General features: G+C 31.8%; 1 protein-coding gene, 1 long non-coding RNA gene and 1 pseudogene across 3 annotated transcripts; 2 read left to right on the top strand and 1 right to left on the bottom strand.

Moving 5' to 3' along the window:
- Window positions 1-4,789: 4,789 nt before the first annotated feature.
- Window positions 4,790-8,628, bottom strand: LOC150028686 (uncharacterized). Of its 2 annotated transcripts, XR_016519184.1 has the most exons (5): window positions 7,968-8,628; window positions 7,281-7,529; window positions 5,899-5,978; window positions 5,558-5,635; window positions 4,790-5,469 (listed from the first exon to the last, which is right to left on the bottom strand). It is a non-coding gene; the product is annotated as an uncharacterized LOC150028686 (long non-coding RNA). The 2 variants fall into 2 exon arrangements; XR_016519183.1 differs by having other exon boundaries at window positions 5,558-5,978.
- Window positions 8,629-29,864: 21,236 nt separating this feature from the next.
- LOC137839089 (F-box/FBD/LRR-repeat protein At1g13570) lies at window positions 29,865-32,454 on the top strand. The gene is made up of 3 exons (XM_090300505.1): window positions 29,865-30,917; window positions 31,284-31,433; window positions 31,582-32,454. The coding sequence occupies exons 1-3, from the start codon at window positions 29,898-29,900 to the stop codon at window positions 31,900-31,902; spliced, it is 1,491 nt and encodes a 496-aa protein (XP_090156631.1). The 5' UTR covers window positions 29,865-29,897; the 3' UTR covers window positions 31,903-32,454.
- Window positions 32,455-42,059: 9,605 nt separating this feature from the next.
- LOC137808865 (small nucleolar RNA R71) lies at window positions 42,060-42,165 on the top strand (annotated as a pseudogene).
- Window positions 42,166-58,779: the final 16,614 nt, after the last annotated feature.

Below are 58,779 nucleotides of genomic sequence, written 5' to 3'. Positions count from 1 at the left end.
AAGGTTAATATTAGATATTTCTAAAATAAATATTATTTATTTAACTTAAAAAACACTGAAATTAAAAGCAGTTGTTTAAGATTTTTGAAGGGATTAAAATCAAAGAAAAGTTTTGTTTTATATTAAATACAAATCATAATGTCTCATTTATTAATTATTTCTTACAATATATCATTAACCATGAGTCATTTTTCTATGTTCAGTGAATATTAAAATGGAATACATCATAATGTCTTGTATTTTGAATATGCATAGTCAATAAAAATTAAAACAAATGATAATATTTTCTCTATCTCTAAATTATAATTAATTCATTATCATTAAGAACATTGCTTAATTTAGTTAATAATATTTTTTTTATTGTCTATTTTACTTGTTGAATTATTCTGTTTTACATGACAAATTAATTCAATTTCTTTAAGAAACCTTATTTGCTTTGAAAATTTTGCAAGAACAAAAGGTGGAACTTGGGGCATAAAATGAAAGAGTGAAAATTCGCTCAACAAATTCTATTGAAGGAGCAAAAATGGAAAATGGAGTAAAGAGTGATAATTGTACAATGAATAATTTAGTTTAAGGAATTATAATATGATATGCAAGTAATGCTTAAAAAGAAACAAAGAACAAATATTTATCTTGAACTTTTTTGAGAAAGAGCGAGAGGAAAAGAAGATAAGGGAGAACTCCATGAAGCTACATAGGGAGATCGTGAATGAAAGATTTTACCATATTCTTATATAATTTGTTTAGGGTTTATATTAATCATCCAATTTAATATGTAATAGCTTTTGTTCATCTAAAATATATTCAGTTCTCTACCCTTCTTAGTGATTCTCTCCTATTCAATGTTTATGTGCTTCAAGAATGATAGTTTTGAATATTAATCTAGAACAATAAAGTAATAGAGGTAATAGTTAAAGTTATTATATTTAACTTTATTCTTCACTCATTTCCTACTTATCGTAGTATATAATAATTGTTCATTGAAATATTTTAAAATTATCTTTCAATATTTAATGTATTAAGAGATAATAATACTAATAAGTTTTAATTTTTAAAATAAAGCTCTTCAATTTTCAAATATTCATAGAAGAGACAAAAAATATTATTTGACTTAAATAATCAAAGATGTTTTAATAAAACAAAAGTAATTAAGACAAGAGACAACTAAAAAAAATAGTTTAATTGCAACAAGGAATAATAAGAAAATTTGAACATTTGATCTTATTTAGATAGACGATTTTCAAACCAAAATTGAACTAGGAAGAACATAAAAACAAGATACATGAGTTTAAATATAAAAAAAAATTAAATTCTTACTTTATATGTGAATTTAAAATTTCTTATTTAAGTAATTCAATTACTCTCCTAACATAATTTTAAAATTCCGTACCCAAACAACATAATTTAATTGTTGTAAAGTGTTTTAAATTCTCCGTATATAAATGAATTACACCCTTACAAATTTTCATCCAAACACACTTTTAAAAAAATATTTGAAAAAAATAACAAGTATGTTCCCAATATTTTTGTAACATATATAATTTAAGAAAATTATTTTCTTAATCCTTCTATTGAAGGGTTTCATTAATTAAATTTTGTTATCAATGAAAAAACAATAATTACTTTTGTAATTTGTGTTCTATAAATTACCTTAATCTTAAAAAGAATTTCATCGAAAAAATATTAGAACAAGTATAGTCTTTTAGTGTTTTTGTGTGATAATGAGGCTATTTTAGTAAAATTGAATACTATTAAACATAAGATTTATAATTAAACACGAGTGTTTAACCTCTAAACTCAAGTTGAATTATTTTCTTTTCACATTGAAAGTGAAAGACATGCTAAAGTATTAAGGTAAGAGTTAAATAGAGAAACACTAGGGTCCATCCATCTATGCACAAAAGATGATTCCGAAGCATGAGAGGATGGGAAGCTAGCTCCACGCAAAGATACGGTAACTTTAACGCTGGCCAAAAATCTAAGGTTGACTACACAACCTTCTTCTTTTCCAATTTTCCTCATGGGTTTGGGGAGCTGGACATGCACAAGGTTTTCCAAAAATGGGGAAGAGTGAAAGAGGTCTTTATTGCTCGCAGACTGAATAAATGGGGAAGGCGTTTTGGGTTTGTACGCTTCTTTGATGTGGGAAATGTGGTAAGGTTGGAGAAGGAGTTAGACAAAATTTATATAGGGAATTGGAAGCTCTACGTAAACATTCCGAAGTACCGGAGGTACGTGTCCAATGTTAATGGGGAGCCCTTTAGGGCACACAAGAATTCTGATTCAGAGTCGATGGCAGGGGCAAGGAAGTGGGGTTCAGAAGGGCAAGGGGGAAAAGGGAGGGAGAGGAGGAAGGAGGTATGGGTGAAAAAAAGGGAATCAATCCTTTGCTGATATAGTTAAAGGAGGTCCTCAAAAGGAGGTGAAGGGGTCGTTCATCTCAAACCAAAAGTTGGTTCTACCATGGATGAAGTTCAGTGCTATTGGCCACTTCAAAGAAGAGTTGGACTTCGAACAGTTAGAAGAAGAGTTTCTGAAAGGTGGTATGAGTATGATCAAAGTGCGTTAACTGGGTGACAACCTAGCCTTGCTCACACCAAAGGAAGGGGAGAGATTGGAGGTCCTGATAAAACTCAATAAGGCATGGTTCGATAGTGTTTTTGGCAGGATCGATCCATGGACGGAGAATTTTGTTGTAGACAATAAGCTCGTATGGGTAAGGTGCTATGGCATACCCATCACCCTCTGGAATAAAGACTGCTTCTCCAAAGTGGTGGGTGAAAGGGCATCATTAGTTTCCATTGATAACTCTACTATGCTATGGGAAAATCTTGAGTATGATAGACTTCAAGTTAGGGTGCAGAAAAATCATTATGTAAGACTAGCGAAATGTATGAGTATCAATGGTAGCCGAACGCCTACCAATGTGAATGATGTCCGAAGTTTCCATGGTCTTGCTTCTTTTTATAGAAGATTTGTACCCAACTTCGGTACCATAGCTGCACCTCTCAATGATATAGTGAAAAAGGATGTGGTTTTTAAATGGGGAGAAGCACAACAACATGCTTTTGATGTTTTAATAGAAAAATTGACTAATGCTCCCATTTTAGCCCTTCCTAATTTTGCTAAAACATTTGAGATTGAATGTGATGCTTCAAGTATAGGCATTGGGGCTGTTCTCCTTCAAGAGGGTCACCCCATAGCTTATTTTAGTGAGAAATTGAAAGGAAGTCATCTCAACTATTCCACTTATGATAAGGAATTATATGCACTTGTTAGAGCTTTGTTTACTTGGCAACATTATCTTTTTCCTAAAGAGTTTGTGATTCATAGTGATCATGAATCTCTTAAATATTTGAAAAGCCAAAACAAACTTAACAAGAGGCATGCTAAGTGGGTGGAATTCCTTGAGCAATTTCCTTATGTGATCAAGCATAAGCAAGGCAAAAATAATGTTGTGGTCGATGCACTTTCTAGACACTATGCCTTGCTCAATCTTTTGGGTTCTCAATTTCTTGGCTTTGATCACATTAAGGATCTTTATCATGATGACTTTGATTATTCTCTTATCTATCAAGAGTGTATCAAAGGTGGACACAAAGATTTTTTTATACAAGATGACTTTCTTTTTAAAGCAAAACGTCTTTGTGTTCCCCAAAGCTCCATTAGATTATCTCTTGTTAGAGAAGCACATGAGGGAGGATTAATGGGTCATTTTGGGGTTGCAAAAACTTTGGATGTGTTACATGAACATTTCTTTTGGCCTCATATGCATAAACATGTTCATAGTTTGTGTGAAAAATGCATAGCTTGCCGTAAAGCTAAATCTAGATTGCATCCCCATGATTTATATACTCCTCTTCCTATCCCTTCAATGCCTTGGGTTGACATTTCTATGGATTTCATCTTAGGATTACCCAAGACATCTAAGGGAAAGGATTCCATTTTTGTGGTAGTGGATCGTTTTTCAAAGATGGCTCACTTTATTCCTTGCCACAAAGTGGATGATGCATGTCATATTGCAAATCTCTTCTTTCAAGAAGTGGTTCGTTTACATGGTATTCCTAGAACTATTGTGTCCGATAGAGATTCCAAGTTCTTGAGTCACTTTTGGAAGACCTTGTGAGATAAGCTTGGTACTAAACTTTTATTTTCTACCACTTGTCACCCACAAACCGATGGTCAAACCGAAGTGGTAAATAGAACTTTGGGACAAATGTTGAGATGCTTTTTATTTCCGAGAATCCTAGAGTTTGGGAGAATTTACTACCACATGTTGAATTTGCTTATAATCGTGTAGTAAATTCTACCACTCACTACAAAAAAAAATGTATATTGTGGCGGTTATTTTCGTATAAACTGACGTTTATAACCGCCACAATATACGCTTGTGGCGGTTTCCCAAACTGCCATAGAACTGGCCGCCACAAAGTTTAATGTGGCGGTTTTACGCTACCCGCCGCAACACCCGCCACTTTAAACATAGTGTAAGTAGTGACGGTTTTTATATGTAAATAGTGTCAGTTATAACTATCGCAATTTACATTCATTGACGAAGATTCTGCCGCCATAATATACGTAAATAGTGGTGTTTTTAACCGACGTAATTTTAATTCTGAATAAATAAAATTTAACCACCACTTTTTTATAATTTTGTTTATAATCTTTTTTATAATTTGTTTTATACAATTATAAAATTTAACAACCATTTTTTCATAATAAAATAAAATAATGTATAAAGTTATAATCATCCATTCATTTCATTGAAAATTAAAGCACACAATAATGTTCAAAAGTTTATATGTAATTGAAAATTAAAACACATAAAAAGTTCATACATCCCTAATCAAGTTTAAAATTACAACACATAATTGTTCAAAAGTTCATACATCCCTAATAAGTTTAAAATTAAAACACACATCCCTAATCAGTTTGCTTCCGCTTCCGACACTTGATCCTATTACTTGATTAGGTGATGTGTGACCATCTGCATTGATGAGAAGCTTTTCATTGTGTAGATTCGGTGAAACAGCAATCTCGCACTTGGAACCATTGGAAAAATCCTCTTCCTCCTTAATCAGAGTCTCCCCAGGTTCAATTGGTTGAGGAGAACTTTCAGCATTCAAATTTTCACATGAAGCTTCGACTGATTTCCACTCCCCATCATGTTCCTCACTTTCTTTTTCTGTTGAGAAATTAGTGTGCTCATGGCAATCTCCATCATCCAATAAACATGTCCCATGTTTCAATTGTGGGGTTGAAGGAGCCGGATATTTATCACATGCAGATTGCTCTTTGTCATCATCACCAAACCTGGACACATTTTCTAAATCAATTGACATCGTCCTTTTATGAGTTTTATCTTGTTCATTGCTGTTTGGAGCTGCAGCCCGATTCTAAAGATTCTACAGATTCTTTGACAGGTTTTAGTGATTCAGACAGACCATTTGCCCCAGCATTAAAAGCCTGCATGAAATTTAACCACATTAAAAACTACTTTATTCATTGTATTCTAACAATAAATGTCATCATAATGTTGTCAATGCCGACAAACCTTGTGAACAACATGCTGCCAAATATTTTGGAGCTTGTCCTCAGATAGTGGTTTACTGAGGAACTCAACGGCCCCAAGCTTAAAAACAAGAATTGTAAGTAATTAAGAAGTATCATTGGTTAGAAAATTTAAAGCAAGCACAACACAGCCTTAAAGAAAACTTTTTTCTCATATTCCCATTGTCATGCTTCCTCGTAGATCATTCATCCATTTCAATTGTTTAAAGCTTAAAAGGAAGAAAAGAAGTCGTTATATCATACAAAACCAAAGCAAGCAACAATCACAACACAAGCAAAAGAGATAATGATTCATCGTTTATACTGAAAATAAAAGTTCATTACCTCCACTATGGCAACATGGAAGCCGTCAAGACTACTCCATATTGTTGACAAAGCTTCATTCTCGTCAAAGAAGATAGAAACTGTGCAGAAATTTTCAGGTTTACTTAAGAAACTAAAGGAATAATAAGAATGTACAAGGAAGGGTGTATTGAATGCTTTGAATTTAATGATAAGTAAATGATAGACTTGAAACAATGATAAGTAAAGCTCCTTGCCAAGTACTGCGTAGAAAATGAGCTTGGAGCAGATTATCAAGGCAGATTTAAACTAGTTGAATACTAATCCATCTAGCACATTTTAATAGGACACTGGGGCTTTGGTCCATGTTGATACCCTGTACTTCAGAGTATAACCTTTTATCCTTTTCAAGTTAGAAATTTGAATTGCTACGAAGGTTCGCAAAATAGATACATGTCACATGTGCTATATGAAGTTGAAATAAATTTCAAGTATACCTTCAGAGTGCAACACAATATTGCATCTGTGTCATTACGCTACTATTGTTTTCATGTACAGCATTTAATCTAGGAAATATTTCACAAGTAGATTATTGTCAAACCAAACTTGAACTTGACTAACAAAAGGCCCAAATACAAATCATTGAAACAGAGAGTACCTAAAAATTCACTTAAAAGATAAAAGAAATTATCATCATGTGTATGGCAAGAAGAAAAAAAATAGGAACCTAAAAGTATAATTTATAAGTTGCATAACCTCAATTAAATAAGGTACAAAGAAAATATTTCCTACACTCAGTTGCATAAATTATAAAGAAAATATGCCACAATATCGAAATATTATTTAATAAGCAAACTAAAGTAAGAAAGTGAAGACATTGCTCAACACTTGATTATATATTATACTAAGCATCCTAAACTATATAATAGTAGGAAAAAAAAAGTATCTCCTACATTACAAATATTTAGTAGCTTTCTTAAACATAACAAAATAATAGTGAAGACATAAAATTGTCTTCACGTGTAATTTTAGTCATTTTTAGTGTCAACCATATCCTAAGCACATAATAATAATATAATAATAATAATTTGAAGGATACCTCATGTATATATATCTAGTCATCCCATAAATGTATTGGTATAGGATGAAATGATACTTTGCCATTTTCTATAACGTTTCCAGTTTAATTTACCTGCCCTTTTGATGACCTTCTAAATTTATTTATAGATTAAGAATCAAATTACAGGTATGAACAAATTTTATTAATGATATACTAAAGTACGTTTTCCATGATCAAACTAAGTGTTCCTTACGAAGCAGTTTATTCAATATTCTTACTTCAGAAACTCTGAATAATAGAAGGTCAAAATATACATCCTACAATCATTTAAGAAAATCTCCATAATAATGGATAAAAATACTACCTCATCCGCAATCCTCTTTACTTTTGGAATGTTGGTGCTGAAAGTTTTTTGCATTGCAACCCCAACATCAAACCTTAAAGTATAGTTTGATGGTGCTAAATGGATGGGTCTCAATAGACTTGTTTTATCCAGTGGATAGACTTGTTTTATCCAGTCTTGCCACTGTTCAGCCTCATAATGGGTACGAGCTAAATATAAAAGTATTTGAGAGTCTCTGTTATGATAAAACTTCTGCAAGCAGTTTTAGTACTGCATATAATAAAAAAAATTCATCAGCATTTGATTATTGTCATAAAGACAAGGAACTCTTAAACAATAAAGAGATGGAATCTAAAGAAACGATAAGTTCACCATTTTCACAGCCAAAGCAAAATTCCCCTAAGAAAATGAAAATACAATTCAAATCACATTTGTATTGAACCTAACACAGTGAATTCATAAAGAAAAATTAAACTCATGATGCACTTAAATTGCAGCCGCTATCCCCATGGCACATCATGTGCAACATTGCTAATTTGGTAGAGCCTCAATTTCATTTCAATCAGGTAGTTACAAAAACTTAAAAATCTTATAATATATGAATAAAAAATGAAAAATATTAACAAGAAGCAAATAATCGAATTGAATATACAACAAAAAAACGAGACAATTACTGAACATAACGATTACAAAGAATACAAGGCATACTTGATCTTGGAAATGGAATGTGTGGAATGGATTAAGCGCGAAAGCAATGTCTTCATTTTACGATAATTAAAAATTGAGTTGACGCCTCAGCTCCTGGTACCAGTACATGTCCCTCATCACCTTCCTCATCTACGAAGGCTTCTCTCCTCCCACCATTGAGAAATCAGAAGCATCTTTAGCGTGGAACATAATCGTCTTATCGCTGTCATGCAGGTCCACAACTTCCTCATCATACTCGAATGATACCGTGCAAGCCGACGGCTGTTGCGACAATGACGATTGAAATCGTTGCGAGGAAACGTCCTTTAAGCCGGTAGCGATGGCGGACAAAACAAATGGCGATGTGTGAAGGGAAGGTTTCGCGGAGTGTTAGGTTTTGCGGAGAGTGAGGGTGAAGTGAGAGAGCGCGAGGGTGAAGATTTCGCGGGAGTGAACATTTCGCGAGAGTGAAGGTTTCATGACGGTGAAGGTTTCGCAGGGGTGAGGGTTATGTGTTTGTGGTAAGAGTGAGGGTTTTGAGCAGAGTGAAGAGTGAAGGGAAGAGTTTGAGGGTTTAAGCAGAGAAGAGTGGTGAGTGAAGGATTACATGAGAGTGAAGGGTTTCTGAAGAGTCAAGAGGGTATGAGGAGAGTGAGAGATTCTATTAGTGAAGAGGTTCCGAGACAAATTAATGAGGTTTTTGAAAAAAGAAATTAGAAAAGAGAAATTATATGGAGGAAAAGAAAAGGCGGGAAAGTGTGTATTTCAAAGAAAAATTGTGACGGTTCAAAATGACACTTTTTTAGGATAATTGTGGCGGTCATTAAAATGTCGTATTATACGGATATTTATGGCGGTTATTAATAACCGCCATATTAAAACTGCCATTATATACACAATTTTTTGTAGTGCACTTCACATTCTCCTTTTGAGGTTGTCTATGGGTTTAATCCCTTAACACCTCTTGATCTTCTTCCTATTCTTCCTATTCCCATACTTGATGATGTCTTGTGCAAAGATGGTAATGACAAAGCTTCTTTTATTAAAAAATTTCATAAAGACATCAAGTTGAGAATTGAGAAGAAGGTTGGCAAGTATGCTGAACTTGCCAACAAAAGGAGAAAAGCATTATTATTTGATGAAGGTGATTGGGTTTTGGCTTCATTTGAGGAAAGATCGTTTTCCTACTCAAAGGAAGTCCAAACTAATGCCTCGTGGTGATGGACCTTTCCAAGTCCTAAAGAGGATTAATGATAATGCTTATGAGTTAGATATGCCTGATACATACCTTGGTAGTCATACATTTAATATCAATGGTCTAACTCCTTTTTTTGTAGGTCTCCAGAATTCGTGGTCGAATTCTCTCCAACTCGGGGAGTATGATGGAGATCAAGATCAAGAAGAGGTAGAGGCCAAAGTTGAAGAGGCTCAAGAAGACATTAGCTTACCTCAAAGGCTTACAAGGAGCAAGTTTAAAGAATTAGGAAGTAGTGATAGAATGTTTTCTCTTTTTATAGTATCTTTTGTATAAAAAGTAGAATGTTTAAATATATAGTTTTTAGGAAGGTGCTTAGAGGGAAACATTAGATACCTCTTTTGTAAAGCATCTTTAGGCATTAGTTTAGAATTTTCTAGAAGGTGACTCTTCATGTCTCACTATAGGCGTTAGAAGTGAGTAGCATGAAAGGGACTTTTTGGTTAGCTTGTGGTGCAAGCTTTGTAAGCTTCATGACCGATCCTTGCTCCTATAAAAGGAGGGCTTAGGTCTTTCAAATAATAGAATTGATTTTTGAAGTAATGAAACTCTCCCAAATTGGTGATTGAGTGAGTGAGAATTTGCCTTCTCCTCTTCCTAGTCTCATCTTGAGTGCCTTGGTTCCTCAAGTGGCGGCAATTCACACTTCAAGTGGTGTGTTCATCAACCAAGTTCTTCAACCACATAAGTCTTCTCTATTTTCCATCTTTTTCTTTCATCTCCATGTCCATATGAACTCTTAAAACATGTCTTAGGTTCTTCCTTGCAATTATATTCGGTGCTTTAGCTTTATTTCATGTTTTGTTCGGTTCATCTTCTTCTTTGCTAAATATAATCGGTTCATCTTCCTTCTTTCTTGCTTTTGTTCGGTGCATTTTAATTGTTAGGCACTTTAATCGGTTCAATTGAATTCTTATGCATTTTAATCAGTTCAATTGACAAGAAATGGACTTCCATATGAGTTTTGGTGTGGTGGCTCAAGTTTTGGTGAGTTCTTGAATCAAGAACATTGATCCAATTCTAGAAAAGTGCCTATTCCCTTTCCAACTCAAGTTGATTCCATAAAATGTCAAAGAATCATCTACATCTTGCTATTGAAATCATATCATGCAGGCACGGGAATCCGAGCGAAATCGCTGGTGATGCGACAGTCGGAGCAAGGTCATGGCCCGAGCATCTTGCCGGAAAATGTTGTGAATGTGGGTGCAAGATGAGGAAGCGAACAGGGATCACCATCACGTAGATGCAAAATGAAAGGGTTGTGGGAAGTGGGAGAACCAAGCACCCATCCGCGGAGGTCTGTCAGAATAAGAGCAAGGTCCTCCCAAGCAAGGAACTCTTTATCCTTCAAATCTGGACCCCCTGCAACATCTATCACTGATGGGGATATAAACAAATTCAATGCTCATTTTCGGGATCCAGGTATTATGGAGGAACCAAATTTTTTATGGGAGCTGGGCAAAAATATGGGTGTAGCGTGCCGAGGAGTCGAAGAAGAGGTGGTGCAGGAATACCTAAGTATGGAAGCGAGAGATGATGAGTTTGTGAAGAAACTAGAGGAGGGTGTTAGAAATGGTTATCTATGTTGATTGTCAGCTTGAATATTAGAGGTTTGGGGGGAGGGACTAAATCCAGATACATGAGGCATTTAATTGCAAGGGAGGGAGCATAATTTGTATGTTTGCAAGAAACGAAAACAACGGTTTTCACCGATGCTAGATGCTATTCCTTGTGGGGGGATAATAAAATAGGTTGGATTCATAATGAAGGTGATAATGGAGGAGGTAGCATGCTGTCCATGTGGCATAAAGAAGCCTTCTGTTATGAGAGTCATGTCATGGGCAAGGGTTTCATTGTTGTGGCTGGCCAGCACCTTAAAACTACTCATAGGTGTGTTATTGTGAATGTCTACTCTGCTTGTGCCTTAAGGGATAAGAAGCAACTCTGGGAGGAGATCACCAACATTAAAGCGGTATCTCAGGTTTCGATTTGGAGTATTTGTGGGGACTTTAATGCCATTAGAAGTAGAAGGGAAAGAAAAGGTGCAAGTAGCAGGAGTGATACGTCAAGTGGCTACTCATCTGAGATCGACGGTTTCAATAGGTTCATAGAATCAAATCTGCTACTGGATCTGCCCATAGTAGGTAAGAAATATACGTGGTTCAAGGCAAATGGGTCGGCCAAGAGTAGGCTTGATAGAAGTCTTGTCTCTGAAGAGTGGTTGAACATTTGGCCAATGTGCAAACAGTATGTCCAGTGGAGAGAAGTATTTGATCATTGTGCTTTAGTGGTGAAGACTCTGGATAAAGACTGGGGTCCCAAACTGTTCCGTACCATTGATGCCTGGCATATGGAAAGGGGGTTTTCTGAGATGGTGAAGGAAAAGTGGAAATCCTTTTCAGTACAAGGGGATGGTATCACGAACCTCAAGGATAAGTTGAAAATGTTAAAAGGAGAATTAAAGATCTGGAATAAAGAAGTGTATGGTAACTTGTACACCACTAAGGAGTGTATCTTGCGTGATATTGAGTCTTTTGATAGACAAGACTTGAATGGAGGGCAGGATGACAGAGGAAGGATGGAAAGAATGGAGTTATTGAATTGTTTAAAGGAGGTTGACAGGAAAATAGACTCCTTTATCTGCCAGAAAGCAAGAGTAAGTTGGTTCAAGTATGGGGACTCGAGCACCAAGTTCTACCATTCGTCTCTTAGATGGAGAAGAAGGAGGAACGAAGTGAAGGGTGTAGTGGTTGGGGATCAGTGGTGCGAGGAACCGTGCACGGTTCGAGCTGAAGCAAAAAAGGTGTTTGAGAATAGGTTCAAAGCAACTAGAGATTTTGGGGTAAGGCTTGACGAAGTAGAGTTTAGAACTCTATCTCCAGAAGACAATGAGTGCCTCATTGCTTCTTTCAGAGTGGAGGAAGTCAAGGAAGTGGTGTGGCAGTGTGAAGGAGCAAAGAGCCCAGGACCTGATGGGTTCAACTTTAATTTTATCAGGAAAAGATGGGAGTTCATAAAAGAGGACATCGTCAATGTTATGGCCTTGTTTCATGATATAGGTGTTGTCCCTAAGGGATGCAATGCATCTTTCGTAGCATTGATCCCAAAGGTTAAAGACCCATCTAAGTTGGAGCAGTATCGGCCTATCTCATTAGTAGGAGTTATCTACAAAGTAATTGCAAAAGTGCTAGCTGGAAGAATAAAAAAAGTGATCAACTCTGTAGTTGAAGAAAGCCAATCTGCATTCCTAAAAGGAAGTGGAATACTAGATAGTGTGCTTATGGCGAATGAAGCTTTAGAGGATCTCAAAAGGGGTGGGAAGAGTGGCTTATGCTTGAAGGTGGACTTTGAAAAAGCCTATGATTCGGTCAGGTGGGATTTTCTTTATGATATGCTTTACAAGTTGGGGTTTCATAATAAGTGGATAATGTGGATGCGAGGATGTATGGAATCGTCTACAGTCTCTGTGCTAGTGAATGGGAGCCCAACAGAGGAGTTCAAGCCAACAAAAGGATTAAGGCAAGGTGACCCATTGGCACCTTTCCTCTTTATTGTGGTTGCAGAAGGGCTAGCTGGGCTAGTAAGGCAAGCAACTAAGGCCAGTATGTTGTCAGGGGTTAAGATTGGTAGAGGGGAGGTAGAACTGTGTATCCTGCAATTTGCAGATGATACCCTTTTTCTATGTGAGGAGTCACATAGTAATGTGGTAACCTTGAAGGCGATTCTAAGGGGGTTCGAGATAGCTTCAGGCCTTAAGGTAAACTTTCACAAGTCTAAGATTTCTGGAGTAAACGTTGGTGGAAATGCTGTGGCAAGTTATGCAAAGATGATGAATTGTGCTCAGATGAAAGTCCCCTTCAAGTATCTAGGCTTAGAAGTGGGAGGAAATCCAAGGACGGTTAAGTTCTGGGTGCTTGTTCTAACCAAACTGAAAGCTAGACTCAATGGTTGGAGAGGAAGATTCTTATCTCTGGCAGGGAGAATATCTCTTGTCAAAACAGTTATCTCCTCGGTCCCGCTATACTACCTATCCATTTTTAAAGCACCAGAGTCAATATATAAGAACATAATCAGTATCCAACGGAGGTTCCTATGGGGGTGGGGTAAGGAGAAGAGACCGATACAATGGGTTAGCTGGGAAGATGTATGTAAGTCGAAAGAGGATGGTGGCTTGGGGATCAGAGATATTCGCAAATTCAACCTTGCCCTCTTGGCCAAATGGAGATGGAGGTTAGTGTCAAATGAGGAAGGAAGGTGGAAGGACTTGCTGGCTTCAAAATATGGAATGGTCACAGAAGGATTGCGTATCCCAGTGAAAACACGGTCTTGGTGGTGGAGAGACCTCCAAAAAGTATGTAAAGAGGGAGGAGGTGAAGGATGGTTCCAGCAACATATTGCTTGGAAACTTGGAGGCGACGATAAAGTGAAATTTTGGGAGGATGTGTGGATAGGAAACAACAATCTTCAGTCCCTCTACCCTAGGCTGTTCACTCTGTCCTTGAACCCGGGTCTAAAGGTGAATGAGGTAAGAGAATGGGTATATGCAGAATGGCAGTGGAACTTGAGATGAAGGAGGGATAGATTTGAATGGGAATCCTTGTTGGAAACTAATCTCTTACACTACAAATCCCAGGTAAGGCTGTCAAAAGAACAGAGAGATGTACTGACGTGGGGGGGGGGGGGCGAAGAAGCAGGGTCCTATACTGTTAGTTTAGCATATGAATTTCTAGCGAAGAGGGCCAACAACCCCCATCAGGATGTGTTCAAGCCCCTTTGGAAATTAAAAGTGTTTCCTAATATTATTATCACAGCTTGGAGGGTTCTCCTTGGTAGAGTGCCAACTAGAACGTGTCTGAGAAGGAGAGGGGTAATGCTAAACACAGTTTTGTGTGCTTTCTGCCAAACGAAGGAGGAATCTTGCCAACATATCTTCATTGAATGCCCTTTCGCCCAAAGGGTGTGGACGCTATGCTTTAAGTGGATAGGAATTACGTTTGTACAACACAATGAGCTATCAAAACACTTTGAAAGCTTCTTTTTGCCACACCTGAATAGCAAGCAAAATCTTTTGTGGAAAGGAGTATGGGCTACCATAGTGAGGTGTATTTGGGACCATAGGAACTTGATAGTTTTCAAACAAGGTGTTGTAGATGGGGAAGAGATTTTCATGATGGTCCAGCTCAAGTCTTGGCAATGGTTGAAGCACAAAAGTCACTCTTTTAATTACACTCTTGCTGACTGGATTCTCAATCCAATTATCTGTATTAGAAGTTCAAAGTGAGTGGTTGCTGGTAAGCGGTTTTAGAGGTTCAGTTATCAGAATCAGCTAGCTGGAGTGCTGGACGATAGTTGAGCTCTTGAAGGCGAGCTCTCTGTCTGATATATTGGAATTCCTCCAGTTAAAAGGGGTGATGTGGTGAGGATGTAAAGGTTTTTTTCAACTTTTTTCTCTTGTGAGAAGGTTGTGATGAAGCTGGAGTAGTTGGGCACGAACAGAACATGCCCCTGAGGCTTTTGAGGGATTGACTCTAGTTGTACAGTGGAGGGCCACTTTCAAATTTTCAACCCTGTTATTGTGCAGGTAGCTGGTGCTGTTGATTCACAGGTCAAGAGGTGCAGATCACTTTTCTAAGCACTTATCTTTTTTGGTGCCACGGAGGAGTACCTTTTGCAGGGTTGTTGTGTGCCTTGCCAAAGGCTACTGAGGGGAAGGTGTTTGCTCTGAGCCGTGGCTGCTGGAGGTCAAATACACTCATACCAGTTTCACTGGTCTCTAAGGACTGGATTCTAAATCCACTAATTTGCTGTAGAAGCTTCAAGTAATAGGATGTTGGCGGGTGATTAAATGTGAATTCAGAACTGGAAGGATACATTACCAATATTAGGGGGAGCTTAATGCTGATGTACTTTTAAGGGGTGAAAGGCGTGGCTAGGTGTTGCCACGCAGACCAACTAAAAGGATTTGAAGGTAATGGAAAAGGTGGGGTGCAGGTGGTTTTTCAATTGGGAATGTATTGTTCTAGCTGGAGTATGGACATATTTTATTTTGAAGCAGGAGAGTTTTTTGGTAATGACTATTTGGAATCTGTAGTGGATTGCTTAGGATTTGAGCTCTACTATGTAGAGGCTGGAAGGTTTTGTTTATGACTGTAATAAAGGAAGGTGAAGTGGTAGTGCGGAAGATTATCAGATACTGCCTTGTATTTCTAAATGAAAAAGGGATTCTCTCTGAGGGATTCGCTTATGTATCTATCCTAAATTCTGTCACTGGCAAAGGACTGGCACGTTTGACTTGAAGTCATTCTGGAATTGAGAAAACTTAAGGTGTTGGCAACGTTGGAGTGAGCTTCTGTTTATGCTAAGGTGTCTGATTTAAAGTTGGCTAGGGGCTTATATATGCTATGGTAAGGTCTGATTGGTGCTACCAATGATTGTGCTAATTGACAAGTTTTCTGCATAACTTGGAATGCTATATATCTTTAATATGGTTGCTGCTACAGTCATTTTAATTTGTTAGGGGATGCTGGTGTGCCCTTCGGTGCAGTCCTTAGTGGCTGCAGCTACATGATGTACTCCTCCTTTTTCCAAGGCTACATTGTAGGAAGGGGTGCAGTTTTTTTGTGATTTTTTGTAAGTGCTGGTGTAGAATCTGTAACCAGATTGTTGTTATGGTGCAGATTATACCACATAATGGTTGTTTCTTGTTCTAGACCACAAGGGGGAGTATCTTGTGGGTTTGTATATGGATTAGGATACCCTTAAGTATATCTGTTATTTAATTTATTCATTGCTGATAAAAAAAAAGGTAAGAGTTAAATGGATAAAAAAAATACAGGTGTTTGAGTTGGATAAATTTAGGTTAACTCATTACCCACTAACAAAATATCGGGTTGGGTTATGTTATGCTTTTATAATTTTATATATTAAACCTAATCCAACTCAATTTACTCTTGAACAGATTAGATTAGGTTGAGTCAATTGAGTTAAAATTTTGGAAACTTTTTTTTCTTTTGTTAAAAGTTATAATTTATAAGTTTAACCTAATTAAAAAATAGTATAATTTTTATAAAAGTTAATTCAAGATGTCAAAAAATGCCAAGAAAGCTAATAAGCCAAGTCATATAATTTATTCTATGCATAACACAATTAATTGATAACACAAATTAAGAATGGTTATCGAGTTGGATTTAAAGTTACATATTAAACTCATCATCAAACTTATATAACAGTAAGTCAGTTTGAGTTTAGTTCAAGACTGATCCAATCATAAATGAAACACCATTCAATCTAATTGAATTGGATTAAGTAAATCATCGTTTAATCCGACCAAGTAATCTTCTATATAAGATGAAAGAAAAAATGTTAGAAGAAGAAAGAAAAAATATTGGCACACCAATCTAGTCCATTTTCTGGTCTAGGTACAGGATTCACAATTGTGCTAATTAAAAAATTTCGATTAATAGCTGGAACTGGTCAATGACAAAAATTACGAACACTTGGTATATATTCAATGAAAACACGTGACGTAGGTTTCCTCAGCATTGAGCAAAAGGGCCAAAATAAGCAACTGGTGTTCCCCAGAGTTCCCCTGACCACTTCAATATGATGGATTTCATCACTTTTTTTAGTCAGAATCTCTATTAATTCCTCCCCATTGAAGTGTTTGGAGGAACTCCCGGAATCACTGGTGAACACTCAAAAAGCTAAGTTTATGATTATTTTCTTTCCCAAGTTATTTATAATAGCTATCTTCATTAATTATGTTGAGAGGCTCAGAGTTATTATGGCTAGTTCTAGAGCGTGTTGAACTATAGCAGTACTTGCTTTCGCTGTGTTTTGACAAATAGTCATAGCTTATTTTTCTTCCCCTCTTGTTTGTGATGAAAAAGAAGCTTAGCACAAGTTAAATGTGTTTTAAATTAGGGCTTCCTTAGCCATGTGATTTTCTCAGTGGTTCTTTTGATGAAAATTGGGATGAATTTGGAGATGGAAGTATAGACTTTAATTTCCTCGAACCTATTATCACAATGATATTAGAAGGATTTATGAGAAATTTCAGATTTTTTATATCACTTACAAGTTTTCTTCATTATTAAAAGTTTTTCATTTGCATAAAGTATGTTATTTTTCATGTCTTGTTTCTTTTCACTCTCCATCCACTTGTTGAGCTCTTTTTGTCCTAATAGTGGATGACTGCAGAAGATATTTGAACACTCAAAATTATTAATTACAGGTAGTTGATGAGGATATTAAATCTGTATTAATTAAACTCACTTGTTTATTTATTACCTATTTATACTATCACTACAATAAAACTATTAGATAGAAACCAATTTTATAAACCAAAATAATTAATTACTATAATGACTAAATTAAAAATAATTTTAGAGATTATAATTTCTTTTTTTTTTCTAAATTAGTTTCTATTATTGTTAAATGATTTCTAATTAGCTACCAAGTCAAATTTAGAATCTAAATAATTGGTAGTAAAAATCTTGGTGGCTAATTAGATACTAATTTAAAAACTATTTAACCATAATAAAAACTAATTTAAAAATCAAAATTTTTTTAGTCTCTAAAATGGTTTCTAATTTAATCATTATATATAATAACTAATTATTAATTTTTTTCTAAATTTAGTTTCTATTTCATTATTTTCTTGTAGTGTATTAAATGATGGATTTGGATAGTGATGAAGAATACTCTATGAGCTCATGTTTAGAGGAGATAATATTTGATTATGTTATAATTTTTATACTTAATTTACTTAAGTATTCTTTGTACTGTAACTTTGTTGATATGCTGGATCAATATTTAATTACCATTTTGTTGTCTAAAGTATGACTAAAAGATCCAGCAATGTTTCTGGCTTTCAAGGGCAAGATGGAAGTCGATATAGTAAAAAGGGGTTTTAACTATTTGGTAGCGTCATGAGGAAGCATTGGAAGATGCATTTAATGTTGGATTAGAACATTAATGTCAAATGTACGTCTTGGTTAGGTGGATTAGTAAATTAAAAAAATTCAAAACTTTGCTGCAAGGTTTAAAGGACTTTACAACCTGTGATAATTTAAAAGAAATTGCTATAATTAATATAATTTTTTCTTAAAGTGCAAAATTGTTCAATGCAATAAAACAATGATAATCAATATTTTATTTTAAATTCACCATATTTAATATTTATGTTACCAATGATTTTTTATTCTTATGCATGGAGAAAGATGATATGAAAACCTTAGGATAACATTTTATGGATCACGGACCATAGCATCACGGATGATGGTGATGGTGATGGTATGAAAACCTTAGGATAACATTTTATGGATCACGGATGATAGCATCACGGATGATGGTGATGGTGATGGTGAAGTAACTTCTAGATTTTAATAAGATATATACTGGACAATCTTTAAAAAATAGGTGAAACTCAAATATAAAAATAAAATTTTACTATGTTTTAATGTTTTGTCAAAGATATTTAACCATTTTAAAGATGTTTTGTTGTTGCAAAAATAATAGACTATGTTAGGTTTAGACCTCAATTTGGACTGTGTACTTTAAAAAACTTATGAGAGTCTAAGGTAGAATGATAACAAGTTGAGTTTGAATGTCTTAAAAATCCAAAAATAAGAAAATAAAGGAGGAAAAGTGGAAGAATTCAAAAATATTCATTAGACAATAGGATGGACAAAGAGTCTCAGTGTTATAATTGCTACAAGAGTGGTTGCCAAAAAAAATATTGCTCGAAAAAGAATAGAAATGAGAAGGGGAAAAGTTCTCATTTTCAAAGAGAATTTATGAACGTTGTTGTTGTGTCTTATGGTTATGAGTCCACTTGAGAGTTGGTGGCATTTCTCTATGTCATGGACACAATTTGCACTTATCACACACTATAAGAAAATCATTAAATGTCAATTAAATTAGAGATAAAAATAATTAATCATTATATTAACTAAGTTAGATACTATTTTATAAATTACAAAACTATTGATATCTAAAATAGTTTTTATTATTAATAAAAATTATAAAGTAGTTTCCAAATTGGTATCTAACATTAACTACTAACTACTTTAGATTATACTACTTTAAACTGGTCACTATCTTGTGTCAACTAGAGATTCATTTTACTCCTTTTGTGTTTGGACAATCATTATCCATTTAATAGAGTTCATATAGTAAGGGGAATTAGAATATGCGACCATGTGTTTTTACAGTGGCTAGTTGAGCAATAAATGAAGATATTGAATCGGTATGTAAAGAATCCATATGATGTAGAAGTATCTAATATTGAGAGGTACATTTGAGGAAGAAATTGAGTTTTCTACAAAGTATATGTCAGAGGTAGAAGTTGTAGGGGTTCCAAAGTCTCGACATAAAGGAAGGAAGGCAAAGGCACACAAGGTATAAAGGTGGTTAAAAAATATCAACATGAAGTTCTCCAAGGACATTTGTATATATTAAACAATACTAATGACATTCTTACTTACATAGATGCACACAAAGTGTTCTTCAAGTCAATAAACCCTCGTGCAAATGAAAAGTGGTTGTTAATTGAGCATAACAAAACCTTTTTAAAATGGTTTAAAGACAAAATTGATTAAGAAGATTGTGATGAGGAATTAAAATGGTTAACATGAGGACATAACTTTGATGGCATGTCATGGATATTAAAATGTTGTCTTTTTATACAAAGATAGAAGATAAAAAAAGTACTATGTAGAATAACAGTGTCACCCTTGAGGTAGAGTCTATGCAGTTTGCTAGTTCAAAGAAATCTAGGAGTCATTGAAGAAATCTAGGAGGTTGACTACGTCAAATTTAGAATGCCTGTATTTAAATGTAAATAAGTTGATAGTAACACAAGAGTGCATGTTGATGACTTACCAAGTAAAATAGGTATTTTATGTGAAATATCATTCTAATGAAAGAAGGTTAGATGTCCTCCAAGAAAGGATTGAACATGATGCTCATGACCATGATGACTCAAGACTCCAAGCTATAAAAAAATTTTCATTCATAAGATGAATACCTCCTTTGAATGAAGAAGATGATGATGAAGTACATGCTACACGTAATGATCATAATGAGGGAATACGGGAGAACATTATGAAACTTCCACAATAGAAATAAGTTATGTTCATTTTTTAGTTTTTCATTTTAATATTAACAATGATTTTGTTTAATTTTAATATCACGCTTGAAGATATTTTTCTATTTTACAGTTCAAATGGCTTAGACATTGAAGACGATTACAGAAGCAACACGATTGTGACATCTAGCTATTAGGCGCCTGGATAATGCTAGAGTTCCAATTAACATAAACCCTCAATCTAGCAGATCTCCATGCCCTAATCATGTTCAATTTGTTAGTTATTTAGGTGTCTTAGCTCGACCTAAAGGTGTCTATTTTGGTACCTAACTGGGATCATATGATGAAATATTTGTGTAAGTTATTTATTCAAAGGTTATGCAATTTTAGTATTGAAAATGTGTAATGTTTAATGATTTATAATGAACTAAATTTATTTTATTTTGTAGACAAACTTTGAGTTTAAGAGTTTTAATTTCATTCGGAACAAGATGTTGTCATCAATAGCTAAAAAATGAAAGCAATTCAAGATGAATTTGACAAGTTTTAATATTTATGACGAATACAAAAACATGTTCCCTTGTGAGAAATATGGTATACACGATGAAACATGACAAGTATTTATTTAGATTCGATACGATCTCCCATGGTAGGTTTGTTTATGTTTCATATTACACTTTATTGAATCATATAATGAAATTTATCATTTATTTGTATTATTTATGTACCATAAAAGTGGAAGAAAGCTCAAGACATTCAACAGAAGAATACTACCCACATCGTTTGTCTCGGGGATCATATGATTTGTTGGGAAAAAATAATGGAAGATAAGATAAAGAGCCTGAAAGAGACATATTCTTTTGAAGGAGTTCTTTCTCCTTCATCCCTTCCTAGTCGACATGAAAAATCGCAGTTGGCTTAAACTAAAGCAATAGGACAAATGACATCTAAGAAATCACTAGAGAGTGCTTAACAAATTGTAAGTTGATAAGATTTTGATAATTATATCTTATATTTTTTGCATTACATATTTAATGAAAATAACATATTGTGTTATTATTTTGAGGATGCCCTAATTGAGGAAAGCTAACAAAAACTTCTTGTTTCTTAGGGTCATCTTGACATATTGACCACTACTATTGGTACTAAAAAGCAGTTTGATCGAGTGCGTATTGCTAGTTTTAGTGTGGGTGTGCATCAATATCTTTACAATGCTTTTGTAGGATCTAAGTCGAGAGATGATGGATAAACTAGCTGCACAATTGACACAAAGATTAATACAACAATTAACTAAGTAAAGAAAACCATAAGTAACTAATGAGTTGAGACATGAGTTCAACCAATGCTTGGATTCCATGGGCATCTCCTAACAACATAATATGATCCAACTAGATGTACTTTCAATTCATGTTCGTGTTAGAAAAAAAAATTACTTATGTTGTTAAAGACTTAAAAGAGGAGGAAACACACATTAATATCTCATATCGACGTAGGTTGTTTGTTGGAGAAGATCCTCATCGTCTGGTAGCCACTGGGAGATTGTATCCAAGAGGGTTAACCATACATATTGTGCTTATGCATGATGATTCCAATAGAGTGGTGGTTGAAGAAGTTAGATATGCGAGTGTTTTAGTTCTAGTGCCCATAATAGAGGTTCATTTAGTGGGAAAGGCACTTGGAACCTTCCTTGCATGACCTACACATATAATTAAGGTCATTTCAAAAAATAATCAGGTATATTTCATAAATTTCTTTTCATGTTATTTAAATTGATGCATAATGTTTTTTATTATGTTTTACAAGACCTTAGAAGGAGACAAAAGACCCCAGTTGCATATGATTTTAGCCTTTATCCTCAACCAAAAGTCCACCAAAATATAATCCAATTGAGGATTTAGTCAAGGTTTCACATGATTTGTTTCAGACATCTTGTGTCATTCCTTGGGATGTAACAATATTTGATGTACATCATTGTACATAAACATGCAAGATGTCTTTGAAATCATTCAGGGTAATTAAATGGTGAATATTACAGTCATTCAACTATGGATGATGTGCGTACAATTTAAATATATATATATATATATATATATTACTTATTTAACTTATGTTTCATGAGATCAACCATTGCCATTGTTATTTGTATTAACAATGTAGGTATATAAATCAATTAATTTTCAACACTAAGAATGCTGAAATCTCTTATTTTCTTTAGCCTCAATCTATACAAATGTTTGGGAATACAAAAAAAGAATATCAGACTTACATTCAACGGTGGTTTAATGAATCCGGAATGAAGATTTACACAACCCATTTTATTAATGTGTAAGTAAAACTCACTACATGTGGATGTTACATAATTAATATAACATCTCTAATCAATTATTTTTGTTTAGGTCTCATTGACAATTGATGCTTATTTGTCATGCTAACAATACCGCCATGTGGTTTTGCTCATTACATAGAAAGCCAAGTGCAAATATGAAAGTTATAGTATATGGGTATGTTTTAACACTACTATAGATAAGGCTTTTAACAATGGTTAAAAAGGTTTTAAAAAACGATTCTAGAACCATCATTTTCAACATATCGTTGTAAGTTGTGCAGTTCAACAACGACTTGGGCCGTCGTCATTTGAAAGAATTTTAACGATGATTTTAATACAAATTATCTTCGTATGTGGATGATTTAATGAACAAAAGTTGTAAGGGTGGTAGGATCGATAAGGGGTGGGAGGCAACAAATGGACTGGTGAAGGGGCACGAGAATGCGATGGTAGTAAGACTCAACAAACACAAAACCATGAATTTGGGTGGCTTGAGAGCATTGGTGCAAGATGAACAAACCTAAATAATTACAATTTGGTCGACGATAGTGACAGAGGTGTGCATTGGGGAAGAACTGGAGAAAAAAGTGAAGGCGGTGAAGAAAATGGTCACATTTGGGTTTATAGGTGCACAAACGACAACAACTATGTATGTAACTGTCATTAATTCCTCCTTTCGCAACTTTTAATGACGATTCCTGAAACTAATCGTTGTTGTTTTCCAAATTTTGATTTTTCTATGATGGTTCTAGCCTAACCATTGTTAAAAAGTTCAATTTATTTACAAAAATTAAAACCATTTTTTTACGACAATGACTACTTAACAATTGTTAATTGCAGTCGTTAAAATCAAATTTTGTAATAGTGTAATTACGAAATAACAAGTTGTAGTTCATATAATGCATTGTAAATAATAACTTTTATTTTAGTGTTATTAATGTATATAATGTCTTAGGTGGTAAATCTAGTTCATCGTCACATAATCTACGTTGAATTATCCTAAGGTATTTATTTCTTCATTGAAACTATTAAAGTCATTATTTTTACTTTATAAACAAACTTAGTTTAATTTCATATACTATTACAAAAGATAAGGAAATTAATTTTGAACGTGGTTATTATGTCATGCATTAGATATGGACCATAACTCATGACAATATTATTGATTCTTAGAAACAGTTATTAAAACACCTTAAATACTCTGAAAAAGTCTATTAAGGGTTTCTTATATGTTATTTTGAGAAGAAACTAATTCTTTTAAATAATTGCAACATATTACATTCGTTCGATGTAAGAGCGAACATATTACATTAATTATTTAACAAGTATCTACAAAACTAGCCTTTTGAATGTGGATCTATTTAGTAAAATAATCACATATCCCATTCAATGCACTTTTAAAAACAACTCATTATTTACGAGATGATTTTTCTTTATTTTCAAAAACTTGCTTAAGTGTGCAAGAGAAACCTAGGATTACAAAATAAATTGCCATTTTTTCATATAACTTTCTACCATTTGATTGCCAGTGTATGTTTGCTCAATTTATTTTTGTATGATAAAAAGTTTCAAAAGCATATTATTAAAATTAATATATTGGTATATATCTCAAAAAATTGGTGAAATGTGTTGATGTGTGTTGATTTTCAATTACACATGTTTTTATAGTTTGCAATTGGATTAAAAAATTTAATTAGCAAGATAAGGTAATAACTCAGTCAAGATTGTCACTGGACATGAACTTCACCAAGTGGTTAAGTAAGTGTGAAGGTTCCCTTCAAAGGACAAAGAGAAAAAGACACACTCAATGAATTAGTGAACACGAAATTAAACATGAGAGTTGATAGAGAATTTGCGGAAAATGGAAGATAATTGAAAGAGATAAAAGAGAAGGAATCTTAGGCGGATGAAGCATTCATGGAGGTGGAAAGGTGGGAGGAATCATGCCACTTGAGGGAGGAGAGCTGCAAGATGAGTGAGGAAGGGAGTCGTCATTTGCAACATTCTCTGTCTAGATATGACTCAGAGGAAATTTACAACACTCGGAAATTCACTTAAACAGAGTTTCTTTACTTCCAATTCAATGTGATTTACAAGAGAGCAAGACACTCTATTTATAGTCTAAGGTGTCTTGGGGATTAAGAGAAGCACATGGGAAGGGGGCATGAATGTGTTGCACATGGAGAGCTTCTTCTAGACGGTTTTTTGACCATGATGGGGTTATTTTTTTTATTTTTTTTTACCAAAATGGAGTCCGTTTAAAAAAATTACAAATTTAGGCAAGTCGTGCCTAATTGGGACAACTTCATATGCAGAAGTCGTCCCAATTAGGCACGACTTCTACCATGTCATACTAAAGTCGTGCCAACTTGGTACGACTTCTGCCCTGTCATACTGAAGTTGTGCCAACTTGGCACGACTTATGCCCTGTCATACTGAAGTCGTGCCAACTTGGCACGACTTCTGCCACGTCATAATTTTTTAATTTTATTGTTTATATATTGGGTAGTAAGTTATGTAATGTTAAAAATTAATTTCTTCTCATCATTACGTGTTCTGTAAAATCATTACTTCTTAAGTTATTTATTTTGCAAATTCACAACAATAATTCTCTAATTATTTTCCAAATATAATAATTTTTCATTTATCTATTTATTTTCAAATTCAATAACAATTTTCTTCATTTTTTAATTAATCAAATAATCAAGTTATTGTATTACATTACCGTCAAACATGATTCATACACGATTATCCAATTTTTTGTTCCTTAAAACTACCACTCTTAGAAAATTATGTATCAAATTAATTTTTAACATTACATAACTTACTATCCAATATATAAACAATAAAATTTTAAAAAAAATGACGTGGCCGAAGTCGTGCCAACTTGGCACAACTTCTGTATGACAAGGCAGAAGTCGTGCCAAGTTGGCACGACTTCAGTATGACAGGCAGAAGTCGTGCCAAGTTGGCACGACTTCAGTATGACATGACAAAAGTCGTGCCTAATTGGAACGATTTCTGCATATGAAGTCGTGCCGAATTGGCACGACTTGCCTAAATTTGTAATTTTTTTAAACGGATCCCATTTTGGTAAAAACCAAAAAAATAACCCCATCATGGTCAAAAAAACTCTTCTAGACACTAGGTTAAAATATGGGCTTGGCACAAGCCCAATTTGTGCTATTTAAAACCTATTATACCAAAATATAAAACAGAAAAATAATTGGTCCTTAGATCCAATAATTTGTGTTATGCTCTTTGTAATCCTCCAAGACATAATGGATTCTGAATCACACTGACTATGGGTTGAGTCTGACCTAGTCCTAAATCCTATGTCATGCTCTTGGTCACCTTTCCAAAAAATTGGACTAACTCAATAAATAATCTATCAGTTAGGATTAGGATTTCATCAAATGTACACACTCATAATATGCAAATAACTCACATCTTGAAAATGTTGTAGAGAAAGTTGTAAGAATTCTTAACTGAAATTCTGGGTACGCATTCTAAATTAGATAGGTCTTACTATAACTAGAAATTTTGGGAGAAATCCTCAACTTAGAGAAAAATAATTCTCTTGATCTTTCCTTTCTAATTTCTTAACATATATTATTCAACATAGATCCGTATAGATCGATAAATCCAATGAAATTGATCCTAACTTAAAATCGGAATTAAATTACTTAAACCAAATAGAAATGAATTTAGCTTGTCCAGTGTGTTTCAATTTTATTTTTTGATTCTGAAAATCTGTTTTTATTTTAAAATAAATTATTTTCAAAAAGAAAATATTGAGTAGTAAAATTTCTCAAAATTAACCTAACTTAACTTCATTTGATTGGTTTGGACAATAATTTTTCCTTCACTCTCTCCCCGGCCGTGGCCTGCCCCTATACATATTTGATTATTAGATTATTCTAGTTTTGTAAAATCTTTTTCATTTTTTCGTCAACTAGAAAAAGTAATACAAAATAAATTTGTTATTTTATAACTAAAAGTTGTAATATTATAATTTTAATTAATTAAAATTTTATTTCTTAATGTTACATCATTATAAATTAAAAGAAAATGTATTTGATGAAGTTGAACTTATCATAATAGAGAAGGCCAGTAATTAATTATCGACTATGACCAGTGAAAAGAAAGTTCAGAAAAGAATAGGCCCGCCGAAACATACTTATTACTGTAACAAAATATTCTAAACTCTTCTTCTATAATATCATTTCATTGAATATACATTAATTATTTTCTGTTTAAAACGTTGAGATATGAAAAAAAGTATTAGCATAGGTTATTTCTATTTACTGTTAGTATAAATAATTTCATATTATCAATCAATAAAAAATATAATTAATATGATTTTTTAAATAATTATTAGTAAAAGGAATTATATATATATATATATAAATAAATAAATAACGAAACACTTGGTTGCTAAGCACCGAAGTTCGGACACTCCTCTTAAATGGCGTGTCGGTCGTATGACACTTGTAGAACACGTATATGTGAAATGTCCAATTCAAAAAGTATTTGTTAGATTTATGACAATTCTAATACAGTTCTAACACAATTTTAAAAAGAAAAAATTATTAATTTTTTAAAAATTTAAACTTTATATTATGATTATAAAAATAAGAAACAAATCCTTGTGAACCTTTCATGAAAAACATCTTTTTGCTCTAAAAAATTATCTGAAACATATTTGTGCACATAAATCTTTATTGTCAATTTATATAATTCATAATTATATATAATATATATATAGATCCGTGTTCTTGTGTCCTACATTTTAGAGATTTTAAGTATTTTTGTATCCGTGTCGTATTAGTATCCGTGCTACATAGTTGCCAAGTTAATTTACAAATTTAGGAAGACAAGAAATTTTTAAAAATAGTGAAGGATATTCTTATCTCACCTATAATAAAAAAAGGTGTATTCTGAACCAGAATTAACAAAGACAATTCTAATTAGTTCCACAACTTCAATGGTCTTTGTCTAAATTCTATTGTATATTGACAAATTTATAAATTGAAAATTCATAAGGATGAAGAATGAATCTCCAGCGTCTTTAACAGAGAATCTTTGTATTAACTTTGTATAAAAAAAAGTAATATTTAATTTTTTAAATCGTGTATGTACATATTTGTCCTGTTTATATCTCAATATTTCTTCTGGTTCTTGTACGTGTTTCCGTTCTAACACATTTAATTTTAAAAAATTATACTAATTTGATTTTTTTTTTCACAATTAGTTGACTTATTCAATTATTATTTGATATTCTTATTTTATATTTATATAGTTATAATTTATTTTTAAATATTTTAGTATTATTTTTAGATATTTGATATCAAAGAAAAAAATTATATTATTTTGACATTAAATATTTGATAATTTTTTTAATTTTAATTTTTTATTAAAAATTAAGTGTTTTTTTTTATCAATAAATAATAAATAATAAATGAATTAAAAGGTATCCTGAAAAGTATTGGGAATAGAGATGATGATTTTGAAGATATGTATGAGATAACCAAAGTCATACACACCGGTGATCCCATTAATAAGGTAATAAAAGAAAAAATTGTTTATACCCTCAATACATACACTATTTCCTCATATTAAACTTATCAGTCACTTCTCATCAACTTTATTACTCCTCACATAAACACGGAAACACATGTGTAACGTGAATGTGTATAATTTTTTTATTTAATTTTTATGATGATAGAAATTTAATATACATATAAAATAATTTTGAATGAATCAAATTAAAAAGAAAAAATAGAGTGTAAAGAGTGATTGAAAATATAGGTTATTTTATTTTATAGGTGAGATTTTGAGTGAAAATGTGTGAGTGTATGCTCTTTCTTTCTTTATGTTGTTGTCTTAAAATAAAAAATTAAGAGAAGATTGTGAAGTCATATAAAAACTGTACATTAATATTAATTTAAAAAATTAAAAAATAATTTATTTTTTAAATAATTTATATGAAATGACAAAATATTCAATTATATTAATAAAATGAGATATATTAAATAAAATTAGAATCAGAAAAGAATTATACACAAAAATCTATTATAATAGAAAATTCCCGTTATATATAAAAAGTTGAGATATCGATTATGTTTGATGGCAAAATACATGGGGTAACAAGATGAAAAGTAATTTAAAAAAAACAATGATATATGGACAACCCTAATTTTTTATACAACCACCTTACAACTCTCAATACTATTATTTTAATATTTTTTTATATCAATTAATTATAAATTTACCCTTTACTATATATATTTATTTCTAAACCTATCCCATCAAATGTTGTATACAACTACAAGAGTTGTCAACCTATCATTTTCCTTTAAAAAATATGTATTTTCATATTTTCTTTATCAAGCGTAACAAAGTCTTTATATTTTCATTCTAATAAAATCGATACTTAAACTTAAATAAAATGTAAATTTTATCTCAAAATTTTGAAAAACATAATAAATTACAAAAAAACTAAATTTACATTTTAAAATTAAGGCCGAAATCCATCGTCACCAAGATCTTCACCATGTTTACCAATATAAAAACTAAAAACAATAAATATATATATATATATATATATATATATATATATATATATATATAATTCGTGTTTCATCCTTATCGGGTTGGTTTGACTGCTAAATTGGAAAGTGGTCATGGTCCTTTCACCATCATGTTTCGATTAGTTCGAGTCTGAAAGAAACAGAAGAAGGAACAAAGAACATTCACTTATTTATGATTTGAATACTCTTTATGTCAGGGAAAAAAGAAGATGAAAATTAAGGTGACAAATAATGCAGAGCGAAGTTAATGACTTGGTCACTTTTGTTTTGTTTTGTTTTCTCCAATAATTGTAAACTCTACACAAATATTAGCAAGTCCGTCTATAAGCTAGTTTTTGGTTATTGCACTATGCATTTCAAAAATATTTTAGAAGCATCTAAAAAAATCTTATTTTTATGATTGAGGATAGAATCTCCTGTACATAGATAATGCCAATGATGATTCATATCTTAATTTACAGAAAGTATATAGATGCCGGCAATAAGGGGGATAATACCTATTAAACTGTTTTGATTTGAATCATGTAGCAAGATAAGTATGTATTCATTAGGTTGATTGGAATTTGAATGAAGACAAAGATGCACTTGGTTTTCACCGTACTCCTACTATTAATACGGCTTTGTCGTAGTTATTCTCTCCTTTTGCCAAGCTCACTACTTTCTCTAGTCTAGAGAAAGAGCACAAAATATGAAGAATCAAAAACGGAAGAAACGAAGGGTAGTTATTTGGTGTAAGAAAGATGATTATATCAGCAAGCTTCCCGATAGCATTTTGTGCAACATTTTGACATCCCTTAAAGTCAGCGAGGGTGTCAGGACCAGTACTCTCTCATCCAAATGGAAGCACATTTATGCCAATCCAACAAACCTTATTTTGGATGGAGCAAACATGTTAAAGAGAGATCACTTAGCTAGCAATGCTTGGCAGTACCAAAGCGAGGAGCTAAGGTTCGAATTCCAAAGGAACAGAACTTTAGCCTTCGTTAGTAATGTCAAAGAGTACTTGTCAAATGTTGAACAGGTCCAAAAGATTTACAAGTTAAGTGTTTACTTCACATTTGGCAACAACACCTATGGCTCAACTGATCTTGATGAGTGGATTCGTTTTGCCATCAAGAAAAATGTGGAAGAGATTGATCTTTGCTTGTTGGAAGAAGAGAATCAACCCACCAATGATGCCTCCCTCCATGTCTTTCCTTGTGATATTGTTGGCAACGAGGGTGCCAGTGGCAAAAAGTCATTTCTCAAGTGTCTGCGCTTGGCACATTGTGTTCTTGCCCCCCACATGTCATATAACCATGGTTTTAGCACACTCACAACAATGGAACTCTTCCAAGTGGATCTGAAATCTGAGGTGCACCTCCAGATTTTGTTGTCTAGCTGCAGCAATCTTCAATGGCTGGGGTTCTCTGAATGTTACAACATGGAAAACCTTAGAATAGAGAACCCGTTTTGCCAGAAATTAAAGTACCTGAACGTGAGTCTTTGCCAACAATTAAAGAAACTTGTGCTCCACACCACCAGTTTGGAGACCTTGGAATACAAGGGAAGGGAAGTTGAATTTGTGTTTGATGCGCCGAGACTTGATGCTTTCTACAGTCTTGTCAGTGATTCTACTGCTTGTCATAAGGAGCTTTGGCCAATCCTCAGACTTCCAACTGATCTACCCCATTTGAAAACTTTGATCATGCAGTGCAGTTGTTTCATGGTATGTGGTTTTCAGCAACTTTCTTGATTTTTTCAGATCAATTTATCTTATCTTTTTATACATTTCTGCAGCTGTTTCCATTTTTTCTTCTTTCCTTTCCAAGAATGATATTTTAACACACCTTTATTTTTACATTATTCTTAAACTCCCTTTTCTACATATGTTAATTTATATCTTCCCTTTTTTAACATAAAAGTTAAGGGGGAAGAGTGGCAATTAACCAATACTTTAGACGGAAGGACCAAGCATAAAAGGAGGGGAAAACTAGGAATATAATTTCTTACATTTTATAATATTTTTATTTATTAAAATTTATTAAGAATTATAAAATTTTATGGCTGTCTTGATGGTGTTTCTGGTTTCCAGGGTGAGGTTATGAAAATCAGATTGCCAGCATTAACATTTCCATGTCTGAGGCATCTGGAAGTTATTAAAGTGGCTACACTTCGACAGGACCTGGACTGGGTAGCCATAATTCTCAAAACATGCCCTATACTCCGAAGGCTAGAGTTGCACGTAAGTTTCTCTCTGACTTCTTAAAATCGATGACGCAACATACTTTATAAAGAACCAACTTGATTCATATCTTGAAAAAGGAAAGTGACTTGATAAAAACAAATATAGATTTAGCAGCTTTTGGTGATAAGTTATGTTTTTGTTGCAGTTAAGGACTTATTTCTGTATTGATGATGAGGTAAGCGAAAGTGGTTGGCCTCCCAGATTCTCACATGAACATCTCAAAGAAGTGGTAATAACTGGCATTAGAGGACACTCAAGTGAAATTGAAATTGCAATTTATCTCATGAGGAATGCAACTGCGCTTGAGAAGATGACAATAGACCCAAGTGCAAAAGTTTACCTTGGCAAGGGTAAATGGGATCACGAAGATGTTTTGGGGAATTGGAGCAAGGAGGGGAGGGAGAAGGTTCACAAACTTCTAAATCAAGAAGCTAATTCCTCAGCAGTGGAATTGTTGATAAAGTAAACAAAAAGGGATGCAAGAATCTTGTTATGTGCAAAGCCTCATCAGCATTTGACTTACATATTATGGAATCGGAGAAGGAAGAATGTGGAGAGAAAGTAATAAAGGCATTATAACAAGGAACACAGATAATAATAATAATAATAATAATAATAATAATAATAATAATAATAATGTAAACTTGCAATCTATAGTTAACTAGTATGCACTATCCAATATATATCAACGGTAAAGTGTAAAGTGACAATGCTGGACCTGGAGTTCAGTTGAAGATGAGAGTTTTCCCAAACACTTCAATGAAATGAAATACTGTTCCTTGTTGGTTTTCAATGTACGTACAAATAGCCTTGTTGATTATTGTTATTCAGTAATGAAATGAATTTGATTGATAGCTGGTATTTTGTATTAGTTGCACCCAAAAGTTCCCCCAAACACTTCACTTAGTTGATAAGAACTATTCAATCTAAAGGGTAACAATGAATAGAACTATAGCCCCAAGTGTGAAGTGCTCAGAGGAACTCCAGGAGACAACCAACATTTTATCCCTGTCATGTTTGAATGCTATGCAAAGCACACAAGGGTTCTATTTATAGTGCAGAAATATGATCAGTGGAAACAGCTAAAAAGTAGGGAATTTATGTGGACATTGAAACATGTAGCTAAAGTATTGTGTCTAGTACTGAACCTGGTCAGGATGTTTGCTAAGATCCTGATTGCTCTGAATGACAAAAATGGGTGTGTTGCTGCTAAAGTGATTCTAAGTTCTAGCCTTCAAAAGCTAACAGAAGAAAATCAGTTCTCAATTGCTCAGTGGTTTTCATAACTCACATCAAATCACGAGTAGCTATAGCTAAAAAAAAACTACTGTAATGTAACAAATATTCTTCCTTTATATGAACATATTCCAGCTTATACTTGGGAGAACAGTTAATCAGAAGTTTAGTATTTTTCAGTGCATGAATTGATGATAATGTGATAATTTGGTGTAAAAGGGCATTTTACTACTATTGCATTTAAGTATGCCAAGAAGTTGAACAAGAAAAAAAATGTTTTGTACCACTTTTGTAGGAAAAAAAAGACATAATTTTTAAAAAAAATTAAAAATGGTCTCAATCTTTTTTAGAAACAATTTAATGTGGTCCAGTTAAATTGTCTTCATGTTAACATATTAACCTTAGCATTTTGAAACAACACTTTTAAATGATGTGTGTTGTTACTATATTGAACCGTTTTTAAAAAACTTGGGACCATATCACCCTAAATTTTTTAAGAAAGGAGCAAATTAAACTTTCTAAAAAAATTGGAATTATATTCAAATTTCTAAAAAAAGTTGGTATATTTTTTTTTAAAAAATATGGAAACTAAATTGAATAAAATCATAAAATAGTGGAAAAAAGGGTAATTATGTTAAAAAAATTATGTATGTGAATTTGTTTTTCACAATCTAGAAACCTTGTCACAATTGTATTTGAATCATCTAACTAAAAAAAAGTTGATTTTACGTATACATACAATTGGAATAATGAACTTAATGGATAGAAATTACATATTATTTTGACATAAAAAAAATATTAAATTAGTTTTCAAATATTAGTGTGGACGGAATTTTGGCTAAACCAACTTTAATGTGATGTAATTTTTTTAAAAAAATTTAGGTTTAATTACCTTTTTTGTCCTAACATTAAAGGTTAATAGTTAGTTTTCTTTGGTGGTTTTCTAAAAAATTAATTTTGTTTTAAGTTTTAAAAAAAAATATGTAATATGTTTTCTTACGTTAAATAGACATGAACAAAGTTAAGGGGTGATTATGTGGCATACAAAGTTATGTACACGTGGATTCCACATACAATCCATTAATCTCATCAAATTTAATAATAATTATAATAATTTGGTTTAGATTTATCGTTGGCTTACCGCAATGGTCACTTTACAAAAGTCATTACCTTCTCTTTTCACATTTTTTATCCTCATTATTGAACCCTTAAATCCTTCCTCAAATTCACCCTTTCATTTCCCTCTTTCTTCAATCCTCCTTCTTGGTTTCTGGTCGCAATTTGAAGTTGCAATCTCCATAAACCTCTCTTTTCAGTGGCAAGACCATCATTGAGAGGTTGCTGAAAGAGCTTCTAGGAATATTGAGGATATTGCAAAAGATTAGGAATTTGATTTTAGGGGTATGATAGACATTGGGAATTAGATTTTGGGGGTATTGTAGAACATTCAACAAAAGGAAAGATTAAAAAAGATAGATCATAGCAAAGTTGTGAACATTGATACTTCAATAATATAATATTGAATACCTGATATCATATCCTTCATCATTGTGTAATGTTCACCATCTTATTCTAGTTAGACGCTGAATATGATAACTTTTGCTTTGATTATATTTTGCACGTCTTTGAGCGTGTGAAATAATTTAAATTGTTTCCTTTCTAATCTATTAATGTGAACATTTACCCACTTGATGCTTTGTGACTTGATTCTTCAATCATCTTTGTCACATTGGATTCTCATTAATGCAGAAGATGCTTGATAAAAAAAACTTTAGCTTTGTTGATATTTGCGTGTATTAGCAGTTTAGATTTCTTTCTATACTTGTGATTGTGCGAACATTGATAGATATACTCGCAATAATTGAACTATGTTCTTCACTTCTTCATCACATATTCGTTCTTTGAATTGTTTCCTAAACAAATTGAATAAGAATGTTGTAGTGAATCTTCAAATGTATCCTCTGTATCAGACGCTAAAGTGGGAATATTTTGCAACAAATTTTGAATGTCTCTTTGTCATATGATTTTGTTTTGGAAATCAATTTGTTGTACACTTTTTCTCTAGACAATGACTGAATGAACCTTTGATGCTTGATTTGCACAATTTACGCTCATCGGGCTTATTGTTTCCTTCAGCCAAATGCTAAGTATGAAAACTCTAATATATTCCTCGTGTGCGTCTTGATGTTCCTAAAAAACATTTAGAAACCCTTTGTGATTATTAGTGATCATCAATATATTCAATAGAGCAATTATATCACTTTATAAAATCTCTTAATATTCTTTGAATTATCAAGCAATTTTATTATCAAATTTAGTTCAAAGATACATTCAAAGTTTATATTATGATGAAATCTTTTCAACAGAAATAGGATTTCCCTTTAATATATATTTCACAAAACATGTCTCGAAAAATTTTTCATACACAGTTTTGAATATCTAATAAACACAATTGTATTTGGGAATATTGTATAATCATTTCAGAGAATGCTTTCAAGCATTGGACAATTAAGTCATATGATATTTTATTTTTCTCATTAGAAAACTTTTTATATCTTAATTCCAAACACTTCATTTTTATGTAAGATGATTTATATGATTCAGTTTAATCAAAACGAGTTTAGCAATCATTTGATAATCATTTAAGCATGTCTAAAATGAAAGGATTAAGTTTGGAAACTTTCTTGCCACTTGATCGTCTAGTGCGTTCCATCATCATCCATGTTATAATGATCATCGCCATCCATGTTCCACCTTTGATATGCTTTGTCCAGCGAGTGTATTTGATATTGTCTTATGCTTTATTGATGCTCTCATAATCTTTCAAGTGTACCGCTTGGTTCATTGAGTTATCTCTTTTGTTGAGACCTTTGGTACTACTTTTCATCGTATGATCTATTATTTCCAGCTTAGTATTGTACTTGATCTTGTCATCGTTTGTTACTTTGTGTAACATCATATTTATTCTTCCTTGAACAATACCTGATATGCATTCACTGTATAGTTTGGGGCATGCATTCATTGCATCGTTTGTCACATGTATATGTATTGTTTGATGTATAGTTAATAGTTTTGTATATGAGTGAGCATGGTTATACATCACTATACATCTTATAGTATTTGTTATCATCAAAATACTTTTATAGAGTAATCATCCAATTGTATCATAAGTTATTAAACTCCAATTTTCCAAGTCGTCTATTGATGTTTAACTTTTTATTTAAGATATTGTGGATTTATACATTAACTAATATATATTGTATATTATATCGTGTATTATCATGCAAATGAAACTTGTAAGAATCTTACACCCTATCAAAAACACATAACCACATGGAGAATCCTTGATATCATTTCTAGATCATGACACCTTATAGATCGAAGAAAAAATGATAACAATTCATAATGTCCTACTAACATAAAGGGATCATAATCGTTCCTATCATAATAAATAAGTCTATAAGTAAAAAAATAATAATTTTAAATGTGTGTGTGAGTGTGCATATGTATTTATGTGTGTGTATATGTGTTAGTGTGTGTTTTTAAGAAAGTTCAAAAGGAGATGAATTGAAATATCATTGTTAAATTGAGATCTTTATTAAATCTGTTAATTTCATAACGTGGTTACATTTAGTATCATGCACTTTTCAAAATAAAATAATATCCAAAATTTATGTCCAACTACTTAATCACACCAACTAATCTCACACTAAAATTTCATAGATTTTACAATCACGCACTCAAAACAGTGAAAATAAATAACTTAAGAAACTAAATCTTGAATCCTACAAGATTGGACTATACCTACTAACACACTATTACTGAACTATTCCTGAAAACCCTATCCAAAGACTAAAAACAATTTTAAAAAATAAAAACAATGTCACTTAAAACAATACAACTGAAATAAATAGGTGAACCTCTTATGTTTTCTTTCAATAACTTTATTAATCTCAAATTTATACAAAGAAAGCTAAAGAATAATTTTCAACTCAATTTTGGACTATCTATTTTGAACTCTCTTAATAGTAGAAATGATTTAAAAAATACTAGTTTTGATTTCGTATCTAATGGTTTAAAAATGAGAGAATAATATATATTTTAATGTGTTTGTTTTGATAAATTAAAATTGTGTTTTAATTTTTTAATTTTATATAAAATTAATCGATTAATTTAATGTTTTCAATTTAACATATTAAAATATAAGATTCCGAAGCATGTACTAAACTTAAGTGATTTTAATATATTAAAAGCTCATTTTAGTATATTAAAACAAAGAGATGCACCTACTTATGGTTTTAAATTATTGTAATCAATTGAAATATTTCTTATAATTATTCCATAAACAAGAATATTTTAAGAGATTAAAAATATCTTTTAATAAATTAAATAACTGATTATCACTGAGACAAAACCTAATTCATTTAAAAACAACCTTTCTAATTACAATTTTAGGATCAATGAAAGAAAAAACTTACAACAATTCTTAATCAACAGTACACAATCTAAAACACTTCTAAATTTTCATGATCATTATCAATATTCAAATTCTTCAAAAAATAATATTAGATTCATCAATTTCTTCAAAAAATAGATTAGATTCATAAAATTCTTCAAAAAAATATATAAAATTATAAGAACTAGAAATTATTTAAACCAAAACCGTATATAATACTATACTAACCTTTATCCTTTTTTTTTAAAGTTGCCTACGTGGTTTTGTTCAATCTAGCGAAAAGTGTTAAAAAAGCATCAAAGAGGCAATCTATGAATTGAGTGTTGATTTCACGCATTTTGATGTACTAGATAGATTCCGTTTACCACTTGTGAGAGTATGCATTGAGTAATGAATCACTCAGACAAAAACGCAGAATAGCATGTGGCCACTCGATATCGGTTCTTCCCATGCAATATTCTTGTCAGATTCTTCCACTCTCTAAACACCAATCTTGCGTCCAGGTTCACTTCCTTCCACCTTTCAAATTGCACCCTACTGCAAAACCATTGTAAAAATACTGCTCTAACATATCAATTTCAACCTCTATTTTATAATTTTATAATTTTTAAAATTATTTTCTAATCTGAATTTCAAAATTTGGAATTTAAAAACCAAAATTTTGTTCTGAAAAAAATCCAAAATAAAAAATACATTCCAAAAAAAAATCTAAAACACAAAATCTGAAAATATATTCTAAAAAAAATTTCTAAGATTTAAAGATGTGTTATATCACCAAAAGAAAATCATGTAATAGAAACCAATTTTTAGAGACTTAGTTGCAATAGTAACTAAATTAGAGATCATAAGAACTAAAACAAATTTTGGTTTCTAAATTAGTTTATATTATTGTTAAATAGTTTCCAAATTGGTATCTAATTAGCAACCAATGTTTTTGCTACCAATTTTTAACTACCAATTATTTAGTTTCTAAATTTGGCAGCAAAAATATTGATTGCTAATTAGATACCAATTTAGAAACTATTTAATAATAGAAATTAATATAAAAACATTTTTTTAGTTTTTAAAATGGTGTCTAATTTAGTTATTATTGTAACTAATTATTTTGGTATCTAAAAATTGGTTTCTATTTCGTAATTTTATTGTAGTGTAGAAATCTAAATCCAACAAGTATTTCAAAAAAAAAATTATAACACAAAATTTAAAAATATATTTAAAAAAAATCTAAAATTCAAAAACATATTCCAAAAAAAGTTTAAAAACTATTTTTTATTTACATCCTCCTTTATTTAAAGTCATTTTTGTTACTTTATAAATTATTTTTATTGATAAATTGAGTACAAATTTAAATTGATATGATTGAGAAGATTTTGCCTTAGTTTAATTAGCCACATAAAACAAATAACACCTCAGGTTTCACCTAGTGTTCCTCCACTTCAACACAGAGGAGGTTTGAAACTACATGTCCACTTCCAAGTATTTCATAGTATAACTTCCAATACTCCATCTTTCTTCATTTCTCATAGATTATTCCAAAAAAAAATTGTTAAATAAAAATTAACTTTAAAAATAAAAATTAATTAATTATTATATTAATTTAATTAAGTATTATTTTATAAATTAAAAATTATTGATATATTAAGTAATTTTTATTATTAATAAAAGTTTTAGAATTTTAAAAAATAGATAGTTTGTTAGATATCAATTTAAAGTTTAATTTATAATATTTTATTAATAATAAAAAAGTTATTATATTACTCTGTTTATGCACTCACAAGAATGGAACTCAAGTAGATTTGAAATCTGTGGTGCACATTTAGGTTTTGTTGTGAAGGTGCAACAGCCTTATAACAGAGCATCCTAGTTCAAAAAGTTTAAGCACCTGAAACGTGAATCGTTGCCATCATTATAGAGAATTTTTATTAAATTTTTAGTAATTAGAAGAACACAAAAAATATTATATTTTTTATTGTTTTTATCATTACTTTCATACCTAAGTAATTTTATGTTAAAATGATATTTTGTAGTTTGTTTTTTTATAACATCAGCCCTGACACATTTTATACACTACCTATTCTTTTCAAGATTTTCTCTATTAATTTTGTGTTTTTCTCATTTTTTTTGACAAAGTTGAGTATATGAAAACAAAAATTATTCACTTAAATTATATATTTTGCATGAAAACTTAAGTTATAATGTGTTTAACTTGATTTATATCTTAACCTCTTCTTATCTTTATCTTTGTGTGTATTATCTGATATTGAAAGATAAATATCTTATAACTTTCATTACTTTAGTTATGCTATTGATGCATTCACTCCTCCTCTATAGCATGATTGGTCCTATTTTGGCTTCGTTGACTCTTCCTCAATACGAAACACTTGTAGTAGTTCACTTCTAGTACAATTTATATTAGTACTTTATTAATTTGTAAAATTAATATGTTTTCTTTTATCTGTTTGTCATATTTCTTAACATTGAATCTTTGAGTTTAGAGCAATTTAGGAATGGAAATGACAACATTCTTGATTGGAAATGTTTGAATCAAAATGGCAATGAGAATGGCTATGGAGATGATAGATTTATACATATAATACTTACCTTGATAATGGAAATAAAAGTTTTGGAAGAGAAGTTTTAAATCTGGAGAGCAAAACAAATGAGAATATAGGGCGCAAGGATTTTGAATGGAATTTTAAGATGCTAAAGTTTTTAGTTTTATTTTATTTTTTATTTTTTTTAGAAAAATCCCACCATTAGCAAAGTAACTTCTTCTATGCTAGGCTAGGTCTTTTTAGTTCAGGCTAAATTTTGACCGAGATCATCATATTTTTCTAGCTCAAGTTAGGTCATTTTAGCTCATGTTAGAATTTGGCCGAGAGCAACAAATTTTTCTAGCTTAAGCTAGGTCATTTTAGCTTAGGCTAAAATTGCAGAACAAAATTTCTTTATTTTTCTGCATATTTAGCTTAGGCTATAAGAACTTAGCTTAAGCTAAAATTACCATGCAATGAAATTTTCTTGAAAAATTTCATTTTATCTTTGTCAATAGTTTCAAACCTTTTTAAGTTTTCTTTCATCCATTCATTTCACTTAACATTTCAAACCTACATGACCATTTCAAAAATCAAATTGGTTTTAAAGACATTAAATATTAAAACATACTACTAAATCAAAAGAAAAATTAAAGACACACTTCAAATAGGTTGCCTCCCAAGCGCTCGTTTAACGTCATATAGCTTGACGCCTAATTAACGTCATTAAAGGATCAACAACAATCATATCCATTCTAAGACACTCTTTCTGATCATTTGAATATTTCATTGCTTCAAAAATATTAAAGCTTACTTCTTCATCTTGTACACAAACCTTCAATCTTCTCTTGTCTACATCAATTATAACTTTGACAGTTTTCTTGAATGGCCTTCCCAATATTAATGGTACTTCAGCATCTTCTTCAATATCCATAACAACAAAATCTACTGGAAATAGAAATTTATCTACCTTTACCAACAGATCTTCAACTATTCCATGTGAATATTTGATTGATCTATAAGCCAACTACAAAGTCATTCTTGTTGGTCTCACTTCTACATCTCCAAGTTTCTTCAGCATTGATAAAGGCATCAAATTAATACTAGCTCCAAGATCTACTGATGTCTTTCCGGCAGTGAGATTTCCTAGGGTAACTGACAAAGAGAAACTCTCAGGATCTCTATATTTCTATGGTAATGATTTTTTTAATTATAGCACTGCATCCATCTTCCAATTCAACTATTTCCTGGTCATTGACCTTTATTTTCTTTGTCAATAATTCCTTCATGAATTTAGCATATGTAGGCATCTACTCTAAAGCTTTAGTAAACGGAATATTAGTTTGCAATCATTTGAGAATATTCATAAGTCTTGCAAATTGTCTTTCCTTGTCTTTTCTTTGTAAGAGCATGTAGATAAGGTACATATTTTATAGGAACACTCCTCTCTTGTTTTTCACTTTTTTTTTCTATTTTCTCTCCAACATCTACAACATCTTCCTTATTCCTTCTTTTTCCTTCCTCACACTCAATTTGTTCTTTTTCAATCTCTCTCTTTTTTAAAATCTCCTCCTTAACAACTAAATTATATCCAATTCCTTTTCCTATAACTCTCTCACTTCAGGTAGTGATAAACTTCCAATGCTCATTGGGATTGGTTTGTGTATTGGTTGAAAATTGACTTCCTTGATTACCAGCTAACAGTTTAGCCGATTGTCCCACCTGTGTCTCTAAATTCCTTATTGATCGTTCAGTATTTTCTGATTGGATAGAGAGACTTACATGAACTTCTCAAAAGTATCCTCCAATTTGAATGTTCTCTCATGAATGGAAGGATAATGTGGTTGTTGTTGTTAAGGAGCTTGCCTGTCAGATGATCCAGCTTCTTGCTTCCACCCAAAACCTTGATTTGGATTATTCCTCCACCCTTGAGCCATGTTATTTGGATAGTTAGATGAAAATTCACCTTGCCTTCCTTGATTATTCATATACTGAACCTTTTCCTCAAATGGATTTTGATAAGAGCATTGTCCATTAAGATGATCTCCCCCACAAAAATAACACTTCAAATCTTGATTCTGAATTGAAGAAGAATTTACTGCATGTAACTGTTGAGGCAGTTTTGACATTTTCTTGGTTAATGTCTCGCTTTGCTGAGTTAAAATTTTATTTTGTGCTAAAATTTCATCTGAAGTACTAAGATCCAGCATCCCTTTCTTTTGCATTGTATGTCTATTGTGTTAAGCTTGGTAATCTGTTGAGGCTAAGGCATCAATGATTCTTGTAGCTTGCTTTGCATCAACAGTCATCATTGTACCTACTACTGCAGCATCCAATATCATTTTAGTATCAGGCCTCAAACCATTGTGGAATATGTTCAACTGAGCAATATCTTCAAAGCTATGATTAGGACACCTTCTTAACATCACTTTAAAACGTTCCCAAGCTTCACAGAAAGGTTCATCTTGCCCTTGCCTGAATGTGGAGATATCAGACTTAGCCTTGATATATCGAGAGAGTATAAAGAATCTATGTAGGAATTTCTCTTCTACATCATTCCAGCCAGTTAAACTTTGGTTTGGATGTGACTTTAACCAATCTTTTGCCTTGCCTGCAAGTGAGAAAGGAAATAGACGTGGATAAACAGATTCAATATCATTTTCCTCAAAGCTCATAGTCCCAACCAACTCATAGAATAGGGATAGATGAGTATAAGGGTCTTCATGATCCATTCTAGTGAATTGATGGGTGCTGATTAAACAAAGAAAAGATGACTTCACTTCTAATGATTTGGTTGCAGGTGGTATGGTTATGCTGGAGAAATGCCTTGGTCCTTATTGCATGGCATAGTCTCCCAATGTCCTTCTAAGTGGATTTTGTCTATTATCAGCCATTTCTAAATCTGTTTGATTGTGTGAGTTGAGAGTGTTGGAAGATTCTCCTTTTGCTTGTCCTTCCTTCTTCTTTTCTCTTCTCTTCTTACTCTGATTTCTTCTAGTTGTCTTTTCAATTTCTGGGTCAAATTCCAATTGATCTTCAAGAACCTGTCCTCGTAATAACATATATCTAAGACGACTAAAGCAAGGATTAGCATAGGACAAAAGAATAAGATCTAGACAATTATCTATTCACAAAGAAAACAAAATATTCACAATACTCAATAAGTTATACTTCAAAAATTCTTAAAAGAAATTGTTCCCCGGCAACGACGCCAAAAACTTGTTGATTTATCTCGGCAAGTATACTGAATTAACTGTAATATAGTACTACTTAAAGTACGAATGTCGAACCCACATGGAACAATTCTAATTAAGATGTTTTCTGTTATAAAACTCATCAAGTATAGAAAACAACTTTGAAAACTTTTTCATAACCAAATTAACACTTTTACTAGAAATAACTCAAAGTTTAGGATGTGATTCAACAAGTAACAAAACTAACTTATCAAATATAGATAAAAAATACTTGGGATTGAATTGCTTCTATCTCAGTCATCTTTATTTCGGAATAATACAATATATATTACTCAAAACTACTTATTCTTGATGTTGTAATTTATAGTCATTTACCTTGATTCCTCACAGATGAAATTCATAAGATGATTTCTCAAACACTGATTTCTCATATATCTAACAAATCATCCACCTTTATGAACAAAATTATGATGCAATTAATAACCTGGAATCTATTCCTAGCATTAACAGTTATCAAGTATTTTCTTCTATTTCAGATCCTTAAAAATACTTTCCAGTTAAAGTTAAGGATCAAAATCAAGACTCCATTGATCAAATAGAATCTAGCAATAAGCATGAAACGAAAATACCAAGAACAAGTAGAAAAGAGAATATATATATATATATATATATATATATATATATATATATATATATATATCACCAAGAATACATTTGATCATAGTAGATTACATTGAATTCCAAGTTTGAAAGCACTTAGCCACTCATGATAGCTCCTTCAATCTTCATTCTTGATCTGAATTGCATAAGAAGGGATGATCTAAGCAGATTCTTCTTCTAAGAACAAAGTTTTCTTCTTATTCTCTCACTAACATCTCTCTAAAATCCTCACTTATTTTCCACCACCGTGTTTTAATTCTGTTCCAAAATTTATTTAATGAAATTTAACTCAAGCCAGCCAATCTAGCTTAGGCTAGATCACTCGGTGTTGTTTTAGCTTGAGCGAGCAATTCTAGCTTAAGCTACTGCACCATTAATTTAATCTGTATAATTTTAGCCTGAGCAAAATCTTCTAGCTTGAGCGAGGTGCTTCCTTTATATTTTTCTTCTTTACTCCTTCTTGTGATCCAATTAAGTTTTTGCTTTCTTTCTTTTAATGCTTCACATTCATCTGAAATTTACACAAAATTTTGGATTAAATTTCTTCATTTGTTTCATGGTTCAAAATATATATTCAGATTCAATAATTCTCATATTAGGGTAATTTTTTGACATTAAGCAACAATTAAGTTCCAAAGTGTTCAGTTTTCTCAATTATAAATACTACACATTGGCACTTATCAATTGTTGACAAGATGAGCGTAGATGAATTTGTCCAAGTCCACAAAATACATAAGCAATTACAACTTTTGTTGAAAAATCATTTGTTATATTTCTGTTGAAGTTGTATAACTTATTTATGTTGTCTCATTATCTATTTTTGATCCACCCATTTAGCCTATACATGAGATTTCCGAAATAATAAAAAGGGAAATTTGAAGGAAGTTTGAAGACTTAAAGGGAGATTAAGATCTTAGACTTTGATGTGTCGAGAAAGTTAAGAGACTTACATGTTGGCATGTGGGATCAAACATTTATCACTAAACCAAAAGTTATAGCTTAAAGTCATAGAAATCACAACAGTTTGAAATTAGCATCTTCTGATAAGTGTAGCTCAATAGATTGTCTAACGTGTTAAAGATAGTAAAATTGTCTAATACGTTGAACACCAACACAATAATAATTATTACTATTTTTTCTTACTTCTACACATGAAAATACTTTGTTAATAAACACTTTATATCTCATAATGTTTGTTATTATCAAAATCTTATGGACTACTTATATATATGAAATCGTCTAACATGATCTTAAATTATCTAGAAATGAATAGATCGTCTAATGTCTTAAAAAATATTAAGAATTTAGACTCATTATTTAGGTTTGATTCATCCATTCAACCACAATCATCTTATGTGTTTAATGTTAATAACAAAAATACTATTGATTATTTCTTGACTTTATAATCGTCATCGTGTCGTTAAATGATGTTTTTGCACTAGCACTAGTAACCTCCTACCAATATTTTTTTTTTAATAATAATAATAATAATGGTAATAATTATAAATATCAATAAAAATAATATAAATTTGTAATTGTAGTTCACTTATAAAATATAATCACTCGTGAAATGTAAAATGATAATGCCAAGACCTTTGAGTTGAATTGAAAAGAACAAACACTTCATTGAAATGAAATACATTTCCTTGTTGGTTTTCAATGTTAAGCAAATAGCCTTGTGAGGTATGAAGTGAATATGGTTGGTAGTGTTAGCTGTACCCAAAAGTTCCCCCAAACACTTCACCTCGCTGATGAAGACCATTCTATCTATGTTAAGGGCAACACAAAATAGAAGTAGCCCCACGAATGAAGTGCTCAGAGGAACTCCAAGAGACAGCCAACATTTAAAACTGAGCATGGCTAGGGAAAGCACATATGATTCTTTTATAGGGCAGAAAATATGGCCGGAGAATAACAAAAAATTGGGGAATTTATGCAGATATGGAGAAATTTAACACAAAAGAATGAACCTGGTCCAGATATGTCTGCTAAGAAACAAAAAACTAAAGAAATATCCTACTTACTATGAAAAATAGTTGCGTGTAGAGTGATTTCAATGTAGTATGGTTGAAAAATAACCTTTTCTGGTTCAATTTCAAATATATGCGTATGAAGAAAATCTAAGTTATCGTGAATAAAAGTTGAGTTTAAACAGTTTGACGTAGTAGATTCCATTTAACAGTAGGCATTCAGAAATGAATCGGTTTAGTGAGAGGACCTAGTAAAGACAACAACGCAGAATTGCGTGTGGCCACTCGATTTCGGCTGTCCTTGCTAATATTCTCTCACCCTTCAATTCAACTCTCTATGGATCAATGTTGCGTCCAGGTTCACAGCCACATTATTCCTATGAAAGTTACCGACATTTGCAGCTCAGTGCAAGGAACACATTTACCCATTATAACCAATACCATGCATGGACATACACTACTGTTCCTTCCAAATCTTTTCAAATAATATATCCTCTCTGCAGTGTTCGGGGAACATGATAGGATGGCTCTCAAGGAAAATTAAATGGCTTAAGGATTTCATAATTTTACATTATTATTTATTTATATTTTAATTTCTTAAAATAAGATCATGAGGCTCTAGATTATTGTTTAGTTGTTGGTGTCTCCAAGGTTATATAAGTCTATTTCCTCTACCTATTATCATCAATAAAATAATATATAGACGAAAAATGAATGAATAAATAAGAGGTATTTCAGGATACCTAAACCCTTATACAAAAGATCTGTATGAGGATGTAATCTTCTAAGTTCTTAACAAAAACTGAAAATCCTATAAGTAGACACAACTATCTCCTAAGAACATTAACTGAACTCATACAAATCAAAGGCTCAAGACACCAATCTAAGTATGAAAAACTTATACCGCACATTTTAGACGCAATCCAAGATCAAGTCTTCATTTGTGTCATAGTGAAAATTTCAATGTGATCTACCATACCTCTTCTGAAAATCCTCTTGTTCCTATGTGATCACAGTTCTCCTACAATTGCTATCCACATGCCGCCCCAAATCTTATTAACATTTTCCTTGATACCACTCATCCTAAAGTTTTTAAAATGGTTTTTTGGCTCCCTATGATCTGTCGTTGTCAATCTCATCCATTTGTAACACTTAGATCACACGAGTCAAGCAATTCTACATGTGCAAAAAAGATGGGACGTGGTTTCCTCTTCCTTCCGCACAGACAACACATAATATATTCATGCATAACCCGGAGATTCTTCACTTTGCGAAAATTCTAAATTGTGAGGTAATGAGCATTCCTTTTAAATATTTGGGGATGCCTGTAGGGGGATGTCATAAGAGGGGTGAGTTCTGGGATGAGGTGGTTAACAGGGTAAAGAAAAGGTTAGGCAGGTGGAAAGGAAGATTTATCTCGATGGCGGGGAGGATTTGTTTAATTAAGTCAGTCTTGTCGTCAATACCACTGTTTTATCTTTCTCTTTTTAAGATTCCGTCTATTGTTTTAAAGAAGATTGTGAGTCTGCAGAGGAATTTTTTGTGGGGATGGGGGTCAGATGGAAGGAAGATTGCCTGGGCGGCATGGGATAAGGTTTGTAAACCTAAGGAAGCAGGAGGGCTTGGTATTATAAATGTCAGACAGTTTAATTTGGCTCTGATGGGAAAATGGATATGGCGCCTGAAAACAGAAGCAGGAGGGTTGTGGAAGGAGGTATTGGAATCTAAGTATGGAGGATGGAGAGGTTTGAAGGAGCAGCGAGATAATAAAAGTAAGGTCTCTTTGTGGTGGAGAGATTTAAGGAAGGTCTGGAGGTCTGAGGATTGGGGAGGGAAGTTTGAAGATCGTTTGAATTTGGAGGTCGGAAACGGGAGAGAGATTATGTTTTGGTCAGACAATTGGATTGTCTCAGAAGAATTGAAGAGCACTTTTCCAAGGCTATATTCTTTATCTGTTAATAAGGAGGCAGTTTTATGTGATTGTGTATTGTGGGAAAACGGGACGTGGAAGTGGAACTTAAGGTGGAGAAGGGGTCTGTTCGCTTGGGAAGAGGAGCAAGAAAGTCAACTTTTAGAGTTGATCTCTAATAAGACACTAGAGACAGAAACAGTGGATAGTTGGGTTTGGAAGGATAGCGATTCAACTGAGTTTTCAGTTAAGTCCGCTTATGGGTTTTTAAGGGGAGAAGGTAGTGAGGAAGACTTAAGAAGGTATAAATTTTTCTGGAAAATTAAGGCGCTTCCCTCAGCTCAAGTCACAGCTTGGAGAGTGATTGAAAACAAGGTTGCTTGTAGGGTTAATATAGAGAGAAGAGGAATTGAGATCGAGAGTAATTTGTGTTGCTTGTGTAGGAGGTCAGAGGAGACAACAAATCATTTGTTTTGTGAATGCAGAGTTGCTTGGCTAATTTGGAATCTCTGTTATAACTGGTTAGGAATAAGATCAGTGGATTGTATGGATCCTGGGTCTCATTTTGAACATTTTAAGATTCTGGATGCACCTATTTCAGTTAATCTTATTATGGGAAACCTGTGGATTGCGTTGGTTAGTGAGATATGGAGGCACAGGAATAATTGTTTATTTAAAGGTGGAGTGGTTGATCACACTGAAATTTTCTCTCTAACACAGATTAAGGTTTGGTCATGGATCTCATCAAAGATACCGTCAGCTAATTTCTCATTCTCTGATTGGTGTCTTGAACCCTTGGTATGTATGTATTCTGTTTAGTTTTTATGTAAAAGGTTGTTTCTTGGGTTTCTTTTATTATTGATTGAGATGGGAAAGAGAGTAGGAGGTCTTTTGGTTGATATGTAGATGGAAAGGCTCTTTGAGAAAATCTGTTTTGTTGTATAAGGGTTGGACCACCCCTGAAGTGGTCTTATTTAATTTCATTGCTATTTGCTGATAAAAAAAAAAAAACCCTTTCTAACCAAGTTTGCTTTAGACGCTATTTTGTCTTTTCAATAAAATAATATATGAATGTTTATCTTTTAGCTTTCAATAGTTTTTATGGTAATTTTCCTTATGATGGCTCCCTCAATGTTTTCCGTTGTAATATTGTTGGCAGTGACTGATGAAGGTTGATGTGCAGGTGCAAATGGCCTCAGACCATTTCTGTAGTCACATTTGTGTGTTTGCTCCGCTCTCACTTACTAAAACTGATCCACATCATGAACTCTTCAAAGTTGATTTGAAATCTGAGATGTAACTTCAGCTTTTGTCGTCTACCTGCAACAATCTTGCATCTTTTTATCGATAAAAAATAAACAAAATAAAATAAAGTAATTTTCAACCCTTATAGAAAACAAAATTAGGCTTCGGCTCAACACCCCTAAAATATGTTGTGTGTACTAATAATTTCATTTTATAAAAAAACCTTGAATGATATAAAAAAAAACCTTGCATGATCGGTTCTGAATGTTACAATATATTACTGGGTAATAGTGCCGGGTAATTTACCAATTTCCAAATTACGTAAACAGTAAATTTTGAAAAGCTATCCAAACGGTAAGTCTATGTCATAGGACAAGTTCAATGCAAAGAAGTTGTCTTTTGAAATGTTTTTTACTTTTTTTAATAAAAGAAGCTAAAATGGTGTTTCATAACGTAACTTCTGAATATAAAAGATTATAGCATTGCAGTGAGTACACAACTTTAGTTAAGAAATGTTGAATTGAAGTTATGTCTGAAGTCATGACTATAGTTAAAAAAATAAAATATTCCATTAAAATTATGCTTGTGACTTTAAAAAATATTAAAAATACTTTAAATTTCTCCAAGTATTTATTCACACTTCCAATATGGATCCATTTTCTAAAAAATCCTAACATTGGTGCATTATATATCATGTGTTTTATAAGGCAAATATCGAATTATGCATTTGAATTTTTACAGGTACACTATTATGAAAAATAATTATGTCATGAAGGTTTAGGTCATCAAATTCGGAAATATTAGCTTCGCCATCACATCACCTGAAACAAGACAATTATAAAATATTGATAATATATTATAGATGAATCCAAATTTATCAAAAAAAAAATTAGTATTACGAAGACACACTACAATAGAAAATAACAATTTAGTTACTGAATTCAGTGAAAAAAAATGAGTGATCGTAATTTAAAACTGAAATAATCATTGAATACCTTTAGTGTCAAATTTGTGATCAAATGAATAACTAATGATATGTTAGTTAGTTTTGCTATCGAATCAACAATTAGACATGAAAGCAACAAAATCATCGGTTGTTAAAGTGGTGGGTACTTTAAATAAATTGGGAAAAATATATTCGTGACCGAATTAGCAACCGAATATATTTATTGTTTAGTCACCGATTTCTATTCAGTTGTTAAATGGAGTTGTTTATTTTTCTTTCACCGAATTAGTCACTGTATATGTTTATTTTTAAGTCATCGATTTTCTTTCGATCGGTAAATGTAATTGTTTATTTCTGTCACTGGATCCGTCATCGAATATTTTTATTTTGTAGTCACCGATTTTCCTTTGGTCGTTAAATGCAATTTTTTTATTTTCTTCCACCGAATTAGCCACTGAAATAACATTTGTATTTTTATTTAATTATGCATATAATAAAATAAAATTTGAAAAATAAATAAATTAAACAAAAGATAAAAATAATATTAATATTAATTTTCAATAATAATATTTCATATTAATTAATAAACATAATTAACACGGATGGGACTGCTAGGAGTTATCCAGGTCTTGCTACTTGTGGAGGTATTTTTCGTGGGAATATGGGGGAGTTTATTGGAGTTTTCTCTGCGTTTCTTGACGTTCAGATTGCTTTGGTTGCTGAATTTTATGGAGTTATATATACTTTGGAGGAAGCTCAAAAGTTTGGACTTACTAATGTCTAGCTGAAATGTGACTTTGCCTTGGTTTGTGTTGCGTTTACTACTACGACAAATGTTCCTTGGATGTTTCGTAATCGATGGAATACTTGTCTTAATTATTGTGGAAAAATCATATTTAGGGTTACTCATATCTTTCGTGAAGGGAATGCGTGTGCTGATAAGTTGGCTAATTTAGGATTTATTTATAGAGAATCCTTTCATTGGTATAATAGGCTTCTATCTAGTCTGTTCTTAGAATTCTTTATTAATAGGTATAGCCTACCTATGTATCTTTTTCTTAACATATGAGTTTTGGTCTAGTCCTCCCGTATTTTTGTATTTTTTTTTAATAATACTTTTTTCATGTGATGACAAATGATTGTTGTTACTTGAGGTGTCAGCCTAGTTGAAATATCAAGTAGCACAGTGATACCTAACATGAAAACTTTTTATAATAATAAACATATTTAAAAATGGTTACCTTTGTTAGAGAGTCTAACTGTTGATTAATTGTGATTTTTTAAAGACTGTCTAATGTCTTTGTGCAGTAAGGGGACACAAGGTGAGATTATTCTTGCAAAAAGATTAAAGTGATGGTTTTGTCTAAGTCACTACCAGTCTGATATCTTTTACTGTATAAGGGTTGGATCACCCCTGAAGTGGTTCCATTTAATTTCATTGCTATTTGCTGATTAAAAATAAACTACAAGTCTGATACCTTGCTTAGTAAATTTTGAAGCACTCATAATTTCAATATCAAGAGTATCTCTCAGTTAAATATTGAAAGAAGCTTTTAAAGAACCTTTGAGTTTTGGGTTAACACCATTTTTGTCTGATTTCCTTCACTAGATGTAGGTGGTAGAAGAACATTTATCTTTTGATTTTCTGTATTCAATGTTATTTTACTGTCTAATTTTTTAAACTTAGTAAGTTTTGACGAGGTCACGTTTAGATAAGTTCTACTATTAATGGAAAAATGAAATCATATTTTATAAATGAATGGTTAATCTAATTGATTTTTTTTACTTATATTTTGGTATGTTAAAATTTTAATTTTGATAGTTTATCCTTAGATGTGTTGTTTGTATATGAATTACAATGACTGTATTTTATATATATATATATATATATATATATATATATATATATATATATATATTTTGCCGGCACATGCACAACTTTTGAAAAAGAGGAAGAACATGCTTTTATTTTATTTTCTTTATATTTTAGGGTGTTATAATAATATAAGAGAAGCTAGGTGATTTTACCTTAAATATTAACCATTGGTAAAATGAAATATCAGAGCCCATGTTTCCATTAAGTACCACGCAACCTCTCTGATTTCACACATTGGCTCTTCATACTAGTGATATATTCCTTTTGGAATTAGATGTAAAAAAAATAATTATATTTTTACTGATTAATAAAGTTAGATACTATTGTTTAATTTTACTAATCGAATTTAAAAATAACTTTTCTTGAAAGCACCCTAGGAATTATTGAAAATGAAATCTCAATATATATTTATGTTTAATTTACCATATCTAAAATGCATTAAGAACCTTCAGAATGTCAAGAACACAACTAATCTGTGGTATTGCACATTTCCCCTGGCTTATATGGATCAGCACACTCTTAGAGGAAGCTATGAAAATCTTCAAAACAACCGCTTCAAGCAAACAAAGAAATGAGTTATCTTCATCCTCAGACTTCATTAGTTATTTTAGTTGGTATCATCTATGTTAGGACCTACTTTTGTATGTCAGATTTATTAAGGAAAAGAGATTGGCCTCTTAGATAGCCAAGGAAGTAGCAATAACAGGCATGCAGTTGAGGAAAATGGGGTCACTGAGAGTTGGAGCAGGGTGAGCAAGCAGAAGGTTCATAAACATCTGGAGCAAAAGGCTAATTCTTCAGTTAAGTACACAAAAAAGGGTTGCTAGAATCTTGTTATGTTCTGCAAAACCTTCATGGAGCAATACATACAAAGAGATAATGGAATCAGATGAGGAAGAATGTGTAATTAAAGCTAATAATGGGTACCATAACATACACTAGTTTGCACTATGCAACAATGAATGGTGAGATGTAGAATGACAATGGAGGACTGTTACATAAGAATTCCAGAACAGAATTCATAACATCATGGAACTTCCCACAACCTCTTCCAGTGTTGGTTGATAGGTTTGTTTGAGTGCTGGTTGTAGCCAAAAGTTCCCCCAAACACTTCACTTGGGTGATGAGGAGTAACTCCACGCGTGAAGTATTCAGAGGAACTCCAAGAGACAGCCAACATTTGATGAATCTGAGTCAAGCTTCTAGGGAAAGCACAGAAAGGATCTTATTTATAGGGCATGTATGGTCTCAGAGAATGGAGAATTTATGTGGACATGGGGATATTTAATAGAAGAATTTGGGTCTGCTACTGAACCTGGTCTCAATGTATAAGGAAAGAGTAGAGAGAGGTCCTACTAATTAGTTGTACCCTTCCAAAGCTATAACAGAAGAAAATCAGTTCTCAATCGCTTTCTATCGTTTTCATAACTCACTAATAAAACTCACTTATAGGAGGTTCCAATTCAATCAACTAATGATAATTTCATAATTTGGTGTCAAAGATTTTTTTTTTTTTTTTGAGAAAATAGAGGTTATTGAACTATCGACTCCAAAATATTATTTACTTGCCTCTCAGATATACAAAGATAATATATAAAATATTATTTTCAATTGGAACAATTCAAACATATTATATATATATAATAAATAATTAATTAACTCACTGAATATTTATATTTAGAAATCAACTTAATTTAAATAATTTGAATATTTTAACTTAGATTCAAAAGTATATAAATAAATATTGATTTCCAAGATACTTTTATATTACTCATACATATTCATATATATTATATATTCTTATTTTTACACGTTAAAAATACATTGAACGTTAAAAATACTTCAAAACTTCGGTTATCATTTCTCAAATAATTCAACTCAACTATTTCTAAATATCACTTTTTTTTTCTCCTCAGAAGAATCATACTTCATTCCCATAAGAACAGTTATTATTTATAAAATAAAATAACTTTATATTGTTGTTTACATACGGGTTTGTTAAGTTTTAAAATTTTAGCATGAAAAAATTGTACAAATCTAGATTTTGAACTAATTGAAAGAGTAAATTATGTTTAAATTATATTACATTAGTTCTTTAAATTAGAGTACGTACATGGACAAAAGCATACACGTCCACTAACGGCAAATTCATGCCTTTCCTTCTAATTTCACTCAAATCACTTGAAAGAAAGTGTAAAAAGAAGACCTCTATTGAAAAAAAAAATCATAGACTTCAAAAGCTAAGAAATAGTAAACTTCGGAGTAAAATATAACAAAAACATTAATTAGAAAATAACCTAGAAACCAGAATTTAAACCACATATATATATATATATATATACTGAAAATTTTCATTTATATTGTTTATTCCTTTGTCGTGTTTTATTGTTTTTATAAAAAAAATAAAGCTAGACAGTGAAATCTAAGCATATGAATTAGCTGACATTCTAAAATTTAACAATATTTGTCATCCCATAAAATATATTATAAAAGAAAAATATAAGACAGAAATATTTTATAGATTCATTTATTATGTTTATTTTAATATTAGTAGAAAATATATTTTTATAATTATTCGATAATTTTTTTATTTAAAACAGATTAATATAAGGGATAATTTTATAATTATGAACCAAATTCATGTAAGTGATTGTAAATTGATTATAATTTTTGTAAAAGAAGTCAAAATATCAGCACTCTCGTATTTGCTTACCCTTTTTTCATTTTCCCTAAGAAAATAAATAAAAATAAGTTAAAGTTTAAAAAGGTTTATGAGAGTTTATCCTGATTGATTGTGGTATAAATTTCTACTCACCTAAGCGAATTTTTAAACAAAATAAAATTTGAAAAAAAATCACTATATAAATAGTTTTCACTTTATATTTTTTGTCAGTAATAAAAAAAAATAATAGGAGTATTTCAGAGATACTTCAACCTTTATACATCACAACTCTTCTAGAACAAAATATTTCATAAAGCACCACATGACATTCATTACATTACTCTATTTTCCAACTGAAAAATTGTAAACAAAAACCAAAATATCCTCCTACTATAACCACAACCACTAAAACCCACAACCTACACTTTATATTTTCTTCAACATTCCACCTTTTCTTCATGATAATTTTTCTATCTTAATAGACCATTCTATATTATTTGACCTTGCATACACTGCACAACTTTTCCACTCCAAAACATTTGACAATAATTTGCATATTATAGAATAAAAAATGATCTCTCTTCAAACAGCAAAACATAAAACTAGATTCCTCCAGCATATCAACAACCTGCAAGAATATAAAAACAAACAAATCACGGTCTTGTCTATGACAAGCTAGAAACCATTTCATATAGCATAGCAAAAGAACTCCTAAAAACTCAATTACTTTTTCTAATATATCTCACACATTCTAAAGGTTTCAAATACTAGTCTGAATAAGAACTTTGTTATTATCCACAACCAAACCTTCATTTGTGCAATAGAAAAACTTCCATGTGGTCAACTCTATCATTTTTAAAGATACAACCATTCTTATGTTTCTATATCTCCTTGGTTATTGCTACCCATATACTCCCCCAAATTCTATTGCTCGTTGCATTCAAGAAAGGAATTTTGTTATGCATAAAATGTGATTTCACATCATAGTGATTAACCGTCGACACCTCCAACCAATTATAGCACACCCCCCATATAAGTCAAGCAAATTTGATATTAAAAAACAGATGATTTATAAATTCTTCTTCTAAAACACAATGATTATTTAGTAAAACAATACCACGTCTCGAGAAATTATTATCCTTTGTTGCTAAAACTTTTTGTAACACTCTCCAAAGCAATTATTTGTGCAGATGGGGTGGCCTTTATCTTCCAAAACTGTTCAAATATTAATCTATCTTCACCCTGTATTTCCTTAAAATTGAATAAGCTGACTTTACTGTATACCTCCCGGAAACCCCCTTTCTCCAAATCCAAATATCATCTTTATCACTTTCAACATCTTCCTTAATCACTTCCTTATTGACCAGCAGAGACAACAATTGATCTACTTGATCTAACTCCCAAACAAATAGCTTCCTTCTCCAACCTAACTTCCAAATCCAACTAGCATCAAACCACTGCCCAACTTGATTCAATGTATTATCTTTATTTAAAGATAGATCGTATAATCTTGAAAATTCCTTCCTTAGCTTTACTCTCTTCAACCACTTATCCTTCAAAAATCTTACATTTTTTCCCATATCCAATTTCCTCTTGCCATTGTCGTCAAATTCGTTTTCTCATTCTTCTAACCTCCAAATCCTTTTCAAATCTCTCCACCATAACGAATATTTATTCCTAATGTTATTCACCTTTAAATCTCTCCATCCACCATATTTAGACGCAAGAATATCCTTCCATAAACCTCTTTCCTCCAACTTAAGCCTTCATATCCATTTAGCTAATAAAACACAGTTAACCTACCTTATACCTATCACACCTAACGTGCCATTTTCTCTACCTTCACATGCTTTTTCTCAAGACACCCAAGCTATTTTCTTCCCTCTAAATCCCAACCCCATAGAAACTTCTGCTTAACCTTTTTTCAACTCTTTTATCACTGACACGAGAGAAAAAAACCGACAAATAAAATAAAGATATAAAAATTAATACAGATTTTAGCATATAAATTCTACCAATATAAATAAGCACTTTCCTTTCTAATTGTCCAACATTTTGCTTACCATTAGCACACCTTTACATAGTCACCACAATAAAATCTAACTATATGTACTAGAAGTCCAACAATTAGACATAAAACTCAATAGCTAATTAAAAAAAATCGAAGTATCTATATCAAATCCAACCAAATTAATCTTTTATTGTTGCTCTTTATATTTAATTGAATTGAAGCATGTTCGGTTTGCAGTTGGTGTATCCGAAAAATAATTTATTATGCGTTTTGCATGTAAGCATTTGACTAATTAATATCATATGTTTTTATATATATTTTTCTTTTGTCTCAATTGTTTAACGAAGTCATTCATTCTCTATTTTGGCTCGATCTTCCTCATTACTTATAGAAAAGGAGAGAAGATCAATTAGAAATATAGTTCATGCATGCGTATCTATGTTTATTTCTTTATTATTTGATTTTCATCTCATGAATATGGTGTAAATAAACATATTTATATAATATTATTCAATTTAAATTAGTTTTGGACGAGTTTCTCTATAAAATTTTAGAAAAAATATGCACAAAATAGTTTGTAAAAGTTATTTCATATAACTTTTAAATTTTTTTAACTTACAAATATAAGTTAATGTTAGTTTACAGAGAAGCTTAAATTCTCAAGAAGAAATGTGTCTAAATAAACTTTAAAGTATTATTTAAAGAACCAATAACAAAGATCTCACGTAATTTTTAGTTGTCATGTTTCTATTTTCTTAGCATTTTAAGCAAATGAATAGCATCACATAATTTGATTTAGGAAAGTTTAAAACATATAAAACTAATTAAGACACCATAGATAAATTGTATCCTCTTACTAATTGTGTGTAGAGTGATCCAAAAATCATATGAAATAAAAAAAATGAATGCATTGTTGTTGCATGTGTGTATGACATTGAAGAGATATTTGGTGAGTTCAAACAAAGTTGAGCTCACACAGTTTCACGTACCAGCTAGAACACACCTTCACATAGTAGATTCCATTATAACCCTTGTCTGCATGTGTTCAGAAAAGCTGAAAGGATCTCTTTATGCAGAATAGCATGTGGCCACTCGATATCGGTTGTCCTTGCAATATTCTCATCGGATGATTAAACTCTCTAAGGACCAATGTTGCGTCCAGGTTCACTTCCTTAAACCTTTCACATTATTCCCATTAACAAAAGCAACATATTTGCAGAGCTCATTGCATACTGCAGAATCCATTCCAAATGGTGGGGTTTTCTCAGGTGTCACCATCTTCCCTTCAACACTCCAGCCACGAGAATTATATAACCTTTTTCAAATTTTTATGTAAAGAGAGATCAAATTACTTTCTAACACTTACTTTTTCTTTTCTTTTCTTTTTCCATTGTACACATCCCTCACTCATGTTACTTATACTTTAAACCCTCAACTATTCGTGTAAAAGGTGTTTGAGGGATACTATGTAAAAAGCAAGTTGCATCTCAAAAACACTTTATCCTCATAGTGTTCATTTGTTCTTCTAAGGACCCATAATATTTATATATTAAATTGAGTTTATATAAATATATAGCTTATTATTATTATTATTATTTATTATTTATTTTTTATTTTTAATGAATTTTTTTAGTTAAAAAAATAAAGAATGTTGAATAAAAAGAATTTAAATTAGTATCAATGATATTTAACAAGAATAATAGCAATAAAATTATAATTTTATTATTATTAAAAGATGTCCATTACTATAAAAAGGTGTTTAGAGTCATTAGGCGACAATTTTAAAATTGTAGTGTATGCAAATAGTCTAAAGTAATTCAATATGGACGACGACTCAAGCCTTCATTTATACTTTTCCTTCTAGACAACTATTGTTGTCTGAACTATTATTGCTTATTTATATTTGTTTTGGTTCAAAGTTTAAACGGCCTCAAACCAGAGCATACAAGTAGAGTCTCCTCTTGTTCATCATGACCGATATATTTATAAGTCTTGGTTAGTTATTAATTATCTTCTAAATCTTAACTAATATCATTTAATCTTTAAAATTATCCTTAATTGATTTCAAGTACTAATAGTAGATATCTCTTTATTTTTAGCAAAGATTTTGGGTAGTTCTAGTGAATCTCTCGTGTTAATAATTAATAGGAACTATAATCGACTTTAGATAAGTTGCATCCCCTATTAATAGGAGATCAAACCAACTATCGGTACACAACCCTCAACCTCAAGCCGAGTAGACGAGACAAAGAGGATTATCTAGCAAAAAACCAAGAAATAAATCACGATGTAAGTTGTGCCTAATTTGTCTACAGTCGTGTACAAAAACATTAGATTTTGGCAGATATAACATTAAAAAAGTGTTAAGTTCCTTATAGACATGTAAAAATATTGAAATTTGACACATAAAAATATCAACTGCAAGGAAGTATATTAAATACCTTGACAGATAAGCCTTTAGCTCTCGCGTAATTCATTTTGATCCTTTAGTTGCTTGAAGTTTATTGTTTCGTTGCTTCCATGGTCGAGTTTTAACTGATTTACTCATTTTGTGGTCAATCTTAGTTTAATCGTTGAAATCTACCTGAGTTATGCCCTTTTAGTCGATGGTCAACCTTAATTTATTTCTAAGGCTGGAATTTAG

This window comes from Phaseolus vulgaris, chromosome 3 (assembly GCF_051622355.1).
Source record: "Phaseolus vulgaris cultivar YP4 chromosome 3, ASM5162235v1, whole genome shotgun sequence".
NCBI lineage: Eukaryota > Viridiplantae > Streptophyta > Magnoliopsida > Fabales > Fabaceae > Phaseolus > Phaseolus vulgaris.
The sequence above is the reverse complement of the archived record's forward strand: the minus strand, read 5'-3'. Positions and strand labels throughout refer to the sequence as shown.

Excerpts from the sequence above, each read along its gene's own strand:
- LOC137839089 (XM_090300505.1), top strand. The coding sequence starts at position 29,898 with ATGAAGAATCAAAAACGGAAGAAACGAAGGGTAGTTATTTGGTGTAAG. Across the intron at positions 30,918-31,283 it reads TGCAGTGCAGTTGTTTCATG|GGTGAGGTTATGAAAATCAG; the intron begins GTATGTGGTTTT and ends TCTGGTTTCCAG. Across the intron at positions 31,434-31,581 it reads TCCGAAGGCTAGAGTTGCAC|TTAAGGACTTATTTCTGTAT; the intron begins GTAAGTTTCTCT and ends TTTTTGTTGCAG.